We start from the raw sequence: 72,089 nt of genomic DNA, 5'->3' as shown, positions 1-72,089 counted from the left end.
CAATAAAATTTTCTAGAACTTTTTTATGTTTTTCAGTTTTGGACAGTGTTCCTTTCTTCCTTTGAGTGAAGATTTTTCAACAATTTTGTTCAAAGTAGTAACTAGTAATCAAAATTCTCAGATTGTCAGTATATTCAAGTCCTTCCACCATGATTTGGAAAAATTATGAGTTGATTTCGAAAGCCTCCATAAATGCTTTATTATGCAAGTGTGGTTGACAAACCAAGCATTTGCCTCTTGTTGTGGTTCTGATACTACCGTTAGAATTTAAGAACAATAACGTGTTGGTATTTTAGTAAAATGGTGACAATCCCGTTAGGGTGTTTGTCACACAAACGGTGTTCAATAGAGGAATTGTAAGTGAGTAGATTGTGTACATTCGATCTCTATTTATAGATCACAAGGCACTAGTTGGCAAGGAGCAAAGCCATTGGCAAGAGGCACAACAGTTTGACTAAATCAAATAGTCGTGTCACTTGACATTGCCTCAACCAACACCCCTCATAGGAATCATCACCATTAAAGGGTGCAAATCCAAGAGATACACTATTTGGTGTGTGATCACCACCCCTCAAATCTACAAAATGAATAAGCACAATGAGATGGTGGTGCCAGTTGAGGAGGGATGGTGATGCAGGTAGATGATGCAGCATTGGGGTTAGTTGTGGTGATAATAGCAGGGTGGTTATACAATTCTGGTGATAGAGTTGGCAAAGAAGCAAGTTAGAAGTTGATGGCACTCATCTTGATTTAGTTTCCCCATCACTCTTTCTCACTGTTTTCCACCCAATGTGGCAACAATTGGAAAGCTCAGGGAAGTATAATATTATATTATATTTATTGGATAAGAGTGGTGCAACCAAAAAGCATGGTCTATTTTATTATATTATGAGTGTCATTATATAAAGCTACGACTCCTTTGATTTTCAAGCTAGAAAAAAGATTTCTAATCAAATTTATACATCATGCAGTCAATATCCTATATTAATGACGACCTACAAACCAAGAAAAAGGATTGAACATGCACATGTATACAACATCAAAGACACCAATGTATTTTTAACTGGTTGAATCAAATTTTAGAAATTTAACAGATAACTTTAAGATATCATGTAAAAGTCCATAAAGTTCAAGTTAATGCCAGATGAAGCACAAACGATAAGGCAAGGAAATCTATGCAGAACATCTCTCTTTGATTTGTGTTATCATATAAACTAATTTCTTAAAGTAGATATCCTGATTTGACAAATAAGAGCAATACGGTTGGGAATTTGTGTTTTCAAGTTGTGTTCTTGTCATGTCAAGTCATGGATATTTGACTATATAGATCAATTTAAACACGACTCATTAAGCTAAACGGGTAAGACTTTCAAATCCAAACATTAGTCATTTAAATAACAGGTCGTGTCATTTCACTAATTTTGACCTGTATAATAATTAATTAAAAAAGGTCAACACGACATGATTCATTTCAATCTGTTTCATGTAAATGAATTGAACTGACCCGTATAATCCATTTGATCTGATTCAACATAATTTTACATAAAAAGTTAAAATCTGTATTTATTTCTAGCCACAATATCTCACAAAAAAAAAAAAATAGACTACTTATTAATAAAAAATATCAATATTTTTTTAATTTTAACCTATAATAAAACTAATATTACAAAACCAACAACAACAAATATAAACATAGATCCAAACTTAAAATTTCAATAATAAAAACATAAGTATATTGAGAAATATATACTAATATTACAACCCAACAATAATAAAATTGTAATTTTAAAATAAAATTTAAACTGATTGTTGCAGATTGACCCATTTATTAATCGTGTATTAACATGTCAACCTATTTTGACATGAACCCATTTATATCAAACTCAAATCTGCTAATTCCGTGTCCTATTCGTGTTAGCTTCACTGGTCATGTCACATATTACTCCCAAATTCTGATCAATGTCAGTAGCAACCATGGGGGTCTAGGTAATTTGCTCACCCTGGTGCTGCAAGGTGACCAAAGTTTTGGTAGCATCCTGATCTCTTTTTTCCTTAGCTATATTCAGGCTCAAATTGACACTCTCTGTATTCCTCTCAATCATGTAAGAAACATAGTTATGCCCCACTTCCGCAGGTCGTGATCCAACTTCGTAGCATGAATCATTCTTGAGAGTCGCAAATGAAGTGTGTCTAGAAAAAAGTCCCAAAGAAGTCCTCCCGGAGGAATTATGTTTTTGCTTGTCATCCAACGTACCATCGACATGGGCAACAGGGTTTGTGCTAGAATGAACAACATCTTTAGGATCAACTGAGTTATGTTCCACAATCTTCACGGCAGATTTATTTAAACCAGACATTTTGCAGTGATAAATATGCAGACTTCAATTAGAAAAAAAGTTTTTGGCTTACACGATCTTGGAAATGATTCTGCATAAAGAAACAAGGACAAATATGATATGTTGCAAAGAGCAACAACTGAAAGCCAACAAGCTAAATAAAAAGAGTATTTAGTATCAAAATAGGCAATATCTCATGAAATCACATCAGTTTATATAATTACTTTAATGAGATCTCTTTGTGGCTGTAGCACTCATCCCTCGAGAATGAAAAACCCCTAAAGATATGACCAAAGGAATCAAGAAAAGTTAGTCATAGTTTTCTACTACTTGTTTGTTTTAAAAAAAAAAAAAACTGTGGGATACTACAAGAAAATAAATAGAAGGTCTTGTTTAAATTCAGAAAACAATTCAACTCATTTCATCGAATTATTACAATTTTTTTGAGCTTTCAAACAAAATATAATAAAAAATTCAAATTTTTTAAATCTCAAAATAAAAATAATATTAAAAACTAATATTCTAACAATATTTTATTCAACTTTCAACTTTTATCTCGTTTCATCTTATATAACTCACTATGCAAATCTCAAGGAAAAAAAATCCATCCAAAAACTGAACTATCGTTTGTGCTAACAAATAATAAAAATGATCATAATAATTAAACTCTCCAACTTTTATTCTCTACCAGCCATAAAACATAAAGAAAAAAACATTGTTTTCCTTTTTATTTTCATCCATTCCTCACCAACTAAACAAAGGATCACCAAAAGATGAAAAACAAAAAATGTGCGACCTATGTAAAACATAACAAAAAGTCGATGAATCTTAGAAATGAAAAAAATAAATAAATAAAATCAAGGACAAACCCAGAAAAGCATAACCAGGAAATTAAGGGAACATGCATGGTTTTTTTATTTTATATAACCCGAGAGACTTGCAATAGGCGAGCAAATGGAAGTTAGTATTGAGCGTATGATAAAGAAAACAAGAAACGCCAAGATAAATATGGAAATTAGAGAAAAACCCATCAAATACCAGAAATGAAATCCATCATTTTAACAACAATCTCAATCTGGGTACCTCAGAGGTTCCACCAAATGAAGGAGACAATCCTGCAAGAATGGAGAGTTGCACAAATGATCAAAGCAACATCTATTAATCTATATATATAGAAGAGGCACTTGATTGACTTCCAACTATTTCCATTTGTATAATTACGTTTTTTTCTTTTAATTCATCATTAAAAATATAATTAAACTTCTGTTATTCTAATATTAATTAGAATAAATTATTAATAAGAATAAATTATTAATATCATACAAATAATCTCAACTGAAGATTTTGATTTATTAGATTTTTATGAAATAAATTAACAACTGAGTATTTTTATATGAGAGAGAGGACGCCTTCAAAGGAAGACTTGGCAAAGGATGGGGCAGAAAGTTAGAAACACGTAAATCGCATTTAAAAAAAGTCTTGGGGGTAGGAAACTGGCACTTTCAACTTTATCAAATTCATCTCATCTTATTATTACAACTTTATCAGATTCTCGCACAAAATATAATAAACAATTTAACTTTTTTAAATCCCAAAACAATTTTTCTAAATTCTCATATAAAATATAATAAACAATTTAACTTTTATTCTACTATTTACAAATCATCTCAACTCATCTCTGAATCTAAATTACTTCTAAATTTATTGTAGATGTCTTTGTTTATTTTTTATTTTTTTTTTCTTAAAGACCAGTTCATTATGGTTGATATGTTTTATTTTATTTTATTTTTAAAATTTTTAAAGACCAGTTCATAATCTCGACCGCACCCACCTACTCTTCTCAATAATTTTATTTTTAAAATTTATTCACAACTTATTGTTTTATTCGAAGTTTTTGGGAAGAATAGAATGAAGGAATATCCATAATGTCTATTCCAAGCAAGGATAACCAACACTTGTGCGCTTGGAAATTAAACTAACAACAGACTACTTTAGACTTAATACAAAACAGACTCAATACGCAAAACAAGCAAATGGCCCAAACCCAACAACGGCCCTAGGCCCATCGTGAGTCACTTCTCTCTTAGCTGCACCCTTATCCTCTTCCTTCTCTCTTTCTTAACTTTAGTAACCCTAACCCTCCCACTGTCATGACCCCTTGGTAGTCTCGACCGACGAGTAGCTCAAGTATACAACAATACCCCCATCTATTACAGCATCTTGTCCGCGATGTTTAAGAAACAAGCTTTTAGCTTATGGTAGTTTTAGATTGTGACCTTGCCATGAACTGCTATGTAGGGATTGTAACAATTTAGCTTAGAACTTTGGACAGTTAGCTTTGATGGTATTTCGATATGAGATTTAGCTTAGAAAATAGTCTTGAACCACTTAACTCATTCAGTTGTTCCTCTAACACTGGAATGGGGAATTTATCATTCACAATAATCTTATTAAGAGTCTTGTAATCAACACACATCCTCTATGTTCCATATGTCTTCCTGACTAACAACACTGGAGAGAAACAGGGGTTTTGTTTGGGCTAAATTACCCCCAAGCTCAAGAGAGTTCTTGGACAATCCTATAGGGCCTAATAGAAACTAGTTTAGCCCCTAGCTGTAGATTAATCGAGTGATCAAAAGTCCTAAAAGGAGAGAGACCTTCTAGCTCCTTGAAAACTTCAGTGCACAGTTGCAACCCACACTGCCACGCGTTCCCTCCATGGCTTGCACTTCAGTTTCCTCTTCCGCATGTTGTCCCCGTGAGCCTCAAACCGCCATACTTGGCCTATAAATAGGCCACGAGTTCCCTCATTAAAACCACTCATTGATTCTTCCTCCCTCTCTTGTTTAAGCTTTTCCATCTTGCTTGTGTTTAATTTTTGTTCTGTAAATTTTTGATTGTGAATCCAAGAATTTTAGAGAAGTTTTGTCGTGCACCGCCGTGAGTTCCACCCTGAGCCGCCTTGTGCACCACCACGACCCACCACAACAGAACCCTCTCTTTCATTTAGCTAACCCTAAACCAAATTTCCCTTGTGAAAGTTTCCCCAAAAACTATCACTGTTTTACACTCGAACCACCGTGCGCCGCCACTGTGTCGCCATCTTTGGCAACACCCCCTCTCGTGCGATTTTCCAGAAATTTTCCATCTTTGTGTATGTCAGTTTCCAATGCAACCCATAAGTTTTAAATTGTGTTATTATATTTGTCATTTATTTGTAAATTGTTGGTTTGTTGGAATTGAACCTTGGGCCGGATTGGAGAATGGGATTACGCATGTAGTTGTTTGTGAAACTTTATATTGGTAATTATTTAGATTTTATGTAAATGAGTTATTTACCATGTCATCCAATATATGTTGTCATACATATTTATCGTCTTTAGTAAATTGTGCTATGAAGTCACGTTGTCTAGTTGAAAATTGAGATTGATGGTAATTATTGGTTTGTGTGTATCACGACTCCAAGCAGAGATGAGACATTATCTCAGTGGAGCTCTTCTGGTCACTCGGGAGCGTAACAGACTGATGTAACGTCCCCTGAGTTGTCAAAGGGCGACGACGACAATGAACGAGACGGTAACGCTCTCGTACCAATTCCGTTACCTTTTGCTGGCGAGGTTAGAGGATGATTGGATATGTACGCGCTAGGCGTGGAACTGTGCATCACTCGTTTCGAAGTCTTATGCACGGACGTTACCCGTGGTGTGACAATGAGAGTCAGGGTGTGCGGATGGTCCATAGGGGAGACCATGGTGCATGCATAATAAAATAGTGGTTATGATCGGGCTAAAATGGATTTTTGGCGTGAGTGATTAAAAGTGTATTTTTGAGGAAAAATAAATGTGATTTTTTTTCCTTCATATTTGACCGTATGTGGACGTGTGATTGTATTAATGTGTTTTAAATCTCTTGGATGCTTTGCTATGGTTAATTACTTGTTAAGATGTCATAATCTCATTGTGGTGTTTTATCCTACAGTTCCGTCTTATTGTAATAGAGTCTGACGTTGAGCCTGAGCATGAACCCGAGGGACCGGCTCCTCCAAAGGCATGACTTGCTGATATGTCGATCAATGCTATGGAATTTGTTTCTCTTAGGTTATTTCTTTTCTTTAAATTATCTGTCGGATGACTGTATAATTCTTGTAAAAATATTTTACTATTTTTGAACATTCTGGTACTTAATAAAGAATGACCTTTTTATTTCTCCGATGTGAATATTATATTGTACACTTATTGCATGATGTACACACTCTGAGCACTGGTCGTTGGGGTGCGTGATCCATGAGGTCATCATCCCGGTGTCACGAACTCCACAAAAATAATACGTGGGGGTCGAGAGCATCACACAAGACCAAATCACAATTAACCAGTTCTAACACTGATAAGTCCAAGGTGAATGGGACCCCCTGAATCACCACCTTAGCTCCTAACCCCTTCCTTACACTAAGCAATTATTCTCCATTAGCTACTCTTAGTCTCACTTTCTCTTACAAACAAGTTAGTAATTTGGACCTCTTAGCCATAGTGGGTCTATGAAGTTGTGGGTGCAACCTGAGTTCATAAAAACTATTACCCAGTGCCCTGTAACCTCCCCCTTAACCCTCATAGTCCAAGGGTTAGATGATCCTACCAAAGCATGAAAGGAGATCTTGGGTTTATTGGTTACCTCTGGTAGATCCACAGTCTCCTTACCCAAATTAACTTATGAAAGCTAAGTAGGTAATTTTCATTCTCCATCCCCATCATCCTCAACTTCCTCAATCAAGAAAAACTTTAGATTTTTACATTTGTGCCCTGGATTTCATTTGAAATCACAATAATAACATAGACTCATCTCCCTTCTTTCCTTCATTTGGTTGGAATTAATTTTCTACACATGCACTATGGCCTTGTTGGTTGTTCTACTAGGGTTAGGTGCTTGGGAGTTAAATCCCTTCACATTCCCAGCCTCCAAATTATTAGGTTTATTACTCTTAAGTCCCCTTTTACTGATCCTCATATGTTCTTATAGGATCTTAACTAAACTAAAGGTTATTGGAAAGTATAGAGGGTTGAGCATTCGGAAAGGCAATCTAATTTCATTTTTCAACCCACTCAAAAACAACTCAATTTGTGTAAGTCAGACAACCTTCTCAACCTATTAGATATAGCCTCAAACTCCACCTTATACTCCTCCACAGACCATAGTTTGCCTCAATCTATTAAAGGTCTCTATAAGTTCATTGTAAGAATTTGGGTCAAACCTAATTATAAAAGCCCCCATGCTGATTGCCTGAGTTCTTTTTATGTAGCTCAAGAGTTAATGTCGCCAGCTGCTTAACCACTGAGTCAAATTGCCTCTTTAGTTCCATCACCTCTGCCTCCAATGTCTACATATGAGATTATGTTCCTCTGTTAATCCATTGAACTCATTTTATAGTTGGTTAATGCATGTACCTACTTCCATTGCAGTAGGAGCAGCTGTTGAGGATAACTTGGCTCTCATACCAACTTGTTATACTCTCAATCTGTAACCACCGATAAGCTCACTTTGAGGGTGAGCTTTTTTTTAAGTAAAAAAATGTTAAAAAAAAGTTAAATAGTTGTATTATTCAAAATTATAAACATTGTGGGTTTTTTTTTATACTAATGGGCTGAAAATACACATTGCAGACTTTTTTGTATACTTCAAGAATGATGGCCTTTTTTGTATGATTGGGCCCCATTTTGAAACTGGACTAGATTGATATGGGCTGACCAAACCGATAGCTAATGGTCTGGTTCGGTCTATAAGGAGTGATTGATCTGGTCCGATCTGGAAAAATTATTGATCGAAAGTTTCGGTCCATCATCCCACCTAGGCCGAAAGTTTGCCAATTTTAATATATTTTAAACTTGCATATTTCATTATGTATAACATTGGAGCATTTTTTTTATAAATTGTTGAGGACGAGTTTTGCACATTTCTTCTACTCCGTTTAACCTGAAACCAGAGAGAGAGTTGGCTTAGATTTAGGCATGTGATGTCTCTGATACCTAAGTCAATAGAGTTTAATGTGCTCCAATGGTATATTAGCTCTCGTATTTTTTGTGCGTACCCTGATTAGTATTTATAAAGGATTTGTTGTCTTAACTTGGTAATTCTTTCTTTTAGGTTCGATTCTTCCCTCATTTCCTTATGTGTGGGCTATCAACATTTAAGCTTCCCTTGAATAGTTCCCTATGAGGTGAATACCTCTTGACATACATTACCATCCCGCAATATCTGTTTTATTGTTAAGGTGGTATCGGTTTGGAAAGGCCTTAGTAATGTCTATATGTGTCATGCCCAAGGTCTCCTCAACTGGCAAATCCCTTTTATCTTCAGCTCCCGTTATTCAAATGGGCCCATGGGCTTAGTCGAAGCCACTTCTGACTTAGCACGACAAAACATTCTCCAAGGGCTTGAAATGTCCAATTTTTCATCTTATTAAAACCCCTTTTGAGCTCCACATTCCCCTCACCCAATATTTAGCACGTACTCCCGCGTATGCATATGAGTAATGCTAGGTACAAATTTTAGTTATGTAAACTTTATAGAGACTCTTTGTAAAAAAGTGAGACCCATTAAAAAAGTAATTTTTATATTTTTTTCATGGTGGAATCCACTATTTTACAAAAGGATTGCACGAAATTTATATATTTGAGACTTGCACAAATCATTACTCTATGCATATTGCTCATGTGTCACCACAAATAACTAAGTTTGGGCCTCAAATCTACCTATGTACTTGAGCTTTCCCCCATTGTTTTACCTCGTACACTCTGAAGTTTTAACTTTCAATCTAGTTAGTAGTAGATGAGAGCGTACACTATGAAGTTTTAACTTTCAATCTAGTTAGTGCACCACTTGTTGCAATCTCCAAGCTCCATTATGGCTATAAAATTCAATAATCCAATTTTTGAATTGTGGTAGAAATTGCCTTTACAACAATAAACATGTGTTTAAGAAATCATGAGATTAAATAAGCTTGCACTTTTTCCTTAAATCTTTTTTTGCAGTATAGAGATGCATGAGATTTAAAAAAACAAATAGCAGTGCTACTCTGCCACTTAGAGTAGCCCGTTGCAAGTTACCACTAGGCCAAATTCACCTTTTCATTTTTTTTTCAATTTTTTTATTCATTTTTTTATCATTTTAAAATATTTTTAAAAAATATAAAAAAAAATATCAATACACTAATAATCACTTCCTTAACTATTAAATAAAAAAAATTAAAATACATGAGGTGTCAAAATGATTGGGCAAAGCAGCATTTTTCAAAAATAAAACAAAAGCAAAAAGAAACAAAGGTGGGGGACTAAAGTTATCATATAGAGGTATTTCTTCACCATCCTCTTTTTGAGGTCTTTGCTCCCTACTATTATCATTAGGGGTGTAAATTCAAACCGGAGAACTGATCCGGGATCAGTTTTTAGAATAAGAAAACCGGCTGGTTTCGGTCTGGTTCCGGTTTTAGGAATTTCCGGACCGGTTGATAAAAAAATATATAAAAAATAATATTTGTATATATAAGTTTTATACAAAATATTTTATATATATATTAATATATATAAGTTTTATGTATTATGTATAATTATAAATCTTTATGTGAAATTTTTATATATAATATATATAATTATATATATTCATATATGAAATAATTTCTTATTATAATTTATAAATTATTACATAAAATATTAATACTAATATATAAGTTTATAACTAATACTAATATATTGTTTATAACTAATACTAATATATAACTATACTAATAGGGTAATATTAATACTATTATATAGTCTAATATATTATATAGCTATACTAATATACAACTCTATAACTATTTAACTAATAGTCTAATACTAATAGTTTAATATTGACTATAATTATACTTATACTAATATAGTTATACTAAATCACTATAACTAATATTAATATAATAATATATAACTATACTAATAGGCTAATATTAATACCATTATATAGTCTAATATATTATATAGCTATACTAATATATAAGTCTATAACTATTTAACTAATATTAATAGTTTAATATAGACTATAGTTATAGTTATACTAATATAGTTATACCAAATCACTATAACTAATACTAATATATGACTATACTAGTAGGCTAATTTTAATACTATTAGACTAGTCTAATATATTATATAGCTATACTAATATATAAGTCTATAACTATTTAACTAATACTAATATATAACTATACTAATAGACTAATATTAATACTATTAAACTAGTCTAATATATTATATAACTATACTAATAAGTAATATATAAGTCTATAACTATTTAACTAATACTAATAGTTTAATATAGACTATAGACTATAGTTATACTAAATTACTACAACTAATACTAATATAGTAATATATAACTATACTAATAGGCTAAGATTAATACTATTAGACTATAGTATATTAAAAGTATTACAAATATATATATATAGTCTAAAATATAATATATTTGACTATAGTATATTAAATGTATTACAAATATATATAGTTATATTAAATCACTATAGTCTATTTAATGTATTACAAATATATATATATATATAAATTTTAATTATCATTTAAAAAAAATTGAAAATAATCAAATATTAATTAAATAGTAAACGCCAAACGGCGCCGTTTTCACTACAAGCTACAACTAAACCCTAAAATCGTCTTCTCTTTCTGCCTCTCGTCTCTCACTTCTCAGACTACTGTTATTGCTCTCGCCTCTCACTCTCTCGTGCGCTTAGTGGCTCACTCTCTCGTCTATGACTCTCTGCCTCCGCCTCAACTTAGTGACTCAGTCCCTCGTCTCTCACGCTCTCAGTCTTAACTCTCCCGTCTCTCACTCTCTCGTTTGTCGTCTCTCAACTCTCTCGGCCCCTATCTCTCTGCCAATCTGCCCCTTCAACGGTAACTTTTTTTTTTAAAAAAAATTACATACTAGGATTTTTGTGATTGGGTTTTGTGATATTAGGATTTTTGTGATTGTGTTTTGTGATATTGAGATTTTTGTGAATCTGTGATTTCCGATTGGGTTTTCAATCTTGTGATATTAGGGCTTTTGAATTCAAAATTTAGGATTTTTTGTGATTGTGTTTATTATTGTGTTTGTGATATTAGGGTTTTGTGATTGGATTTGTGAAATTGATTAGAATGTAGTATTATTATCCCCATGATAAACATGTCGATTGCTTTGCACATAAAACTCGAGAGAATGGAGTAGCCCATCATCTTTTCATCCTTGCAATGCTTTGTTTAATGTATGATATGTAAATTCTGTAAGTTGTATCCATTGGACCATTAGTCGTAGACTCATAGCAGATAAAGCAGTTTATTGCATATTTTTTTTCCAGTTTTTGTAGTAGTTATATTTATAAGTTTGTAGCAGATTTGTTTTTTGGAAAGCAGTTTTTACTAAAACAGATTTTAGTTAATCAGATTTTTTGTAGTAAAGCAGATTTTTTATTGAAATAGTTTTTAGTATAGCAGTTTTTTCAGTAAAAGTTTAAACAGATTTTTTTAAATCAATTTTTTTTATAAACAAATTTTTAATGACAAACTGTGAAACTTACATTTTAAAAAAATGAAAAACCAGACCGAAAACCGGTAAAATCGAAAGTACCGGTTTAGGAGGGCAACCGGTACATACCAATTACACCCCTAATTGTCATGGATGAACCACCAGCTAGAAGAGATGTGATTGCTAGTTCAAGTGATACCAGTTTGACGTATATGCTTATATTTATAATAATCTAAGTTTGAATATGCATATAAGATAAACCATTTGAAAATACAAAGTTAAAGATTCCAACAACTAGATAAAATGTAAACTATTGTTCCTGGATTTTCTGCATTACTTTCAAAATTTCTCTGGAGTCTTCAGATTCTGTTGAATGCAGTTTATCTTGTCTAACATTCCCCTCAAGTTGATGGGGAGTGACTGAATCATCAACTTGTCTGGCAATAGTAAGAAACGTATGGGGGAATATAACGAGCTTGTAAGTCCTTGTTTAGAATCTTCTCACGGATGAAATGATAGTCGACTTCAATGTGTTTCGTCCGAGCATGAAACACAGGGTTGGAGGATAAAGCTAGAGCTCCAATGTTGTCAACCCACAAACAAGGAGCAGAAGTTAGGGGAATTTGAAGTTCACGAAATAGCATGCGCAACCAATATAGTTCAGCCACTGTGAGAGCCATGCATCGGTACTCAGCTTCAGTACTTGATCTGGCTACTACAGGTTATTTCTTAGCAGCCCAAAAAATAAAGCAGGGACCAAGATATATAGCATATCCTATTGTTCATTTGCGATCATCGGGGCTACCAGCCCAATCACAATCGCAGAAGCCATGCAGTTGAAGAGAGCACTTTGTGAATTGAAGACCAAACTAAAGTGTTCCCTTAAGATATGTTAATACCCACTTAGCAGCAGTGAGATGAACTGTTGTGGGGCAATGCAAAAATTGGCATAGTTAGTTGACACTATAAGAGATATCGGGTCTAGTCAAGGTAAGTTATTGCAAAGCAGCTACCACTGTTCGATACTCTGTTGGATCATGTAAAGGTTCACCAGAAAGCTTATAAAGTTTACTACCTGAACTACAAGGATTTGATGCAAGTTTGGCACCAACCATCTTACTGCGATGAAGAAGATCTGTCACATATTTTCCCTAATGAAGATGAAGGCCGTCAGGAGTGCGAGTGACTCGAATGCCCAAGAAAAATGAAAGTGCACCAAGATCTTTGACTACAAACTCACGGCTCAATATAGAAATAAGTTGAGAAATGGCAATAGAAGAATTACTGGTGACTATTATGTCATCCACGTAAATAAGAATATGAATGCATATATTATGATGATGAAAAGTAAATAAAGAGGTGTCAACACTGGATCCAACAAAACCAAGCTCCAATAAGGTGAGTGAGAGATGCATGAACCAAGCCCGAGGGGCTTGTTTTAATCCATATAGTGATTTCTAACGTTTACAGACATAATCTGGATACTGAGGGTCTTCAAAGCCCTTAGGTTGCTCCATAAAAACCTCATCTTCAAGAAACCCATTGAAGAAAGCATTAGAAATTTTCAGTTGTCTAATGGACCAATTGTGGTGAGCAACAAGAGCTAGGATAAGTCAAATTGTTACTGGTTTGATGACTGGACTAAATGTCTCATTGAAGTCAATGTCAAGTTCTTGATCAAAACCTTTCCCTACTAGCCGTGCCTTGTACCTGTCAATGGAACCATCAGATTTATGTTTGAGTTTCAATACCCATTTGCTACTCACTACTTTCTTGGATGTAGGTCGTGGACATAGAGTCTAAGTTTTATTGGTTAAGAGGGCATTGAATTCAACCTGCATAGCCACACACCAATCCAAATCCTTCACTGCTTGAGAGTAAGTTGTAGGTTTTCAAGGGAGGGTGATTGTCGACAAAGCTTGAAAAGGATGTTTTGTGGAATAAAAAGTTTTGTAGTCAGGAAACTGTTTTGGTTTTAAGGAGTTTGTTTGGGACCTTGTAATCATACGGGAAGGTAGGGAGGGTACAGATTCTAGAGGAGAAATTGTAGGAGAACTTGATGGAGTCAAAGAAACAGGTGATGAATTAGAGGAATACTCTAGAGGATGGTGACTGATAGGTGTTTCAGATTCAGTTGTGACCACTGCAAGAGATTGATGGTAAGGAGCCAGATGTTGAGTACGATTGGAAATATTTGAGGAAATAGAAAGATCAATAGGGGAACCAAAGAGTGGGAGAGACAAACCTGATATAGGTGAAGATGCAGAACTAGGAGTAGCAACCTTTGTAGGTCGAGTAAGCACAGATGAATCTTGTGCAGCAAAATTCAATTCATCAAACACCACATGTCGTGAGATGTAGACTCGATTAGTATAAGGATCCAAGCAATGGTAGCTCTTTTGATTAGCACTATATCCGAGGAAAATACACTTCTTACTACGAAAATGGAGTTTATGAGTGGTGTATGGGCATAGAAGGGGATAACAAGTGTAGCCAAAAGTTTTAAGAAGGGAATGATCTGGTTGCTTATTGAATAATTTAAAATATGGAGAAGCATTAGCAAGAACAGGGGTAGGAAGATGACTTAGGTAAGTGGCAGTTAAGAAAGCATCAACCTAATATTTGATGAAAGTTTGGATTGTGCAAAAAGAGATAGACCAGTCTTAGTGATATGTCTATGCTTTCTTTTAGAGATCTCATTTTGTTTAGATGTATATGGGCAAGTTAAGCAATGGAGGATAACATGTGTTTCAAGAAATTCTTTGAATGTGGTTGAAGTATATTCCCTCCATTATCAGTTTGTAATTGTTTTATTTTACAGGAAAATAGATTTTCAACCAAACACTTGAACTTAATAAAACACATACTAACATCATATTTGTGATGCAAAGGAAAGAGTCATGCAAAGCGAGAGAAATCATCAATGAAAATCACATAAATCTGAATGGATTAAATCCAAAGGAGATGTAAACCTAGTATTTGACTCACTAAATGGAAGTTTGTGACTCTTGGCCATTTGACAAGATTCACAAAGTTTATTAAACTTAGAAGAACCTGAAATAGACAACATAGAGCTATTGATTAATTGATGAAGAATGGACTCAGAGGGATGACCCAATTTTGAGTGCCAAACTTGGATTGGTGATTTAACTCCTAGCAATGCAGTGAAAGAGGGAGGAGAAACATGCGTTGGTGATGATTTATTGAACTGAAAATGTTGTAAGTGAATGAGGTACAAGCTTGCTTCACTCGGCCCTTGGAAGAGTGTCGCCTTGGTTTGCAAGTCCTTGATCATAAAAGAGGAGGCAGTGAGAATAGAGTAACACTTGTTATCTTTGCAAAAATTTTGAATTGATAATAAGTTAGAGGAAGCATTAGGACATCTTAAAATATTTTTTAAGTAGAAATTTTTATTTTGGAGGGGAAAGCAATGAAGAACCAGTATGGGTGATATGCAAACCTCCTTCATTACCAACTTTCACCATGTCTGCACCTTTATATGGTTGTTTTTGTAAAGTTAAGTTGTCAAGATTAGCTGTGACGTGGTTGGTGACAACGTTGCCCAAATACCACGAATGTTCCACCTCCTAAGAGGCATGTGTCTATGATGTTAGTGCTGCCAGCTGAGATGGAAGATGACGACCTTGGTAGGATAAATTCATCATTTGGTAATAATCAAGTGCCTGGTGACTTGCTTTTTCACAAATTTGACAAGGTTGTCGATTTGTAGAAAATATCTTAGGATTGGTAGAGAACTTTGAACCTTGCTGAGCAGATGGTGTGGAGTTGTTGAGAATAGTGTTGCTACTGGAAAAATTTCTTCTTATGGTACTGTTGTTGCTTTGGCTTCTATGTGAAGAAAGCAACACTACTGTCTGTTGCAACAGATTTGGGTTGTGCCTCAAGGAGCTGCTCATAATTAAGCAATTCAACTTGGAAATCATCGAAACTGATTGTTGTGTTACAGATTGCAAAGTTCAATGAGGTGATAAATGGATGATAAACAGGATTTAGACCTCCCACTATATATGAGATCAGATCTTCTTTATCAACAGATTTACCAACTACTACAAGCTGATTAGAACAGCTTTTAGCTGTTAATAAATAGTCAGAGCAGGTTCGAGATCCTTGGTTCAAAGTCTGAAGTTGTCTCTTGAGATGTGAGATTCGAGAACGAGAATGTGGAGCAAATCGATTTGCCAAGGTAGTCCAGACTTGGCGAGAGGTGCTCAGTCCATAAACTGTAAATAGGACCTTCTCAGATAATGTGGCATTCAACCATGCCAAAATAAATTGATCATTTTTCTGCCATAATAAATAGGTTGGATTGAGATCAGATGTTGTTTTCCCAATATCATCAACAATAAATTGAGGAGGACAAATATTTGAGCCATCAACAATGCTCAGGAGATCATGGCTAAGCAGTACTGGAATAAACTGAGTAATCCAGTTGAGATAGTTGGTTCAATCGAGTTTGACAAAGACCAATGGGGTGATGTTGGGAATAACAAAGGTAGTGGAGGAAGCACTTGAAGAGGCCATAAAGGATCGGGTAGGGTGAGCCAGGGTAGCTCTGATACCAAGCTAGAATAGATGTGGTTGCTGGTTCAAGTGTACCAGTTTGACATATATGCTTATATTTATGATGATCTAAGTTTGAATAGACAGATAAGATAAACCATTTGAAAATACAAAGTTGAAGATTACAACAACTAGATAAAATGCGAACTATTGTTCCTAGATTTCTGCATTACTTTGGAAATTTTTCTAGAGTCTTCAGATTCTATTGGATGGAGTTTATCTTGTCTAACACCACCACCCTATCATTTTCCCCCTCATTTCCCTTTGTCCCCCTTTTCTCTCATTCTTCTACTCCTCGAGTTTTGGCTTTTAATTCATGTATCTTTAGCTTAGGTACATTCATGCACACTCTCGGCTTTATTTTGCGGATATGATTGCCCAAGCTTACCTTGTTCACAACCTCTTTCTCCCATAGTATCATCGTCACCTCATGTGACCATTTTCAGCATCAATCACCATGGCTATTATAACTTATATCACTACCACATAACAATTAAATTAATGTGACAATCCATGTTTACTCAAATGCCACGGTAGCATTAAACATATATTAGTAAGAATATATCTAAAACTTATTAAAAAAATGCTAGAAACTATATCACTATCTCCTTGTTACTCCCATTCTTTTGAGGTGGCGGTGCTTACCCTTAGAGCAATCATTGTCATAAAATATTAGAATTTATGAGTTATTAAATGCTATCATGCTTGCAAGTGGGACTAATGGATTTTCATGTCAATTTTATGAGTCACAATTTGCTTGCTTGCAAGGCCTTTTGTAGTAACAGTGTCTGTACCCTAAATATTTTTTTATTACAAATTTGATTTTCTTAAAAGAAAGAAAAGAAAAAGAAAGTAATTGCAATGAGTTATAGAGCATAATATTCTATCCTATTTTCATTCCACTGTATTGATATTAATGCAATACAATCTATTTTTATTTTTATTTTTACTTTTACTTTTTTAAGGAAAAAAAAAGCCATAATAGCTTATAGACTTTGGAGATTTTGTTCAACTCACTTCTATTATTTAAAAAACAAACGTAGAAAAGGGGTAAAAAAAAAAAAGACATTTTGAACTGTGAGAATTCATGAACTTTGCCATTGATACCGTTTTAGTTAAGAAATAGGTATTAAAAACCAAACAACTACTATTCTGGAGCCCACGAACTTTACTACAAAACCAATAACAACAAATATAAACATAGCTCCAGACTTCAAATTCCAACAATAAAAACGTAAGTATATTAAGAAATATATACTAATATTACAACCCAACAATAATAAAATTGTAATTTTGAAATAAAATTTAAACTGGTTATTGCGGATTGACCCGTTTATTAATCGTGTATTAACATGTCAACCTATTTTGACCTGAACCCATTTATATCAAACTCAAATATGTGAATTTCGTATCGTATTCGTGTTAGATTCACTAGTTATGTCACATATTACTCCCAAATTCTGATCAATGTCAGTAGCAACCATGGGGGTCTGGGTAATTTGCTCACCCTGGTGGTGCAAGGTGACCAAAGTTTTGGTAGCATCCTCAGTTTTTTCCTCAGCTATCTCCAGGCTCCTCTTGATACTCTCTATATTCCCCTCAGTCATGTAAGCAGCATAGTTCATGTACTTCATGTACTTGTCTTCCGCTAGACTTGATAATGCAGTAAGTCTAGCTGCATTGATTACATCAATTGAAGAAGATGAACAAAGTCTAGAAAAAGCTCCCAAAGAGGAGGTTGTTTTCCATGAATCATCATCAGAAGGGTTGGCACCAAAATTTGGTGTCATTAGGGAAGGGTCAGAAGAAGACCTCCGTGAAGAATTTTGTTTTTGCTTATCATCCAACTCATCAACATGGTCAATAGGGTTTGAGCTCGAATGAACAACATATTTAGGATCCACTGAGTTATGTTCCACAATCTTCACGGGAGATTTATTTGAACCAGACATTTTGCAGTGATAAATATGCAGACTTCAATCAGAAAGTTTTTTTGGCGTGCACGATCTTGCAAATGAAACCAGTATGATACTACTGAACTGGACAAAGATCAACAATGATTCTGCACAAAAAAAAAAAAGGACAAATATTAGTGGTTGCAACGAGCAACAACTGAAAGCCAACAAGCTGAATAGAAAGAGCATTTAGTATCAAAATAGGCAGCCCTTGAGAATGAAAAATAGCTGATGATACGAGTCTAGGGGTGACAATTCATGTTTTCGGGTCATGTCCGTGTCGTGTCAAGTCATAAACATTTGATTATATGGGTCAACCCAAACCAGACTTGTTAAACTAAACGTATCAAACTTTCAAATCATAACCCGACCCATTTAGATAACGGGTCGTGTCATGTCGTGTCACCCGTTTCAACCCATTTAATAATTAATTAGAAAAATGTCAATACGACACAACTCATTTAAACTCGTTTTATTTAAATCGGTTGAACTAACACGCATAACCTATTTAATCTAATTAACATAATTTCACATAAAAAAATTAAAATCTATATTTCTTAATAACCACAATATCCTAAAAAACATAAGACTACCTACTAATAAAAAAATATCAATATTTTCTAAATTTTAATATATAATAAAACTAATATTACAAACCTTACAATAACAAATGAGCATAGGTCTAGAATTACAATCACAACAATAAAAATATAAACATATTAAGAAATACCAATATTACAATTCAACAATAATAAAATTTTGATTTTAAAATAAAATCTAAATAAGTCAAAACGAATTGATTTGGATTAAGCAGGTTGACTCGTTATTGATCTGTATATAAATCATGTCTTAACAGGTCAACCCGTTTTGACCCGAACGCATTAACATCAAATCCGCTAATTTCGTGTTATATTCGTATTGGATTCACGGATCATGTCATAGATTGCAACCCCTAAAAATTATAATGATTAGATGAGATGAAGTAAGATGAATTGAGAAGTTTTGTGAAAACAAAAACATTCTTTTATTTTTATTTTCATCCATTCCTCACCAACTAAACAAAGGATCACCAAAAGACAAAAAACAAAATAAAGTGCGACCTGTGTAAAACATAACAAAAAGTCTATAAATCTTAGAAATGAAATGAAAAAAAAAAAAAAAAATTCAAGGACAAACACAGAAAAGCATTACGAGAAAAGGGAACATGGTTTTTTATTTTATAACCTGAGAGACTTGCAATAGACGAGCAAATAGAAGTTAGTATTGAGCGTATGATAAAGAAAACAAGAAACGCTAAGACAAAAATGGAAATTAGAGAAAAACCCATCAAATACCAGAAATGAAATCCATCATTTTAACAACAATCTCAATCTGGGTACCTCAGAGGTTCCACCAAATGAAGGAGATCGACAATCCTGCAAGAATGGAGAGTTGCACAAATGATCAAAGCAACATCTATTAATCTATATATATAGAAGAGGCACTTGATTGACTTCCAACTATTTCCATTTGTATAATTACGTTTTTTTCTTTAATTCATCATTAAAAATATAATTAAATTTCTGTTATTCTAATATTAATTAGAATAAAATATTAATGTCATACAAATAATCTCAACTGAAGATTTTGATTTATTAGTTTTTTATGAAATAAAATAACAACTGAGTATATTTATACGAGGGAGAGGACGGCTTCAAAGAAAGACTTGGCAAAGGATGGGGCAGAAACACGTAAATCGCATTAAAAAAAAGTCTTCGTTGATATGTTTTATTTTTTTTATTTTTTATTTTTCTTAAAGACCAGTTCATTATGGTTGATATGTTTTATTTTCTATTTTTTTTTTCTTAAAGACCAGTTCATAATCTCGACCGCACCCACCAACTCTTCTCAATACTTTTATTTTTAAAATTTATTCACAACTTATTGTTTTATTCGAAGTTTTTGGGGAAGAATAGAATGAAGGAATATCCATAATGTCTCTTCCAAGCAAGGAAAACCAACACTTGCGCGCTTGGAAATGTAACTAACAACAGACTACTTACTGAACTCAGAATTAATACAAAACAGACTCAATACGTAAACAACCCAAAACAAGCAAATGGCCCAAGTCCAACAACGGCCCTAGGCCATCGTGAGTCACTTCTCTCTTAGCTGCACCCTTATCCTCTTCCTTCTCTCATTCTTAACTTCAGTAACCATAACCCTCCCACTGTCATGACCCCTTGGTAGTCTCGACCAACGAGTCCCTTCTATTAAAGCATCTTGTCCACAATGTTTAAGAAACAAGCTTTTAGCTTGTGGTAGTTTTAGATTGTGACCTCGCCATGAACTGCTATGTAGGGATTGTAACAACTTAGCTTAGAAATTTGGATAGTTAGCTTTGATGGTATCTCGGTCTGAGATTCAGCTTAGAAAATAGTATTGAACCACTTAAGTCATTTAGTTGTTCCTCCAACACTGCAATGGGGAACTTATCCTTCACAATAACTTTGTTAAGAGCCCTGTAATTAACACACATCCTCCATGTTCTGTTTGTCTTCCTGACTAACAAGAGAGAAATAGGGGTTTTGTCTGGGCTCCCAAGCTCAAGAGTTCTTGGACAATCCTCTCTATCTCTTCCTTTTGAAACAAAAAATGTACACCTATAGGGCCTAATAGAAACTAGTTTAGCCCCTAGCTGTAGATTAATCAAGTGATTATGAGCCCTAAAATGAGGGAGACCATCTAGCTCCTTGAAAACTTCAATGCACAGTTGCAACATTCTCTTTATAGGGCTCAGAGTGGTTCTGTCCCAACGTTAGTTCACCTTGGTTTATCAACTGTACTATTACCCCCTTACTCTCTAACTTTTCTTCCAACAACTGTGTAAATGTCAATCCCGGGAAGGTTATGGACTACATGGTAAGTTGTTTAAGTTCTATGATATTGTGCCCAAGGTTTGTGGCCACTGCACACCCAAGATGTGAGATCACTATATTTCATGTGTTTTAATTCTTTATATTTTATTTAAATGTGTTATTTTATTTCATTTTGGTGTGTTTTTGGCTTGGGTTTTTTTTTTTAATTAGTAGTGTTTTATTTTTTGGGCTCTGTGTGTGTGTTGTTTGGGCCCTGTGTGGGTTTTTAAATTTGATCCAACCCGTGTGTAGTTGTATGGCTCAACCCGTGTGCAAAAGGTATACCTATAGGGCCTAATAGAAACTAGTTTAGCCCCTAGCTGTAGATTAATCGATTGATTATGAATCGTAAAAGGAGGGAGACCTCCTAGCTCCTTGAAAACTTCAGTGCACAGTTGCAACATTCTCTTTATAGGGCTCAGAGTGGTTCTACCCCAAGGTTAGTTCACCATCTTTTATCAACTGTAATATTAGCCCTTACTCTCCAACTTGTTGCAAGAAATTTCTTCCAACAACTGTGTAAATGTCATTCCCTGGAAGGTTACAGACTGGTCCTCTATAGAAAACTACATGGTAAGTTGTTTAAGTTCCATGATATTGTGCCCAAGGTTTGTGGCCACTGCACACCCAAGATGTGAGATCCCTATATTTCATGTGTTTTAATTCCTTATATTTTATTTAAATATGTTATTTTATTTCATTTTGGTGTGTTTTTGGCTTGGGTTTTTTTTTTAAATTAGTAGTGTTTTATTTTTTGGGCTGTGTGTGTTGTTTGGGTCGTGTGTGTATTTTTAAATTTGATCCAACCCATGTGTAGTTGTATAGCCCAACCCATGTGCAAAGGGCCCAGCCCGTGCATTTTAAATGAACCCAGCCCCTTGTTTGTCAAAATGGTGCCGTTTTGGAGTGACCTCTTAGGGTTCCATCACATTTCTCCTTTGCGTCGTGCAGCTTCTTCTTCTTCCTTTTTCTTTTCTTCTTCTTTCTTCTACCTTCTTCCAGCCTCTTCTTGTTCCAACAGCTGCTGTGAGTCACCACCTCCTTCCTCCACCTCATGGCGGCTCCGTGTCATTCGGTAGTGGCTCTGAAGACTTGCTATCAAGTTTCACAAACAGCTGCCTTGTGTCTGTTAGTTGTGCTTCCTTCATCCGCTATCAACCCACCACTTCACCACGCAACCAACACTGCCACGCATTCCCTCCATGGCTTGCACTTCGGTTTCCTCTTCCGCATGTTGTCCTTGTGAGCCTCAAACCGCCATACTTGGCCTATAAATAGACCACGGGTTCCCTCATTAAAACCTCCCCTTGATTCTTTCTCTCTCTCTTGTTTAAGCTTTTCCATCTCGCTTGTGTTTAATTTTTGTTCTGTAAATTTTCGGTTGTGAATTCGAGAATTTTAGAGCAGTTTTGCAGTGCACCGCCGTGAGTTCCACCATGCGCTGCCGTGTGCACCACCACAACCCACCACAACAGAACCCTCTTTTCCATTTAGCTAACCCTAGACCAAATTTCCCTTGTGAAAAATTCTCCAAAAACTATCACTATTTTACACTTGAACCACCGTGCGCCGCCACTGTGCCGCCACCTTTGGCAACACCCCCTCTCATGCGATCTTTCAAAAATTTTCCGCCTTCGTGTATGTAATTTTCCAACACAACCCACGTGTTTTAAATGGTGTTATTATAATTGTCAATTATTTGTAAACTGTTGGTTTGTTGGAATTGGATCTTGGGTCGTTGAAGTGTTGGGATTAAATTGTAATAGTTGTTGGACTTAGGCCTTGGGCCGGATTGGAGGATGCGATTACGCGTATAGTTGTTTGTGAAACTGTATATTGGTAATTATTGAGATTTTATTTAAACTATCATCCAATATATGTTGTCATACATATTCATCGTCTTTAATAAATTGTGATATGAAGTCACGTTGTTTGGTTGAAAATTGAGACTAATGGTAATTATTGGTGCGTATGTATCGCAACCCCAAGCCGAGATGGGGCATTCTCTCGATGGAGCTCCTCTGGTCACTCGAGAGCGTAACAGACTACGTGACGTCCCCTTAGTTGTCACAGGGCGACGACGGGAATGGACGAGACGGTAACGCTCTCGTACCGATTCCGTGACCTTTTGCTAGCAAGGTTAGAGAATGCTTGGCCATGTACATGCCAGGCGCGGAACTAGGCATCACTCGTTACGAAGTCTCATGCACGGATGTTACCTATAGTGTGATGATGAGAGCCAGGGTGTGCAGATGGTCCATAGGAGAGACCGTGGTGCATGTATAATAAAATAATGGTTAAGATTGGGCCAAATGGGATTTTTGGCGTGAGTGATTAAAGGTGTATTTTTGGAAAAAAATAAATGTGGTTTTGTTTCCTTCATATTTGATCGTATGTGGACGTGTGATTGTATTAATGTGTTTTAAATCTCTTGGATGTTTTGCTATGGTTAATTACTTGTTGAGATGTCATAATCTCATTATAATGTTTTAGCATACGATTTTGTCTTATGGTACCGTAGAGTCTAACGAAGAGCCCGAGTATGAACCCGAGGGACCGGCTCCGCCAGAGGCATGACTTGCTAATATGTCGATCAGCGTTATGGGATTTTTTTGTCTTTTCTTTAAATTATCTGTCAGATGATTGTATCATTCTTATAAAGATATTTTACTGTTTTGAACATTCTAGTACTTAATAAAGAATGACTTTTTTATTTCTCCGCTGCGAATATTATATTGTACACTTATCACATATGTACACACTCCGAGCACTGGTCGTTGGGGTGCTTAATCCGTGTGGTCACCATCCCGGTGTCACAAACTCCACAAAAATAACATGTGGGGGTTGAGGGCGCCACACAAGACCAAATCACAATTAACCAGTTCTAACACAAATAAGTCCAAGGTGAATGGGACCCACTAAATCACCACCTTAACTCCTAACCCCTTCCCTACACTAAGCAATTAATCTCCATTAGCTACTCTTACTCTCACTTTCTCTTACAAACAGGTTAGTAATTTGGACCTCTTAGCCATAGTGGGTCTTTGAAGTTGTAGTTGCAACCTGAGTTTATAAAAACTACTACCCAGTGCCCTGCAATCTTCCCCTTAACCCTCATAGTCCAAAGGTTAGATGATCCTACCAAAACATGAAGAGAGATCTCGGGTTTATTGGTTACCTCTAGTAGATCCACAATCTCCTTACCCAAATTAAATTGTGAAAGCTAAGTAGGCAATTTTCATTCTCCATCCCCATCATCCTCAACTTCCTCAATCAAGAAAAACTTTAGATTTTTACATTTGTGCCCTGGATTTCATTTGAAATCACAATAATAACATAGACCCCTCTCCCTTCTTTCCTTCATCTGATTGCAAGTAATTTTCTGCACAGGCACTATGGCCTTGCTGGTTGTTCTACTAGGGTTAGGCGCTTGGGAGTTAAATCCCTTCACATTCCTAGCCTCCAAATGATTAGGGTTATTACTCTTAAGTCCCCTTTTACTGATCCTCACATGCTCTTCTTGGATCTTAACTAAACTAAAGGTTGTTAGAAAGTCTAGAGGGTTGAGCATTTGGGCAGGCAATCTAATTTCATTTTTCAATCCACTAAAAAATAACTCAATTAGTGTAAGTCAAACAACCTTCTCAACCTCTTAGATTTAAAAAAACAAAGAGCGGTGCTACTCAGCCACTCAAAGTAGCCCGCTGCTAGTTACCACTAAACCAAATTCACCTTTTCATTTTTTTTATTCATTTTAAAATATTTTTAAAAAATAAAAAAAAAATATCAATACACTAATAATCACTTTCTTAACTTATTAAATAAAGAAAAAAATTAAAATACATAAGGTGTCAAAATGAGTGGGCAAAGTAGCATTTTTCAAAAACAAAACAAAAGCAAAAAGAAACAAAGGTGGGGGACTAAAGTTATCATATAGAGGTATTTCTTCACCGTCCTCTTTTTGAGGTCTTTGCTCCCTACCATTGTCATGGATGAACCACCACCCCATCCTTTCTCTTCCCCCCCCCTTTCCCTTTGTCCCCCTTTTCTCTCATTCTTCTACTCCTCTTGTAATGAGTTTTGGTTTTTAATTCATGTATCTTTAGCTTAGGTACATTCATGCACACTACTCTCGGCTTTATTTTGCGGAGGTGATTGCCCAAGCTTACCTTGTTCACACCCTCTTTCTCCCATAGTATCATCGTCGCCTCATGTGACCATTTTCAGCATCAATCACCATGGCTATTATAACTTATATCACTACCACATAACAATTAAATTAATGTGACAATCCATGTTGCTCAAATGCCACGGTAGCATTAAATATATATTAGTAAGAATATATCTAAAATTTATTAAAAAAAATGCTAGAAACTATATCACTGTCTCCTAAATTCATTTTTAATTATTTTATTATTTTTCATTCGGATTTGCTTACTTCAAGGCCCTTTGTACCCTAAATATATCTTTTATTGCAAATTTTATTTTCTTAAAAGAAAGAAAAGAAAAAGAAAGTAATTGCAATACAATCTATTTTTATTTTTACTTTTACTTTTTTAAGGAAAAAAAAAACCATAATAGCTTATAGACTTTGGAGATTTTGATCAACTCACTTCTATTATTTAAAAAACAAACGTAGAAAAGGGTTAAAAAAAATGACATTTTTAACTGTGAGAATTCATGAACTTTGCCATTGATACAGTTTTAGTTAAGAAATAGGTATTAAAAACCAAACACCTACTATTCTGGAGCCCATGAACTTTATGCGCACTTAAGATATATGTGGGGGTTTGCATGTCACGCCCAACATGCAAACAAGGGATCGAAATGGATCCTTTGCATGAATCATTATACTCAAAAATTGGTACATAACTAATAGTCTGATATAAAAATAGAGACTACAGGGCTTTTTGACACTTTTGGCCATCAAGTCAACGTGGTCAGGAACATAAATATCTATATCTCTTTCTGAATCATATGACAAAAAAGTGTGAAAAAAAAAGAGCATGTGCAGTGTCGGCAGCTTGCTCCATTGGCATGCTGTGGAGATAATGTAATGTTCAGTAAACTTTGTGTTGAGTTTAGCTTATTTCCTATTGAAAAAGTCATTTTTGAGACTTGGCTTGACCCTAGCTCGACTATAGCTCGACTCTGGCTCAAGCAACATTGGCTCGACACTTCGCTCGACAGTCTGCTCGAGCGAAGCTTCAAACTGAGAGTTCGCTCGACACCTACTCAACAGTCAGCTCAAGCGGGAGGCCAACTCATGAGTTCACTCGAGACTCCGCTCGAGCGAGATGGCAACCCTAACGTTCGCTCGAGCAAATGTTCTGAAATTAGGGTCCGCACCATTTGCTATAAATACATGTTGTTTTTTATGTATTTTTGAGTTTTTGGATTTGTTTGAGCGGCCAGCACTCAGAGCATTGGAATTGGTTTCATCAAAAATCTAGTCAAATGTAAAATATGATGAATTTTATCAAAATAAAGCTGCATTGGATTAGTCAAAGATATAAGTGTGAAACTTTGAGCTATAGTAAATGGATGGGTTTCTTCAAATTTGAAGGGCTACTATTTACTCATCAAATCTATTTTTTATTCACTTTTAATCTCCAAATGTATTTTTTATTCACTTTTAATCTCCAACCGTCTTGTAATAATAATGTAATAATCAAATTAAATTATTAATTAACATATGATTAGTGTAATTGTAAAATATGAAAAAAATAAAAATATTTTTATTAAAAAAATAATATTATATTATTATTTTGATGAATTCAATGTCTAATTCAATGTAGCTAAGGAGGTTTTAGATTTATAGAAATCATGTATTTTTCATCAAATTTTAAAGATAACTTTAATGAAGCCAATACCAATGCTCTGATAGAGGACTCCAACTAGAGAGAGACCTCCTTGTGAGTTCCATTTGTGAGCTTGAGAGCTCATTTGGGTGTATTGAGACTTTGGGATTAATGAGTGTTTTGTTATACTTCTCTTGTACTCCATCTTTGTTAGTGAATTCCTTTGAAGATCAACTTCGCCAGTGAACGTAGGCTATGTTCTAAGCCGAACCTCTAAATCTTGGTATTCTTTGTCTGATTTTCGTTCTTCCTTTTGTTTGCTTCCATTGTTATACTTCAAATTAGCATTTGATAACCGGCCAATTCCCAACACTTTGCACCTCGTGCATGTAGGAGACTATTGGACTTCAAACTGCCCAAACATTGATGCTCCGGTAACGACGCATGGATACAAATTGCACTTACAGCACAACAGGTCGCATAATCTCTTATTCGATTCCCTAGTAGATGGGGCAACTTTATAGCAAGCATCGTCATCCGCAGTAAAATTGACAAGTATTACTTTATTAAGGTTCTTGGCATCTTGCAATCTATAAAAAGACTCTTGAGTTTGGTACCCTTGATAGCTTCACAGTGACTGTCCGAAGTACCAGCCCGGCACAGAAAGATTAAGCATGCGTCTAAGTAAAGCAAGAACAATATTCATGTTCCCATTGAAGTCAGAGAGTGCTAGGATATGAATTAAAGCACCTAACATTTTCCAGACCGGACCGGTTGGAGAAATATATATATATATATATATATATATAAATTAATATTTTATATATAAATTTTATACAAAATTAATATTATACAAAATATTTTTTATATATAAGTTTTATATAGAATAAATAATTATACGTGAAAGTTGTATATATAATATATATAATTATATATCATATATGAAATAATTTTATATTATAATTTATAAATTATAAGTTATAACATAAAATGTTAATCTTAAATATGAACATTTGTAATTTGTTTAATCATATGTTATTAATATAATTATATATAAGATAATGTTATATAATTTATAAACTAAAAATTTGATCTTAAAGATGAAAAATTAATTGATCATATGCTTTAAACGTAAAAATATATATTAAATTATATTATATATAGTCTAATATATTATATAGTTATACTAATATATAAGTTTATAACTAATGCTAATATATAACTATACTAATAGTATACTATTATTATTATTATATAGTCTAATATATTATATAGTTATATTAAATCACTATAAGTTTATAATTAATACTAATATATAATATAGACTATAGTTATACTTATACTAATATAGTTATACTAAATTACTATAAGTTTATAACTAATACTAATATATAACTATACTAATAGTATAATATTAATACTATTATAGAGTCTAATATATTATATAACTATATTAAATCACTATAAGTTTATAACTAATACTAATATATAATATAGACTATAGTTATACTTATAGTAATATAGTTATACTAAATCACTATAAGTTTATCATTAATACTAATATATAATTATACTAATAGTATAATATTAATACTATTATATAGTCTAATAAATTATATAGCTATACTAAATCACTATAAGTTTATAACTAATACTAGAGTCTAATACTATGTTACTATAGTAATATACTTTAAGTCTATGTATAAATTAGTATATAAATCACTATACTAAATAATCACATATAAAATAGTGATATGGTAATACTAATACTATCACTATAATACTATCAATAATATAGTTATAATAAATTAAACTCACCATACAATTAATAAATACTAATATATAGTTATTCTAATCACTATAGCTAATAGTCTAATACTAATATTTATAAATAATATTAGAGTCTAATACTATATTACTATTAGTAATATACTTTAAGTCTATGTATAAATTAGTATATAAATCACTATACTAAATAATAAATTACAATACTAATACTATCACTATAATACTATCAATAATATAGTTATAATAAATTAAATTCACTATAACAATTAACAAATACTAATATATATTCTAAATCATTATAACCAATACTAATATATAGCTAATTAGCTATGCTAAATTGCTAATACCTAATATTAATACTATTATATAGTCTAATATATTATATAGTTATAACTAATACTAATATATATACTAATACTAATATTTTAATATTTACGCATTTGGTATCAGAGTCATTGGTGATTATATTGTTATATTATTATATTTTATTGTTATCTTGCATGTTTTCATCATATTTATATGCAGTTAATATTTGTGTCATTTGTTCATGTGAAAGATAGTAATCCCACCAGCCTTTCAATTGTCTAGTAAACCCTATAACAATAATATGTGCTATTTGGTGAATAGTTTTTCTATTATTTTTATAGAAGTTAGCAACCATAATCATTTTTTAGAAATGGTTTAATATTTCATACTCAAATAATCCATCTATATTCCATTCATATAATACATCTGGTGCAAAAGCAAATCTTACTATATATTCTCTTTCTTCAAATTGCATATCCGGTGGAGTAGGCCTCGGATACCAATTACGAGTAATAGAAACATGATGTTTAGAATCTCTAGCTGAAAAACAGAAGAGGAAGAAATATATCAATTAAAGGAATCAAATTTTTTAGAACAATCTTCTATTAGTGAATCTTAAGAAGATGACGTACAGATTTACAATTGTCTAAATAAGGATAATTGTATTTGTAACAAAACCATTAATGTACTTTCCAAACAAGAATATATTATATTAGAATTAATAGAAAAAATTAGTGACTCTTAAGAAAGAAAAGATTACTTAGAAAAATTAAAAGATACTTTTAATAGTCAAAACACTTCAGTAACATCTTCAGCACCTTATAATTTTTCAAAAATAGTAGGAAGATTTAAAACAAAAAAAAACAAAAAACAAAAAATTACAGTACAAGATCTACAACAAGAAATTAATGAAATAAAACAAGATATTTGAAATTTGAAAACATCTAATCTTAAACTAGAAGTTTCAAATGAACAATTATTACAAGAAATTATATTATTAAAAATAGATAAAAATGTAAATAATTTTCATAATAAAGAACATAATAAAGATCAAGGAGATTGTTCAAAAATAATTATAAAAGACAAAACAGATAATTTCATTAATATTCTTGATAAAATAAATTTCCAAAAATGGAATAATGAAGTTACGGTCTCAATTAATCAAGAATTTTCTTTCACCACAATTGCCATATTAGATATATGAGCAGATTTAAATTGTATACAAAAACGATTAATACCTTCTAAAGATTTTGAAAAAACAAAATAAACATTATCTTAAGCTAATGGAATAAAATTAAATATAAATTATAAATTATCTAATGCACATGTTTGTAATAATGGAATTTGTTTTAAAACAACATTTATTTTAGTAAAAAAATATTAATACTAAAGTAATATTAGGAAATCTTTTCATTTCCTTACTCTACCATTTCTCTGTAACAGAAGAATGAATCTATACTAAAATACTTAAACAAGAAATTCAATTTAAATTCTTATTTCCCCCAGTATCAAAAAAAATTAACTCTTTAAATGAAGTCTCATTAACTAAAGAAATTAATTTTTTAACAAAAAATAGAATTAGAAGAAAAGAAAACCAGATAAGTTTCTTAAAACAAGAATTAAAATATAAAAGAATTCAATAACAATTAAAAGACCCGTTATTAGCCGAAAAAATTGTTAATTTTAAAACTATAATTAAAAATGAAGTATGCTCTAACCTACCTGATGCTTTTTGGAACAGAGAATAACATATAGTTGAATTACCCTATGAAAAAGAATTTTTTGAAAAAAATATTCCAACTAAGGCTAGACCTATTTAAATGAATAATGAATTATTAGAATTTTGTAAAAAATAAATTAATGATTTACTAACAAAAGGATTAATAAGGAAAAGTAAATCACCATATAGTTGTGCTGCCTTTTATGTTCAAAAAATGCAGAATTAGAAATAGGAGTTCCTCGTCTAGTCATCAATTATAAACCTTTAAATAAGATATTACAATGGATTAGATACCAAATTCCTAATAAAAAAAAAACTATTATCTCGACTATATAATTCTATAGTATTTTCAAAATTTGACATGAAAAGTAGATTTTGACAAATCCAAATTGCTGAAAAAGACCGTTATAAAACAGCATTCACAGTTCCCTTTGGACATTATGAATGGAACTTTATGCTCTTTGGACTAAAAAATACTCCTAGTGAATTTTAAAATATTATGAATAAGATATTTATCCATTTCACTCATTTTTCGATAGTTTATATAGATTATGTATTAATATTTTCTTCATATATTGGACAACATTGGAAACATTTAAATATTTTTGTTCAAATTATCAAACAAAATGGATTAGTCATTTCATCACCAAAAATAAAATTATTTCAAGACAAAATTAGATTTGTTAGACATGAAATTTATCAAGGAATTAGCAGAGCAATAGAATTTACTGATAAATTTTCAAATGAAATAAAAGATAAGCAACAACTACAAAGATTTTTAGGAAGCCTCAATTATGTTGTAGATTTTTATCAATCTCTCAGGCCATTATGTAAACCATTATTTAAAAAATTAGAAAACAATTTCACCCCCATGGATAGAAAAACATACAAATATTATAAAACAAATTAAGGCTCATGTTAAGAAATTACCATACTTAGAATTCACATCTCCTCATACTTTAAAAATTGTTGAAACAGATGTCTCTGATCTTGGTTATGGAGGAATTATGAAACAAAAATTATCAACTATTTCAGAATAGATTATTCGATTTTATTCCGGATGTTGGAGTCCTGCCCAAAAAAATTATAGTACTATTAAAAAAAATTAGTTATTGTATTATGTATTTCTAAATTTCAAGATTTGTTAAACCAAAATTTTTTATTTAGAATAGATTGTAAATCAGCCAAGGAAGTTTTGATTAAAGATGTGAAAAACCTGGTTGCTAAATAAATATTTACTAGATGGCAAGCTATATTAAGTATTTTTTATTTTGATATTGAACATATTAAAGGAGAATCTAATTATCTTCCTAATTTTCTATCCCGAGAATTCTTACAGGGAAAATCATGTCAACCTCAAAGTCAAAAATAAAGTCCAAATCTTCATACGTACGGCCACCATCTCATCCTTATCCTTCACCCTGTCCTTCTGCAACTCCAAGACCATATACGGTATTGGGGTCATTATCACAAAACATTAAACCGTCTTACAATTCATTTTAACCATTAGCCTCTCTAAAATTACCAGCCTACTCCAAAGCTATTTCCCCTTATTCCTCTTCTCCTTCCCAAATTATTAATCCTCCATTACTATCTCTGCCTTCTTCATCTCCTATTATCATCAAATCTCATTAGCACACTGTCTTCCTCATCGAATATGAAATTCAACACCTGTCTGACCCCCAAAAATTACTTGATGTATTTCTTTTACCAGACTGGCATTATGTTTTGCAAAATATTAAGAAAGCTCAACATTTTTATGAATTTATATTAGTAGACACTAACTCAATTATTCTCTCTGAAATTCCTTGTTCTCTTCAAACTCAACATTTTCCACCTGCATCCTCAATTATTGTTTTTCATAAAGTTACCATTAAACAGATTCTCACTTTGGAACAATGGAAAAAAAATTCATATTTAACAAGAAAATTTTCTCATCCTTATGATCCGTCGTATTATAATTATTACGATTACCAGTAGGCATGGACAAAAATATTCCTAAAACAAAATAAAAATTTGCGTCATTTTTGGTTCCTTCATTTTGACAAAATATAATAAATCAACATACTCCCAAAATGGTTTTCACTATGGTGGGAATATTATGAACTCGAACCTCTTCTCATTCCTCTCCCCCTCCAGAAAAGCATTCGGATTTTTACTTCGCAAGACGACAACCCATCAGTATTAAGCCATTGTTCACCACTTCTTCTCTTCTTTCTCAAAAAAAAAATTAAATTGGATTATGAAATGGGTATACATTATCAAACTTCATCCTTCTCTCAAAGATTTCCTATGTACAAAAAGAAATAAGTAAATTAAGAACTTGAGGAACACCACCGGAACCACCCTTAAAGCCTTCCAGCATGAATCGACTGACCATCGATTTTTCATGGCTAACCAACACAAACTTCTCAATATACTTCATTCTTTTTTCTTATGGATTATCTTTGTAAAAATCTGTATCAGTTCTTTCTTACTTTTTTTTTTTTTATAAAGCAAGGATCCTCAAATGATTTCTTATGCTTTTAATTTCGTTTCTTAAGAAGTCGCTGTCAGCTTCATATAATTTTATTGATGCTTGTCTACTCTGATATACATGATATTTAGACATCATTAATGTATAATTTTGTCTCATTAATTGTTGTTTTCTCTTAAGATCTTTTATGTTATTCATCAAGTTTTCTAATTCAAGTCTTAGATTATAATCTAGACATTTTAACTCATATATATCACGAAAACCAACACTATGAGCATAATAATAATCCATCATAAAATATGTCATTCAAAGTTGAGCAATAAATTAAAATAGCAAGATAACAATAAAAATAAAATAAAATAGCAAGATAACAACAAAATATAATAATATAAAAATATATAGTAATACTAATACTATCACTATAATACTATCAATAATATAGTTATTCTAATCACTATTAGTTAATACTAATATTTATAATAATATTATAGTCTAATACTATATTACTATTAGTAATATACATTAAGTCTATGCATAAATTAGTATATAAATCACTATACTAAATAATAAATTACTATATTAATACTATCACTATAATACTATCAATAATATAGTTATAATAAATTAAATTCACTATAACAATTAATAAATACTAATATATAGTCTAAATCACTATAACTAATACTAATATATAGCTAATTAGCTATGCTAAATTGCTAATACCTAATATTAATACTATTATATAGTCTAATATATTATCTAGTTCTAACTAATACTAATATATATATACTAATACTAATAGTCTAATATAGCCTATGGTTATACTTATACTAATATAATTATACTATATTACTATAACTAATACTAATATATATCTATACTAAAAGTCTAATATTAATACTATTATATAGTCTAATATATTATATAGCTATAACTAATACTAATATATGTACTAATACTATTAGTCTAATATTAATACTATTATATAGTCTAATATATTGTATAGCTACACTAATATATAACTAATATTAATATATAGCTATACTAATAGTCTGATATTAATATTATTATATAGTCTAATATACTATAGACCTATAACTAATACTAATAGTTTAATATATATACTAAATTACTAATACTAATAGTCTAATATAGACTAACTATTATACAGTATACTAATACTAATCTATATTAAATCACTATAACTATTAACTAATACTATACTAATATAGTTATATTAAATCACTATAAGTCTATAACAATTTTTTTAATAGGGTAAATCACTATAACAAAATATATATAACTATATATATATAGTTATATATAATCTCGTAACTTCCTATATACTATATAACTTCACTATAGTTATATATTATAACAAAAATATAATCTCGTAACTTCCTATACGTTAATAAGATTAGCCTATCGCTCTCGCTCTCTCTCCTAGAATTCTCTCTGCCTCTCTCAGTAGTGTTTCTCGTCAACCCTCTACACATTCTTACAGTCTCAGTTGTATTTTCCTTATGGATATGGAGTAGTTGATTCATCAAACAGAAACCCTTTCTTGGGAAGGTTTAAATCTATCTCCAAAAAATGAGCCTGCCAATGGTGATCCTGAATTAGCTCTCATCGGTAGAATAGTTACGACTAGACCATTGAATAGAATCTCCCTACATGCTTCCTTCAGAGCTGCTTGGAGCTTCCTTAGCAAGTTCCACATTAAAGATCTTGATGTAAATACTTTCCTCTTTACTTTCCAAAATGCTGGTGACAAAAGGCAAATTCTAAGCCAAATCCCTTGGAACTTCAAAGAGCATCTCCTCATTCTCAAAAATTGTCCTGCAAAAACCACATGGAAAGAGATTCGTCTCAACACATCAACATTCCACATACAAATCCATGGACTCACCAGAAACCACATGACAGAAAAAAATGCTTACAAGATAGAAAATGCGCTTGGAACTTTCCTAGGAGTGGATGTTGATCCTCTCTTTGGATTAGCCTGTAAGAAATTCATCAAAATAAAGGTGGATTTAGACATCACTAAACCTCCGAAGCAAGGATTATGGGAACCAAGAGAAAACAATTTTAACACATGGGTTTCGTTCAAATACTAACGTCTTTCTGATTTTTGTTATGTCTATGGAAAGATCAGGCACTCTCAAATTTTTTGCAATTCTCTAAAGTCTAACATAGAACAAATGCCATTTGGGCCTTGGCTACGTGCAGAATCCCCTATTTTCATGTCAATCAATCCTATTGAACGAGGTCAAGAAAATATTCCTAGAATCTCCATAGATTTCTCTCCAGATGAAGAAATGACTCAAGAAAGAAGGAACTTCCCAGACAATGAAATGATGGAAAACAGGGGCTTTGATTTGTCGGTCTCTATCCTACCAATTTTCCCTTCAAAAAAACAACCAACAGCCGATTCAAAGGGAAAAGGAAAAGCCGTTATCAATGAAGAAAACCTCTCTGTAAGAGGAAATTCGTTCGTTAGAGGGAAACTGGGAAATAATTGGGATCTCCATCAAACTAATAATCGGACATTCCTCAAAGACTACTCATCCAAATATCCGATTAGAGTTAGTTCTCCCTATGAGCTTATTTCCAACACAAATCCAATCGAGTATCAAGCAGATGCAAGCGGCAAACACAGTGGAATCTCCAAAGGCATTTTAGAGGAAAACCCAATGAAAATACAACTCACCTCCCAGATGTTGCCAAGGAAGAGGGAATCCGGGCCAAAACTGTCGCCCCCAGCCCCTTGCAGCGGCGTATTCAGCAGAGTTCAAAGTGGCATCTTTCACGATGCTCACAGTGGCATCCTTAGCGACGCCCTCGGCGAAGCCCACAGCGGAGCCCTCAGTGAAGCCCACAACAGAGCACTCAGTGACGCTCATTGCGGCGGCCTCAGTGAAGCTCTCAGCGGTGACGCAGCAAGTGAAGTCCCCCTGGATTGGATGGTGAGGATGGCCCCATCGACTGTAGCCTACAGTGACCCTCAATCTGCAATAAATAGCTCTCCAACAACTGTAAATCTCTCATTCACTACGGGTGTTAATTCCCCTCCACCAAACCACACCCCATCAATCACTCAAGAGATACAGGGTACTAAATCAATCTCTCAACAGGTCCTCTGCAGTAATCTCACGGGACGGACTCGACGAATTTTATTTTCTCTCCTTCTATAAACATTGAGGAATGGCTCTCTAGCTGGTTGAAGACAAATGCTGAAGTTTTTATGCAAACTAAACTGACTGGCATCTCGTTGGTGGGAAGCAATAATTCACAGCAGATTTCAGCTATTATCTCCCTACAGGGCCCACAAGAGAAAACAAAGAGTTTGAAAAGCCCACTTGAAGGTATGGCCCATAATAAAAAATGGAAGTCTGGTCCCCCTTTTAATGCTTCAAGCTTGTTGGATCCAAAACCAAAGCAACTAGATTTTGTTCCTTCTATAACTTATCACCCAGTTGTCCTTAGTCCTCACTTGGCAGACTCGAGGCCCAATATACGTCTGGTAGAGTCTTCGCTATAAGTCGGTTCTCAAGCAGGTGCTCAGGATAATTCAACTTCACTAATCCCCAACAAAAGGGCGGCACCTTTAGCAAACAAAGGCTCTAATCCTCCAAGAACAAAAGTGCAAAAAATACTTGAGGTAGATAACTCACAGACAAACGCTGGAGATGAGGAACAAGAAGCAACTGGGTTGTTACTTTCTATCAAGTCAAAAGGATCATCATCTGGTAAGGTTAAAAAAACAAAGAAAGCTACAAGATCAAAGCCATACACCAGAGCTTCATCCAAGGCATCACTACCAGGAAAATCCAAGAAAGCTGATGAGGCGGGCTCTACCATGCCTCCAACTCTTCCATGAAGTCCCTGATTTGGAATTGCAGGGGTCTAGCCCGCCTTAAGGCAATTAGAAGTTTAAGGGCTTTTATAAATAATTTTAATCCAGATATTATCTTTTTGTCGGAAACCATGGTGTCTAATAATAGCACCTCTACTATTGTAAATAGTCTGGTTTCCACCTTTTTGTACACGTCCCCGCCTCGGGAAAAACTTTTGTTATTATGGCGACTAGGTGTGGATATTGAACCAGTTCATATTAATGCTAATGTTATCTCTATTTTGGTTTATTATGATCCTCTCAATAATCCTTGGTTAGCAACTTTTGTTTATGCCCCAACACAATGGCAACAAAAAGCAAAATTTTGGACTCATTTGGATTCAACTCATGGCTCCTTCAATGGACCATGGCTCTGTATATGTGATTTCAACGATTTATTAAGTCAACAAGATAAATATGGTGGCAGACCAGTTACGTCCACATCCATAGGCAGCCTACAAAGTTTAATGGATTCTCATGGCCTCACTGATATTGGTTTCTCGGGACCTATCTTCACATGGACTAATAATCGCATGGGAAAGACAATGATTAGAGAACGTTTGGACCGTGGTATAGCCAATGTGAATTGGCGCCAACTTTTTCCAGATGCCGTTGTTCAACATATTGTCTCTTCAACTTCTGATCAAAACCCCTCCTGCTTAACACTATGAAGATAAGGAAGAATCTATCTCCATTTAAATTTGAGGAATTCTGGACTCGAGAGCCATTCAGCAATGTTATAATTCAAGAGGTATGGAACCATCATTTCTATGGGAACCCTGCTTTTATCCTGTGCAATAAAATCAAGGAAACAAAAAAGGCACTCAAGCATTGGAATAAAATCCATTTCGGGAAGATTCAGACCAACATCCAACAACTCGAGTCAGAGATAAGCAATCTCCAGAGTAATCTGCCGAATCAGTGGAGCTTACAGAGGGAGAAGTTTCTCCCCTACAAGCTTCAAGAACAACTCAAAAATGAAGAAACTCTTTGGCGACAAAATTCAAGAATCAATTGGCTCACAACAGCTGACCTAAATACAAAGTTTTATCATCTGTCAACAACTATTTGCCGAAGAAGAAATGAGATCGACTCAATCAAACTAAGCACAGGTAATTGGACAATGGATCAAGATATCATTGAATCTACTTTCATAGATTATTTTAAATCCATTTATACCTCTACAAATCCTATATTCCCGAAGCATCTGGAAAACCTTTCTGAAAGACAGATTTCAAATGATGAAAATAAACTCTTAATAGGGATGCCTTCAGAAGGGGAAATCCTTGGTGCACTCAAACAAATTCCAAATCATAAGGCACCAGGACCTGATGGGATGACAGCTCTTTTTTATAAACATTACTGGCATATTATCAAAAAAGATGTGACACGGCAGTTCAAAATTTCTTCAGGAGCGGGAAACTTCTTAAACAAATAAACCACACCCACATAGCCCTCATCCCAAAATAGTAAACCCACTTTCCCCTCAACATTTTCAGCCAATAAGTCTGACATATGTCATTTATAAAATCATCACAAAAATTTTAGCAAACAAGTTGAAAGAATCCCTTCCATCCATAATTTCACCTTTCCGAACAGCCTTTGTCCCCAGCCGCAATATTAAGGAAAATTCTATAATAGCCCATGAGATGTTCCATCATCACAAAGGGAAGAAAGGTCAAACAACTTTAAAGCTAGATATGGAAAAGGCTTTCGACTTTATTGAATGAGTTTTTGTTTATGCTGTTATGAGAGTTCTGGGTTTCAACTCTACTTGGATAAATCTTATTATAGAATGCATTTCTACGGTTTCGTTCTCTATCCTCATCAATGGATCTCCAAAAGGTTTCTTCAAGGCACAAAGGGGTCTTCGACAAGGAGACCCTATCTTGCCCTTTCTGTTCATTCTTTGCACGGAGGTACTTTCAAGGCTATTGGCAAGATCAGAAGAACTGAAAAATTTAGAAGGTATTAAAATTAGCAGAGATAGTCCCACAATATCTCATCTTCTTGTCGCATATGATTTAATTATCTTTGTAAAATCAAAAAGAAGATCGATTCAAGCGATCAACAATATTCTAGATAAATATCAAGCTTGGTATGGCCAACGCATCAATCAAAGAAAATCCTCTATCTACATTACTCAAAACACTAGTCAAGCAACAATAAGAGTAATATTAGAGAATATGTCATACAAAGAGTCGTCCTCAAAAATAAAATATTTGGGTATGCTGACAACTTTTGGTCGATCTAAGAAAGAGGACTACAAAGACTTGATGGGAAAAATTAATATAAGGCTGGATGGTTGGAAATAAAAAATACTCTCTCAAGCTGGTAGACCATTGCTTATCAAATCAGTAGCAAGCGTCATCCCAACATATCAAATGTCAACACATATGCTACCAAAATCAATTTATAAGAAGCTTAACTCTAGCTTCAAAAATTTTTGGTGGGGAAAATCAAATGACCAAAAGCAAAAACTTTGCCTAAAATCATGGAAATTTATTTGCCAACCAAAAAAAGATGGTGGGCTGGGATTAAGACTGATGGAAAATATGAATGTGGTCTTGATAGCGAAGACAGGATGGGAAATGAGTCAACCAAGCAATAATATCTGGCACAAGCTTCTATCCAAGAAATATTTGAAATCAAGTGTCTTCGAATTAGCAACCAAAAAGGTAACTGATTTGAGTATCTGAAAAGGAATTCTAAAGACAAGACCGTTACTGGAAAAATGTACATGTTTCAAAATTGCAAATGGTTTGTCAGTGAGAGCTTGACTAGATCCCTAGATCCCAACTATGGAAAACTTTAAATCATTTCCTCTCACCCACCCAGCTGATCTCTCAACTACCCTCAAGGTCTCAGATTTGATTATTCATAATGATAATCTTGGAATCTTCCGTTGCTAAACTCTCTGTTCCAATAAGATAAGTATAAAGGAAATCCTTAAAATTCCTTTACCCATCTCCAATTTAGCTGAGGATTGTGCTATTTGGACTAAAACTCAAAATGAGATTTTTTCAGTTAAAAGTGCCTACCATCTTGCATTAAATATCGCAAGCTACTCCAGAGAAGCAATTCCGGATCTCTCATGGGGGAAAATTTGGAAACTCAGGATCCATGACAGACACAAACTCCTTTTATGGAAAATACTTTGGGATATTTTGCCAACAAGAGAGCGCCTCAAAAGGTTCATTCCGAATATTCCTTCCATAAACTATCCGCTTTGTGATGAATTAGAAGAGACTCTCCTGCACCTATTCATTGAATGCCCCATAACCAAAATTCTCTGGAGTTGTAGCAAATGACCCTTAAATCTATCTTCTCTGGCGGTAAATTCAATGAAGGATTGGTTCCAGATTATACTATACCCCTAGAAAAAACTCGGAGGATATCGCAAACTCTTTGAAATCCTACTCAGACTGGAGCTTTCACAAGATTGATCGATCCCAAAGTCGATTTGCGCACTCGGTTGCGCCATAGGCAACTACAAACTCTTTGTTTGGTAGCATTCCATTAGATATTATTCATTTTACTATTTTGTATATTGATAACAGGAAAAACCCTCGTTAGTAGTTGCGCAATAATTTTTACCTATTTATAACATGCAAGCTTGCTTAGGGAAAAAAAAAACGCTATATATTATTATATTATTATATAGTATTAAATCACTCTTGTATTAAAAAAAAAATTCTATTCATAAGCTTCATACACCACACACCATCTTTTTTGTGATTTTTTTAATTTTTTTCTCTTACCAAATGTGTAGTATACGAATGATGAGTAGAAGAATTAAATTATTTTAAAAAGAATAAAACCAAAAAAAATTTAAAAAAAAAACTTAAAAAAAAAAAAATATGGTGTGTGGTGTGGAGGCTTATGAATAGCAATGCTAAGAAAAAAAACTCTGAAAAACGGCGCCGTTCCGCGCCCTCCCCACCCCCACCCCCACCCCCACTCCAACCTCAAATTACGTTCCCCCAAAACCAAGGTCCCCCGGGGAAAGCTTTGCTTTACTTTCAGTTTCAGTTTCCCACCCCCTCCCTCTCCAGGAACTGCGCCGCACGTAACAGGCTAACAGCCTCCGTCGCATCCTCCAGTCCCTCCGTCGGCGCCCCTCTCTTCCTCACCCTCCGCCTCTCTGCGACTCACGGCCTTCATCTCTGCCCTCTCACAGCCTCTCTGCATCCAACGTTCCCGGCCTCTCCTCTCTTCCTCACTCTCTCAGCGTCTCACGCAGCCCTCCCATCTCTCACGCAGCCGGCAGCCCCTCTCTCACGTCTCTCTGCTTCGACGGTAATTTTTCTTGAGGATCTTTATTTGTATAACGTCAATACTTAATAGTGAAGCACTGAAGCTCTGTTTGTTTAATCTGCAATGATATGTTTGGGTTGCGGACTTCCTAGTTTTTTTTTTTTTTTTCTAAGGACCACGTTAGCCTAAAGCTCTGTTTGTTTTGTTTGATTAAGCATCTGAGATTCTGAGTTGAATGAAAGCTTTCAAGTGGCTTTGCTCCATTGCATATCATCTGTTTTAAAGTGATTTTATCATCTGCATCTGCATATCATTATCATCGATTCATCTGCTAAGTCAAAAATCCCATTATTCTCTTGTATGTTCCAAAATAATTTTATCATCTGCATCTGCATATTACAACATCTCATATTGTTTTAAACTGTGAAGGCTCAACAAAAATAAATAAAAATAAAATAAGGAATAAGAACATATAAGAAATTACTTTGAAATTAACACATGCATGCATATAGGAGACTTTCATATATGGATCGGGTGAAGAAATTAATTGGAGCTTATAATATTAATATATATATATATATATTCTAGCATATATAAACCCACTATAGCAGATGGATGTTTATAGTTAAAAGAATGGTTGTACTTGGTCTTTGACATTGAATGAAGCAAAAATATAGTAGTTGGACAGGTTGCCTCCTTTAAGCTCCCCACCTTTGGTTTAGTTATTAATAATTATATAGTTATAGCTACTTTTATTACTATGTTTATTTTTGTTACTACATATATAAACCGGAAAACCGGACCGACCGGACCAGAAAACCAGTAAAACCGGAAGTACTGGTTTAGGAGGATAACCAGTGCGTAATTGGTTTTGGAAAATGCAAAACCGGTACATACCGGCTTGGTCCTAAATTTTGTCCAAAACCGGACCGGTTACACCCCTAGTTACGCTACTTTGACATTGAGAAGAATGGAAAATTTAGATGGGAACTTTAGAGTGAAAAAACACACCTGAATAACTTCTTCCACACACAAATCCTCAATCCTTTTGATAACACAATCTCTATGCTTCATGGAGATGCCCGACAGCAGCAAATGATTTCCTCTTTTCTTTTTGGACCTTGATCACAGAACTAGATTGTATCTTTTAAGCCATAAGACTATTCCCTATGAGGCTGACAAGGAAGATTGCAAATATAAACATCAATACCTGTGCCTCTAACTCAGAAACTCTCTGTAAAGATGCCTGTTCAATGTAAGCACAACGCTTGCACTCTTCTTCAAGCAAACCTGTAATTCGGTACCTTAGCTCGGCCATTTCTTGTGCCAGGTCCTCTGCTTCTTCTTTTGCTTTCAACTTTTCCTCTCTCAATTCTTCCTAGAAACCATTACCGGATACAATCAAGTCATGTAACTAATTATTATTCTAATGCTACAAAATATGATGTCTTGATAAGTGAAGAGAAGGAATCAGATAGATAACAGTGAACAAGAATTTATGGCTAGAGACTATTGATAGATGGGTAGCAAAAGTCCATGTGGCGGTCTAAAAAGTGGACTGGAAAAAAGAGCTTCTTCCCTTTAACACATTACAATGTTTCTGGACATAAATCACACACAAATTAATGCATAATTATACAGTGTAATGTACCCGAATTCTTTTAATATACTAAGCTTATCCTCTGGCTTGCTCAAGCAGGTCTGACACTTCTGATGGGATCTGTCCTTGTTTTGCAGCCATTCTTCAATCCCTTGACAAAATAGTCTAGCATTCTTTTCAGACATATCAAGCTTCTCTTTCAGTTCCTTATTTTCGTCATCCAGAGATTCAATAATTTTCTGTGCATCCTGAAACTGAGCCTCAAGCTCTTGAATCATCCCATTCATCCTAGCTCTTTCTTCAGTAGTTTCCTCCTGGATTTTATTAGCCTCAAAGCAGCTCTGTTCCAAGGCCATGATATCAAGTTTCATGCTTTCTATTTCACATTGAGACTCTAATGCCATGGCTGCGATGGATTCCTCTAATTCCTCTATGCACAAAGCTGAATTTTGTAACTCTGCTTCTTTTCTATTTAGTTCCTGCAGCAAGAGCAAGCGCTCTGAATCAGACCTCTTTAGCTCCTCCCTTGACCTGTCAACTTTGTCATGTAAATCTTCAATGTACATGCTCTATCAGGCAGTTCACCTCCGTGTTGCTCACATTTAGTTGATCCTGCACGTAATCTGTGATGAAGCTGAGTTAAAGAGCACCTTCCATCAATGTGCATATGCTGTTACATTTTCATTGACAAATACCAGAAAGGATATGTCTTAAGTAACCCATTGGATGGATGAAAAATATTTAAAGAAATTTTTTTTAACTCTATGATTTATATATTATATAAATATCCAATGGTTAAATACGACTGATCTTGTTGGTGGAACCAAAATATACATGAACTGCTTTCCCCTAAACCATGCACAAATTCTGCATGAACTATAGAGAGAAGAGAGGGTATTAAGCCCCACCTCTAGATATTATTTTTCAGGATAACTGATCAGGGAATAAAACTCAAGAGTTGAACATAACACCCAAATATTTATCCTTGCATAGGGTTATCCTAAATCACCGTGGCCATGTCAAAGTTTCCTCAGGGTTAGAGCTCCGTTTGGATGTTAAGAGTATCTCAAATCATCTGTGACTAGTAATAAAATATTTTGTTAATAGTATTGAATAGTTTATGAATAGTAGTGAAGTAGTTTGAAAATATCTGATAACAGTTGTGTTCCCAAATAAGTCCTTAATGTAAGGACAAAGAACTACAAAACACAGAGACACAATGGATACGTTGCCCAAACAACGATAAAAAATTTGAGTTTCCACAACCATAGAACCATAGAGCAAGTGAACGTATTCCAAAATGAAAAAATTCTTTCACACATGAAAAAGTTAGCGCATCTTAATATTATTTTGATCAGAATGGCATGAAACACATTCCTTAAATAATAAAATGAAAATTGTACAATCAGTTGAAATAATGGACAACCTAAGAAAACAGTTATGTATAGATACAAGAATAACTACCTATTTCTCTCCAAAATACCTAAGAACGCATTTGTTAAAGGTAGACAAATTCTAGATTCGGTTCTAATTGCAAATGAAGTTTTGGATGGACGCCTCAAATCTCGGGAACCCGGGTTACTTTGCAAATTAGATATGGAAAAAGCCTATGATCATGTTAACTGGAAATTTCTACTCTATTTACTTGCAAGATGCGGTTTTGGAGAGAGATGGATGAAATGGATAGAGTTTTGTATCTCAACAGTACGATTCTCTATTTTGGTGAACGGTTCTCCAGTGGGCTTCTTTGACTCCTCCCGTGGGTTGAGACAGGAAGATCCGCTATCTCCATTACTATTCCTATTTGTCATGGAAGTCCTTAGTAAGATGATTGTAGGGCTTGAGGAAGGTGGTTTTCTCCACTATTTCTCGGTGGGGAATGGTAATTTTGACTCTCTTGATATTTCTCATTTGTTGTTTGCTGATGATACTCTTATATTTTGTGGAGCAAATCTTGGAAATATCCAATCTCTGAGGGCCCTATTTCTTTGCTTCGAAGTGGTTTCGGGTTTGAAAGTTAATCTGTCAAAGTTTGAGATGGTGCCGATGGGGAATGTTCCTGATGTGGCTGCTCTAACCTCTCTTTTGGGATGTAAGGTATCCTCTTTACCCCTTCAGTATCTTGGATTACCACTGGGTGCCCCCTTCAAATCAAAGCAGATTTGGAATCCTGTGGTTGAAAAGGTGGAGCGTAGGCTGGCATCTTGGAAGAGATTGTATTTATCCAAAGGTGGCAGGCTTACATTGATCAAAAGTACTCTTTCTAACCTTCCCACCTACTTTTTGTCTCTTTTCCCACTCCCAGTAAAGATTGCCAACCGTATTGAGAAGCTACAACGTGATTTCTTGTGGAGTGGTTTGGGAGACGAGTTCAAGTTTCATCTGGTCAATTGGAACACAGTATGCACTCCAGTCTCTGGGGGTGGATTGGGTATTCATAACTTGATTAAATTCAATCAAGCTTTATTGGGAAAATGGTTGTGGCAGTACCAACAAGAAAGGGGGGCTTTATGGAAATCGGTCATTGATGCACAGGTTGGGGAAGCATGGGGCGGTTGGTGCTCGAAGAGGTACGTGGTCCATATGGGGTAGGGTTGTGGAAAAACATTAGGAAGGGGTGGGAGACTTTCAGGAGATATACACATACTGGGGTGGGTGATGGCTCTCGCGTAAGATTTTGGTATGATAGATGGTGTGGTGAACGCTGTCTTAAAGACACTTTTCCCGCCATTTTTGAGTTAGCACGAGTAAAGGATGCAGCGATAGCGGACATTTTGGCTTTTTCTAATGGCTCCCCTCAATGGAATGTGGACTTCATTAGGGCAGCCCATGATTGGGAGATGGAGGTTATTTCGGATTTCTATGCAGCTTTGTATTCAGTACGTATTGTCAAGATAGGTCGAAATATTGTGTGAAAATAGCCAAAAGTATCCGGCCTTGTGGTTTCCCTCCAATATATAAACTGTACATCGGATTCTATACATGGGAAGGATTCTATATATGGAAATAACGTTGTATATGCTAATTCTATCCCTATACAATCTGTCAATTAATAAGCTAATGATTCTGAAGAGTAAATCAAGGAAACAAATATGGAAACAAATATGGACAGCAAAGCTGTCCATTGACATCCCCCCTCAAATTGATGCGGGTTGATCAACCAACATCAATTTGCTACTTAGGAAGCAATGCCGATGACGAGTAAGAGCCTTGGTAAAGATATCTGCAATTTGTAGCTCAGTGGAAATGTGCGGAAGAGTGATAACACGAGCTTCAAAGGCTTCACGGATAGAGTGACAATCTACTTCAATATGCTTGGTGCGCTCATGGTAGACAGGATTAGCCGTGATCTGAATAGCACTTGTATTATCAGCGTGTAGAGGTGTAGGATCAATCTCAGATAAGTCTAACTCAGCAAGCAAACCTCGAAGCCAAATAATCTCGGAACAAGCAAGAGACATCGCTCGATATTCAGACTCGGTAGATGACTTAGAAACTCTGTCTTGCTTCTTACTCTTCCAAGAGATCAACGCATCACCTAAGAACACACACCAACCAGTGATGGAGCGACGTGTATCAGCATAACCAGCCTAATCAGCATCGCTATAAGCAGCAAGACGAGGGGAATTGCCTGCAGGAAAGAATAACCCACGGGCAGAAGTGCCCTGAACATAGCGTATAATCCTACGAACAGCAGCCAAATGAAGATGACGGGGAGTTTGAAGAAACTGGCTGACTTGCTGTACAGCAAAGGAAATATCTGGTCTAGTGATAGTGAGATAGACAAGGCTACCCACCAACTTCCGATATAAACTAGGATCGGTAAGTAAGTCACCCTCCTCTTTGCGAAACTTGACATTTAATTCCATGGGAGTATCGACAGAGGGAGCTTCCTGTAGTCCAGCTGTAGCCACCAAATCACTAGCATACTTATGCTGATTGAGGGAAATACCAGAGGAACTACGATGTACCTCAAGACCAAGAAAATATGTGAGAGACCCAAGATCTTTCATATGAAAAGATTCTGAGAGATGAGTCTTGAGCTGGACAAGTAAAGCAGAATCGGAACCAGTGATCACAATATCATCAACATAAACCAAAAGGACAACAATACCCATGTCTGATTTTCGAAGAAACAATGAAGTGTCATACTTGCTCTGCTTGAAGGAAAATTGTAATAAAGTGGTTCGAAACTTATCAAACCAGGCCCTTGGAGCTTGTTTGAGACCATAAAGAGAACGACGAAGTTTACATACATTGGAGGTCGGAGAGGGAAACAATCCCGGGGGCGGCTTCATATAAATACACTCTTTAAGGTCCCCATGAAGAAAAGCATTCTTGACATCCATCTGATGTAGTGGCCAATCATGGGAAGCAGCAAGAGCTAGGATCGTACGAACAGTAGTCATCTTAGCCACAGGAGCAAAGGTCTCTTCATAATTGACACCATATTCTTGATTATTCCCAAGGGCAACAAGCCGAGCTTTATAACGATCCAAACTTCCATCAGAGCGAACCTTGACTGAGTAAACCCATTTGCAACCCAGAGGAACTATAGTGGAAGGACAAGGTTCAATGTCCCAAGTATGATTGGCCTCTAGAGCGGCAATATCTTCCTGCATAGCTTGTCGCCAACAGTCATGCTTGACAGCATGTGAGTAGCATGTGGGAATATCAAAATTGGACAAAGCAGCAGTAAGAGCGGAAATAGAATTGCCAGAAGAGAACCCATACCTATCTGGGGGTATAGACACTCGAGGAGAGCGACGTACCAAAGGTTCTGGAGGCGCTGCAACTAACTGATTCTGATGCATGTGAGGATCAGATAGCGGGTGAGCCACCGGAAGAGACTGTGGGCGGGAGCGTCTCGTATACACCATACCTGGTTTAAAGCGAGAACTAACTTGATGAAGATTTGAGAGTTGCTGCTCAAAAGAGGGGAGGACCACAATGGAAGAAGAGGGCATAGAAGACACAGGAAAGAAATGTTGATTTTCAAAGAAAATAACATTCCTAGAAATGCGTGTGCGATGTAAATTAGGATCATAGCAAACAAATCCCTTTTGACACACATTATATCCCAAGAATGCACATCTAACAGATTGAGCAGATAATTTATGTCGCTCATGAGGAGGTAAATGAACAAAACAGACACAACCATAGATACGGAGATTATCGTAACTAGGTTGTTTAGCAAACAAACGAAAATAGGGAGATTCCATGTGCAAGACTTGGGAAGGTAAACGATTAATCAAGTGAGTAGCAGTTTTCAGAGCCTCGATCCAAAACATGGAGGGAACAGATGATTCTAACAAGAGAGTACGTACCACATCAAGAAGATGGCGATTTTTGCGTTCAGCTACTCCATTTTGTTGAGGAGTAGCGGGACATGAACGTTGATGGATAATACCTTTAGAAGCCAAGAATGCCTGAAACTCAGTAGACAAATATTCACCACCAGAATCTGTGCGTAACGTCTTAATAGTCGCAGAAAATTGATTATCGACATACGCTAAAAACTCAGTGAAAGTACGAAAAACCTCAGATTTAGAGCGAAGAAAATAAATCCAAGTGAATCTGCTATGATCATCAATAAAAGTCACATAGTATTTAAATTTTTCATGTGAACTAACTGGGGAAGGTTCCCAAACATCACTATGGATAAGATCAAAGTAATGAGACGCTCTACTAGCATGCAAAGGAAAGGGAAGTGTTTTGCTTTTACCAAGTTTACAAGAATCACACTCAAAAGATGAAGAAGAAGAACGTTCTTTATTACCAAGAAAACCAGAGTGCAATACATGAGATAAGATCTGAGTATTGGGATGGCCTAAACGACGATGCCATACCATACTCAAATGAGGAACATTATTACAAGCAAAAGATTTAATAGAAGACACTGAAGAAAATGTGGGAATAGGTAAAAATAGTGGAAACAAGCGCCCCACTTTAGGTCCCTTCGCGATCGGCTCCCCCGTGACCTGGTCCTGCACAACACAACCATCACCAGAAAAATTAACAGCACAATTGTTATCAACTAATTGACCAACAGAAATAAGATTCGTGGAAAGCTGAGGAGCAAGAAACACATCAGTAAATGTGGCAGAGGCATCTCCAACAGCATCTATAGGCAAAGAACTGCCATTGGCAGTCTGAATGGCAGATTGACCAGCATAGGGCCGAACATGACACAGGGTTGTGGAAGTATTCGTCATGTGATTAGAAGCGCCCGAGTCTACGTACCAGAGTTTAGTATTATTTTTACCTTGAAATCCCATTGCAGATAATGCCGAAATGAGCATTTGTTGCACCATTTCTGGTGTACAGTAATTTGCTGCAGGAGGTGCAAAATCAGAGGAAGCACCTGAGGAGGAGCCATGTGCTACAGGAGTTGCTGCAGGAGGAACAATAACAGAAGTCTGGAATGCTTGAGCTTGACGATTCTGTGGACGGATGCGACATTCTTTGATAATATGACCCTTTTTCTTGCAATAAGAACAATATTTCTTGGGACAATTGGCAGCAATATGCCCATACTCCTTGCAACAGAAACATTGCAAATTTTTAGAAGTCATAGGTGATCCTCGTCCTTGGGCAGCATAAGCCACAGTTGCCATCCCAGAATTACCATGAGATTGCTCCAGAATAGCTTGAGTACTGAGACGTTATTCTTCACGAAGTAACTCACCAAAACAAATATCAAGAGAAGGAACAGGTGATCTATTCAGCAGAGAGGAGCGAATAGATTCATATTCCGGGCGTAGTTTCATAAGAAACTGATCACGGCGGCTAGTCTCATGAAAAGTCTGAATAGTCGAAAGAGCGGCAACAGGAACATCCGCTGTAACCAAATCAGTATATTCATGCCAAAGAGTTAGAAATGCTGAGTAGTAGTCTTGGATGGAAAGACTACCATGTTGAAACATGGCAATTGCATGTTCTAACTGAAAGCGACGAGCATCATTAGCTTGATGATAAACCTTCTTCAAGTAATTCCACATGGATTGAGCGGAACGATGAGCCCGTAAGTTGGTAATAATATGTGGTTCCACCGAACCAAGAAGCCAAGACATAATCCGAGCATCAAGCACAGCCCATGAAGGAGAAGCCTTGAGATCATGGGATGTGTCAGGATTAGATGTTTGGGCAATATCCGTGCCATCAATATGACCCCAAAGATCTTTTCCCTTGAGGAAAAGCTCAAACTGAAATGCCCAAGTAGAGTAATTTGTGCCCGTAAACTTGACACATACAGGTGCAGAGTCCATCGCAAATAAATGAAGCCAAGACAAAGCAAAAGAAACAGAAACAGCAAGGGAATTTAACCGAGACCAAAAAAATTCTCCAGGAAACAAAATCAAGACAGAAGCCGAAAGCCACAGAACATAAAAAAAAAACTGACCAAGCCGAGAGAAAGAAAATCCCACGTGAGAAGCTGCACCCAGACGAAGTTGAGAACCCAAACGGAATAACCAGAACAAGCTACAGCCACCCAGACAAAGCCGAAAGTCACAACAACGAGAAGCCCAGAGCCGAGAAATTGCCAGAGAGTTGTGAAGGCAACTACGAAGACACAGAGACGCCGGAAACACTACCAGAGTGCTGCGCCGACAAGCAACTAACCACAGAAAGGACCGAAAGGCTAGAGAAGACTGCGTCGATAGCCACCCAACAACAGAAAGTGCCGAAACCACCAGACCCGAAACGGGATTGCCGAGAAAGCGAAAAAAAAATTGTCGAGGAGAAGAAACTAGGAGACGGCTCTTGATACCATGTCAAGATAGGTCGAAATATTGTGTGAAAATAGCCAAAAGTATCCGGCCTTGTGGTTTCCCTCCAATATATAAACTGTACATCGGATTCTATACATGGGAAGGATTCTATACATGGAAATAACGTTGTATATGCTAATTCTATCCCTATACAATCTGTCAATTAATAAGCTAATGATTCTGAAGAGTAAATCAAGGAAACAAATATGGACAGCAAAGCTGTCCATTGACACGTATGACAGAGGGTACGATGGATATGATGTTTTGGAGCCCTTCCAAAAAAGGTAGATTCACGGTCCATTCATTTCACATAGTTTTATCGAATTAGGGCAGGCTCTCATTCCCATGGAAGAGCATATGGCAAACCAAAGCTCCTTCAAAAGCAGCTTTTTTTGTTTGGACAGCAGCTTTGGACAAAATTCTTACAACGAATAATCTAAGGAAAAGACGATTAATGGTATTAGATTGGTGTTATATGTGCAAGAAAGATGGAGAATCTGTTGATCATTTGTTTCTACATTGTGAGGTGGCTAGGACCCTGTGGGCTGATTTTTTTACAGGACTTGGTTTATCATGGGTTATGCCCGGTAGATTGGTGGATTTTCTATCATGCTGGAGAGGCCTTCGTGGAAACACACAAGTTGCAGCAATATGGAAAATGGTCCCTATATGTATGTGTTGGTGTATTTGGCGGGAGCGAAATGATAGAAGTTTCGAAAACCAAGAGAGAACAATGGAGGAGCTTAAACGTTTTTTCTTTAAAACTTTATTTTCTTGGGTGGGAGCTATTGTTTGTAATGGACTCAATGTTCATGACTTTCTTCTTACAGTTGTACAGTTATAGATAGGTATTTCACATGTATACTTCCTGTGTACTTGGGCTTTGCCTATTATTATGAATAAAACTTCTTGATTACTTATCAAAAAAAAAAAAACTACCTATTTCTTGAGAGCAGTTCAATAGCTGTATTTCCAACTTTTGAATGCGTTTCTTGTCTTCTGAACGAGCCTCTGACAATGATTTCTAGTCTCTGCATGAAATGAAACAAAAGTCATTTGCTATGATGAGATTAAACGCTTGGTGTGTTTTGGGTAAGGGTGGCAATATATGACATGATCAGTGTTAATTCAACACGAAAACGAAACGATAATAGTGGATTGGGTTTAGCCTTAACGGGTTCAAGTAAAAATGGATTGACCCCTTAAAATACGATTGCTTAACAGGTCACAAACGGATCAACCCGTTAAAAAATTTAAAATTACATTTTTACCCTTAGCTTAAAAACTAAGACACACACACAGATTCACCCTCACAAATTCACAAATCACATCTCAGACCTGAGACCTCACGAGTCGCAGCCACCTCCCTCAGGCATCACGAGTCCCAGCCTCGCCGTTCAGCCGCCTGCCGCTCAGCCTTCTCATGGCATCCCACTCCTAGGCCATCTCTGAGTCTTCTCCTCAACCCTATCCCACGAGTCATAGCCCACGGGTTCGTTCTTCTCTTCTCTTCTCTTCGCACGAGTCATTGGTTCATTGAATCATTCTTCTCTTCTTCACTTCTTCTCTTCTCCTCAACCTGTCACTGCTCAGCCGTCTCACTGCAGGTTCGTTATTCTCTTCTTCTTAATTTTTCGAGGTTGCGAAGAGACAGTCCATCATCTACTTCCTCTACGCCCCCAAGGTCAAGAGCATCATGGACCTCGAATCATGAAAACCCTCATAAGTTATGATTCTATTTTGTTGCAGCTCTCGAGGATAGTTGCCTTTTTAATTTATTCTCATATTTATATATTACTTTATGGGTTCTTACTTGGGATTTATGGTGGTTTAGGAAATAACTGGATTTTGAATTTCGGTTATTGCCACACTTTTTTTAGTAAGTAATAATTTCTATGGTTTTTATGGCCTTGATAGCTTAATTCTGTGACCCATTTTGAACGAGTTAATTATTGATACTGGAAATTTGTCTACGATGATAGAATTTGTGGGGGTTTTTTTGTGAGTGATAGTTAGATTGTTTATAGTGTTTTTTGAGGTTTAGGATGATGATACATATGTGTGCATGGTAATTGGAAACTCAAATTGTTGAATAAGATGGTTTGTGAGAATTTTAAGCAAAACAATCAAGTTCACTTGCCCAAGCCGAACTAAACTATTACCTAACTATATTTGGTTGTTGCCTTTGGTCGGTTTAGATTTTAGATTTATAATGTAACAAACATGTTTCGAAAAGAGGGACAACATAGCTTACAGTTACATTTTGTCAAAGAAAATCCGTTTCGCCACCTAGGATCTTGAAGAAAAAAAAAATTAAATGAAAATCCAGCTTGGAGCGTTAAATTGTCCCAAAACAATTGGCTTTGACAGGACATGGGCTATGCCTATTTTCATTCATATCAATGAAACTTACTTCTTACTTATCAAAAAAATTGGGTGTACCTGGGCCTTGCCTAGTTCTATGAATACAATATCTTTGATTACTTATCAAAAAAAACTTATCAAAAAAATTGGCTTTGACAGGATTGACTTTCCATCTTTAACCAGCGCATATAAGGCTTGGTCAAGTGAAATTTTAGTTACATTGGAAATTTTAGTTCCATACTTTGTTTCCATTACTGAGCATATCAATGAGATGTTATTATTTTGACTTTGTTTCCATTACTGAGCATGTTGTTTGGTTGGGAAAAGGGGCAGGGAGGTTTATGGTAGTACAAGAATATATTAGCAAGGGAGGTTTATGGTTTCATTGGTTTGAGTGGATTACAAAACCAGGGGTGAAATATTTTAATGGAGGAGTGATATATGAGAAATGGGTGGAATTCCTGGGCTTTTTGTTATTCATCTGATGCTGTTATATGTTGGAATGTATATGTTGCTGTTATAATTTTGTGAACTCCAGTAACTCAAACCAATCTATATGCCGCTGTTATATTTTGTGATAATGTGGTGATAGTGGTACTGCTCCTTTGCATGGTGTTTTTCTCCCTTTGTAAAGCTTGTGATTTGATTTGTAGTTGTCTTAGATTGGTTGTTTTGGGTTTCAGGTGGAAAGAAAATTGTGTCCATACTGTTAAATCACTGCTCATGAAGTTTAGGAGCAGTTCTTAGCAATTTTAATGTGTTATTTTGGACGTTTTTATTCCGTACCTGATCTTTGGGTGGTTGTTTTTTTTTTTTGTTCCATACCACAAAAGCACTACCCTAAAGCTTGAAGTTGTTGTGGACTGGAAGTTGTCTATGTTTTGTTGGATTGAAATGATTGTAGGAAATGAAAAATGGCTTTAAAAAGCTCTCTTACTATTTTTACTCTACCTTGAGCAATGTATTGTGTTGGGTGAAATTTGTGACTGCATATATGCTGCTGTTATATTTTGTGATGATGTGGTGATAGTGGGACTGCATACATGGGACTCTATATGCTGGAATCTTGTGAATGTGCTGTTATAGTCATGTTGTATGACTGCTGGATATTGCTGAAAATTGCTGAATTGTATGAGTCTGAACAGAACATTAACAGTCTATTGTTACTTTGAGAAGTCAGCTGACTTCTTCCAAAATGAAGAAGTTACAACTTCTGTGCAAGTAGAAAGTAGCACAATTTGTTGCTCAACTAGAGATGCTAATTGTATAGATTGTTGGATTGTGAAAATGAAAATGAAAATGAAAATAAAAAGTCTTTTAAAAAAATTGCATTAAAAAATAGATAAAAATAAAAATTAATAATATTTTTTTATTATAGAGAGTGGAATAGCTAATCCAATGTGGAGTTCAAGTTTTGAGTGATTAGTCAAAAGCCAAAAAGTGACATATTAGCCAAACTTTGACTTCTGGTATAACTAATCTAATGAGGATGCTCTTAAAGGCAAAGAGAGTTTCTTAGAACCACGAAGTAAAAATACGGTTGGAAGATAACAAAACTCACTGAAGAGTTGAAATTTTAAAAATTAGGTCAATTGTTTCTTTTACAATCTAATCTTCTAGGCCCTCCAAGTTTGGGTTGCTTCGGGGTTAGGCCCAACCCAAACAGAAGGAAAGCGAGCCTACATTAATCTCTATATGTATCTCTCTCTCTCTCTGTAGAATCAGTGGAGAATTAATGGCGGCGGCAGCAGCAGCAGCAGCAAGAGGGGTCCCGACAAGGTCGGAGGTGCTATCGCTGTTCCGGTCTCTTCTACGCACAGCCCGGCAGTTCAGTGATTACAACATCAGGGAGTACACTAAGCGCCGAACCATTGATGGGTTCCGCCTCAACCGGACCCTGTCTGACCCGGATTCGATCACCTCCGCCTTCTCTGACGGCAAGGCCCAGCTCGAGGTTGCGAAGAGACAGTCCATCATCTACTCCCTCTACGCCCCCAAGGTCAAGAGCATCATGGACCTCAAATCATGAAAACCCCCATAAGTTATGATTCTATCTTGTTGCAGCTCTCGAGGACAGTTACCTTTTTAATTTATTGTTGTATTTATATATTAATTTATGGGTTCTGACTTGGGATTTATGGAGGTTTAGGAAATAACTGGATTTTGAGTTTCGGTTATTGCCATGCTTTTTTTAGTAAGTAATAATTTCTATGGTTTTTATGGCCTTGATAGCTTAATTCTGTGATCCATTTGAACGAGTTAATTATTGATACTTGGAAATTTGTCTACGATGATAGAATTTGTGGGGTTTTTTTTTGTGAGTGATAGTTAGATTGTTTATAGTGTTTTTTGAGGTTTAGGATGATGATACATATGTGTGCATGGTAATTGGAAACTCAAATTGTTGAATAAGATGGTTTGTGAGAATTTTAAGCAAAACAATCAAGTTTACATCTCGTTTGCTGATGAAATTATAGGAATGAGATATGTTCAAGTAAATATTACAAATGCAAAATCATTATTGTTAAGCTATACAAGAAGTTTTAGGCTAACTGTTTACTGAAAAAGGAATACATGGTTTTTCATTTTAAAGCTTTTTTTCTTTTTCCTTATAATATGGTACTTTTTTGTTTATAATTGTGGATGTTGAACTCCTAGGGTTAAGGATTAGACTCTAAAGCTGGTAGTTTCAATCCTAAGTAGAATGTCCCAAAACATTGGAGTTTCATAGAAGTTAGATGAAATAACCGTGGACTCAGCTTGGGCAAGTGAACTTGATTGTTTTGCTTAAAATTCTCACAAACCATCTTATTCAACAATTTGAGTTTCCAATTACCATGCAAACATATGTTGCTTGATAACAACTCGACATTACAAATCCTTAAACTATTACAGATAATGAAAATATTACAATAACTTTTGAGCATGTTCTTGAACCGAACATGTTTTTTGAAATGAAAATTCTAAAAACTTTTATATACCGTTGCTATTAATGATAAAATAGATAATCCAACACAACCTTATCTTCTATTGTTGGGAATAGAATTGCTATTGATGTTCAATTAAATCTATTTGTAATTGATAATGTATCGAGCTGTCTCTAATTTCATGATGGCGCTGAATGAAGTTGATAAACTCATTTGTTGATTGCGCGACAATTCTGGAATATTATCATCAAGTTGATCATACTCCATGTTCAAACCCTGACTATCATCACGCTCTTCCTCAATGATCATGTTATGTAGAATAACACATGCTTTCATTATATTTGTTATGTCAATGACTTTTTTAGGTCATTATATAGATGCTCCTTGTTGCTACTTGTTCTGATGATCTGATCAGTTCAGCTCCTAAACTATATTCAAATTGTTGTTAACCCCCTGAATGTCTAATTTTAGTACTGACTTGAATAGATCTCCATATATCATATTGAAAGAAATTATCAGAGACTCAGTAGGAAATAGACAAAGGTTTTTTCCGTGACTATTGAGACATGGGGAGGCATATGCCTGGCCTTATGATTAGGAAAGTATTTTAGACATTACAGGAGTGTGTTCTGAGTAGAGTTTTCACAATGTGTTGCTTGTATTTTTTTATCTTTTCTACATGAGATCTAACTCGGCTTAGATTGGTTTCCCACCTTCCAAAACCAAGACCATCTGCTGTTTTTCGGGTCAACTTGAACCAAGCTGACAGCTGATTAAACCGCTCTTTAATTGGTTCTAGTTGGCTTGAGTTGGGCGGGCTGGTCGGATTTTTGGATTTTATGCACAAGCCTATTTGATGCTTCATCTTGTCCTATGCTCCAGTTAGGACTCATTTGTTTTCACAGTTTCATCTCATCTAATTATTATAATTTTTTTAAATTTCTATACAAAATATAATAAACAATTTAACTTGTTCAAATTTCAATTTAACTTGTTCAAATCTTAAAAAAATATATTAAAAAAATATATTCTAACAATATTTTATCTCAACTCATCTCATCTTAAAAAAAAAGTAAGGGCGGGAAGCTGGAGGTTGCTTCCTTACCTAGCATGACCATAGTAGTATCTTACTCGGGAACTAGATAGTAAGGGCGTGTGGATGGTAAGAAGTTGCAAGCGTTCCCTCAAGTTTGATTTATGTCATAGTTTAGATGCCAATACCACTAGAGAATTTGTAATGAACTCTTAGGCGGCTGATATTAATAGTCTTAAGGTGAATTCATATTTAGATTTGAACCAACGACTTAGTACATGCCAAACCACTTGGGAGTAACCCGATGACCATTGAGCCACCATCCTTGGTAGTTATGCTCCAGTTAGATTGATTGCAAGGAGGACTGTAAATACATAAGACTACTTGACAAGTCACTCAAAATTGCTTTAGTTAAACTTGAGTTTGGCTCGATTTGCTTATTAAATGAATTGTTTGTGAACACAAAATTATGATCAATTATTGAACGATACAACTCGTATAAAGTTCAACTCAACTCATATAAATTTATGTAAACTCAAATAAAGTCGTATATATTATTTTTATAGTAATATCTCTATATTTATGATAATATTTTTAATATTTTAAAAAATTAGAGCATGTTTTTAATACTAAACATGTTATTCAAATCATTATAAATATAATCACTTATAAACGTATATATAAATTTTATAAGGATATTAGTAAAAAGTCAAAATTTGTTTGTTAAAATTTATAGATGAAGTTATAAGATACAAAATAAATAATCTACTTTATCAAAATGAAATAGCACGTGAATAATTTGGAACTCGCTCAAATATCAAATTAGGTATTTATGAACATAGAATTTAACTCCATGAAAGGCTCAAGCGCAACTCATTAACCACTTGTATTAGCAGGATAGAGGTTGCATGAAATTAAATGTTGATGGAGGATCCGGTGGAAACTCGGGAGAGTCAGGGGGAGCTGGGGAGGTGGAATTATTCAAAATCATAAGGTGAGGTTTTGGCGGGCTTTATTCATTCATATGGGCATGCTACTAATATTATTGCTAAACGTCGCGCTCTTTTGGATGGTCTCCGAATGTGCAAGCAAATGGGATTACGGGATTTAGTGGAGTTAGATTCTCAAGTGATAGTGGGGTGGTAGGCTTCGATAGTTTGTAAGTATTGGTTTTTATGAAATTTTTGGGAGGAAATTACAGACCTTGTTTTTGAGCTTAATGTTAGGTTCTACCATATATTTAGGGAAGCTAACATAGTCACCGATTTCCTAGCTAAACAAGGGACTCAAGGACTTAATAAGGATTTTTATGGCGAGAATTCGGTACCAGGAAAATTTAGAGGGCTTATTCGTCTCGACAAACTGGGTATGCCATATTTTAGACGTTAATGTTTGTGGGGTCTTTTGGTGTTCGTTTGGTTGGGGTGGGATTTTATTGGCATTTGAGTTTATTTTTTGGTTGATTTTGTAATTACTCAGGTGCTCTTTGAATTTTTTTACACAGTATTCATCCGCCATAAGTGAGGATTATTGAATAATATATGGGAGGAGATCACTCTTGAACATGTGATCTCGACTCTTTTAAAAAAAAGCTTCTTTAAAACATCTAGGAGGCTAAAATATAGCCAATAATTGTTAAAATGGGTGTGCATCGATTCATCTAAAAGTTGAAATATTACATCTAGTTATAGTACTATGATAAATTTATTTGTTATTGTATTCCAGCTATTTAATAAATTATTAGGACTGTTCATCTTAATCGGATTTTTTTCAGTCATATTCCAAGTTTCGGGCCGGAACCCATAACCCTTTTTTTTTTTTATCAATTTAAATGTTTTGATGTTTAAATGCTTTTTGGTTTGAAGCGCTGTCAATTTTTTGTTTTGACGAAACCAAGGCCTATCAATTACCTTCAAACTCTCCTTTGTTCTAGCGTCTACACTCGCGTATAACTGCACATGTCAAGAAGTTGAGCCAAATATGTTCGCAATTAGTTACAAAACTTGCGAAGGTCTTCGATGCTAGATTTTTTAAAATAACTAATTAAATTGGATGCATACCTGGGTAACAGGCTCAAGTGCTTCAATCTTTTCAGGAAACTTTGCATTTGTAACTAGAAAAGTAGATATTCGCCGCCGGTGCAGCTTGATGACAACACCACCTTGGTTTCAGATCAAAAAAGACAGGACTTCAAACCAAAAAGCATTCAAACATCAAAACATTCAAACTAATGAAAAAAGAAAAACAGAAATAAAAAAGAACCGAGTTTCGAGTTGTAAACCTGGGTTCCGTATTTAAAATTTGGTTTCATCTGGATTCCGGTTTGAATTTGACCTGGGCTGACCCAGTCTGGGTTTCGGTTCGGATTTGAAACTCGGGTTCAGTCCAGGTATATCCGGGTTCCCGAGCCAAAACCTGGATGAACAGTCCTAAAGATGATTGGTGAAGATCTCTTTAGGCAGACTTAAAGATAATGAATATTTTCAATATGTAGCTTTAAATAGAGTTAACGCCAATACAATATACGAATCATTGAACTGATTGAAGGCTCCGAAAGAGTTAATATCGTGTTACCAAAAGGAACAAAATTTTGAATTGTTGTTGCTTTATATTCTTCAAAATCTAAAAGAAATTTACTCAATTTGAAATATATTTATCGCATTGGTTATCATATTGAAATCTCTAATAAAGACAGTGATGAATATTTACATTACAATAATAAATTTGGGCAATAAGTTTATATTAGAAAAACTGTCAATTTTCTTTTTCATGTTATATTATACACCATTATAAATAATTAAATCACTTGTTATAATGCACTAGAAGTGTTCTGATCTAAAGATCTTTAATGATTGTTTTGGTCATCCGAAATCAATCATTATGTGTCAAATAATTAACAATTCATATGACATCCGTTAAGGAACCAGAAAATTCTTTCACTAATTAATTATCCATGTGTAGTATGTTCCAAAGGAATGCTAACTATCAAACCATCTCCTTCCAAAGTAATTATTGAATCTCCATCATTTTACAAAGAATCCATGAAGATATATGTGGACTTATGCATCTATCAAGTGGGTCAGTTAGATATTTTCTAGTTTTAATAGATCCATCAACTAGATAGTCACATGTTTGTCTACTCTCTATTTGAAATATTACATTTCTTAAATTTTTTGCACAAATTATTAGATTATGGACTCAATTTCCTAATTATCCAATTCAAAGTATTTGATTGGATAATGCAGTAGGATTTACATCTAAAACGTTTGATAATTATTTCCATAATGCTCTCGACCATGGGGGCATAGAGGGAGTAGATGATGGACTGTCTCATCGCAACCTCAAGCTGGGCCTTGCCGTCGGAGAAGGCAGAGGTGATCGAATCCAGGTTGGACATGGTCTGGTTGAGGCAGAACCCATCAATGGTTCGGCGCTTAGTGTATTCCCTGATGTTGTAATAGCTGAACTACCGAGCTGTGCGTAAAAGAAACCAAAACAGCCATAACACCTCCACCCTCATCGGGGCCTCTCTTGCTGCTAACACCAAAACAACTATGTTTGGTTGTTAAATCAAACTCAACGCATCTCAAGTCATTTTAAATCAATTATTGATATGACTCACTATTTTTTTAATTTTTTATAAAAAAATTAAACTCATCTAACTTAAAAAAGTTAAATCTATTTCAATAGAATCTATAAAATATTATTATTTATAAATTAATTTAACTTAACTCAATTTAACTTAACTTATTTTATTTGGAAAAAATGGGTCACATGTGAGTCCCAAGCCACCTGCCGACCAGTTGGGCAAATACGGGAAGCATGATATGGGGGAGTGGGAAGTAGGGGTGTAGGTGGCAAACCCACTAAAGAGCCAACTTTATAAAGAGCAGTATCTATACTAGTTTGGCTTTAAGGTCCGATTTGAATTATTTCATCTTATTTTATTTAATCTCATCATTAAAAATTTTTTAAATTCTTACATAAAATATAATAAATAATTCAATTTTTTTAAATTTTAAAATAATAATAATATTAAAAGATAATATTCTAACAATATTTTAATCAATTTTCAATTTTCATCTCAACTCAATATCCAAACCGTAGCTAAATCTTTCTATTAAGAAAGCTGTATATAGCTTATTAAATCAAAACAAGATTATTTGTCAAATATCGGTTGCCATAAGAAGTGTTAAACTAATTAAATTATTAGAATAATTTATTTTCATTGTTCATTTAGTATAGTATCAAAATAATGACCTCAAATTCAAATAATGGCTCCACTCTTTACTCCATCTTAATTGAATATTCCATAACGACTGGTTAAAAAAATCCAATTCCATACTGATAAACTTTCTGGGTTACAAGGTAATGATTGATAAAGTTAGTTTGGGTACTGAGGTAAGAATACCTCACTACTATTCATTATTTCATTATTATTCACTATTATTCAATATATATATATTTTTTTATTACTATTCACAGAATACCTGAAAATACATCACTATTTAAACGCAAAAAGGATCCAGGAAATGCAGAAATTTCATATGAGAAATATGTTCATTTAAATCATTGTGAAAATTGATGACTTTCATTGAAAAGAGTAGCAATATCAAATAGTAAAAATTAAAATGCATATTCTATCATAAATTTCTTGTTTTTATTCTCAGTACAAGATACTTCAACTTGCTGTAAATACATCACATCACAACATACAAATTACAATTGCCATAATCACTATGCCATGCAGTTATACACGACATAGTGAAATGAAGCTCCAGAGAGAGAGAGTGCAGAGAAGAATTATACACAAGCAGGAGCATCAAAGTTGGGAAATACTATGAAAGCAAGAGACAATGGTGCGATATATAATGGAGAATTCAAGCCATTATGAACAGGGTCCAACCTTGGGATTTCTCCTTCATCTGTAAGCTTTAATGGAATTCCATTTAGAAGGGAGATTTCACTGCGAATGTAGCCGTCTTTTGGCGTCAAGTGGTACTCCTCTCTGTATAATGGTCCATCTGAAGCTTTCCTTCCAACCCAAGAAACTGTTCTCTTAAGATTATGCATCAGTGATCCTTCACCTTGAGTTTTTTTCTCATTTGCATGAAAATTTACGTTCATACGATTCTCAACCTCGATTATGAAATCAGTCTGATTGCTTAAATTAATCAGCAGTAAAGTAATACCCGCCTGTAAAAATGTGATGACAATAGGCAAAAGTTAGCAGAAAGAAATAGGGGAATTTCAAAAATTAAAATAAATACATAAATCAGGAAATACAAGATATTATAGAGTGACAAGAAGCCATATTGCAGAAACAGCAATCTTCACATGTATATGAAAGTTTTAGGGACTTATGGAAGAGAGACCCTCATTCTAAATAAAATCTTCTTATAGTAAAAATTGAAGAGAAGGAGCCAGGTGGAGAGAGAAGTAGGGGGGGATAAGGTGAAATTAACTTTCAAAATCAAAACTTTGATCCAAAAAGTTGTGCTGAAGATATACCAAGCCACATGCCTCAATCGAGCGCCACAACTGAGTTGTGACCTTAGACCATAAAGCTAAAGTATTCGCAAATCAACTAAGTTGGCACAATAATGAAGCCTAAGAAGTGCACTTGCAATAATTGAGACTCAATGAAATCTGGATCTGCCAAGGAGAGAATATTGATTGCCAGAGATTCGGGTTCAGATGGTCAAAGGAGTAAGCAGAAATGACTAATGATAGAAAGTAATCATGAAAAGGATGGTTACGAAAACCTCACCACGAAAAGATATGACTTACACCTACTAATCCAAAAATTTCCTCGACACTCCTACAATGTTCCCACAATTATTTCCTTCTAAATAAGTCAAAATTGCGCCTTACCCTTCCTTTTGAACAATGGGCATAAGAGCGTAAATATGATGAAGCATCAGTATCAACAGCAAGAACGCCTTTCCCCATAAGTCGATGCCATAGAAGTGCACTACTCAAATCACGATATCAAACAAAAGGCAACGATATATAATTAGATAAGCCTGGGCAAAGAAAAATACTGACCAATGCACCCCCCCCCCAAAAAAAAAAAAGAAAAAAGAAACAAAAAACATAACAAAACAATAACTTATGCTCTTGCCTGTAATAGTCAGGTCTGGGAACAAATGTGGATGTGTTGAGGAGACCATAGTTCCCACCAACTAAAGACTGCCGGCAGTATACTGTTGTATTGTATTTTGATGCCATTCCAAGCTGATCTAAGTACCTAGAATTTAGGAAAAAGAGAAATCCTGAAAAATTGATGACGCAAATAATATAGAACAGTAGTAAATCATAAAATGCTTAAACTATATAAAAGTTATGGACAAAAAACAAGAAAATGGTGAAAGAGGCAACCAAAATTACCAGAAGCTGTTTACAAATGTGTCAGACACATGGCGACCGCCACTGTTATATGCACCACCAGATTCTCCAACCCATGCAGAAGCCCAAGGACCATGCTTTTGAAGAATTTGGTGAAGATTGCTGAATGTATCTGATATCTTGCTCAAGTGAGAGGGGTCCAATATCTTACTTTCAAGACTGGGGTCAACACCTGAAATGGAGAGAGGAATTGTAAAAGCAGAAGCATGAGGGCACAGATAAAAATAAGTGTGCCTTTGGGTGTGTCAAGGCATGCCAGATCTTAGGCATCATTACGAAACCAGAGGTCTTGAAGTGCAGTCTTTAGGAGTTGAAAGTAATCTACGTATGAAAGAAAAATTTACACTTGCCTATTTGTTTTGTCGGGTCTTAACCTTCGACAGACTCACACAGAAGATAAGAAGACAAAGAATTATGCCAATATTTTTGTTGTACAGCACACAAAAATGTAAGTTTCTTTTTAATTGGTTGGTATAACCTTTAGATATACTGTAAGCAGAAGCCATACTTTGTTTTTTTGTCAATGAGTAGTGCCTGCGGGAGGAGGGGGGGTGTAAGAGGAGTTTGAACAATTTCATAAGAAACAAAGAAGGTGTTTTATGCATTTTACTTATCAAGAAAATTACACATTTAACTATTTTTCATGGCCTTGTAACCATTCATTGTGGCTGATACACGACAGAGTTCCACTCCGGGGGGGAAAATGAATGTGCAAAGTAGGCACTGGAATAATTTGTCCTGAAATGCTCCCATCTATAAGAATTTCAAATTAAACCACTAGCAAATATAAGTCCTGGTTTCCAGGTAGAACAAGCATTTTGTATTGTCAAATAGCTCACCTGCACCTAAATTGTATATATGATGAGTCATGGCATTGATTACGCTTGGACCTGAAACCTTAAGAAGTTTAGTGTACCACTCCTGCTCAAAGAATCCTCCAGGTGCTACAAGTGAAGGTTTCAAGGAGGAATTCTTATACAACTCATTCATTACATCCTTAAGTTTGATCAAGTCCTTCCCGTACTGTTCAGCACCAACACTTGCACCAACGCCACTTCCACTCAACTCATTACCTACGATAGCAGAGGCAAAGATAATCATGAAGCAGAACAAGATAATGGCAAACAGTTAAGAGCTTTGTCTATCGGTCCATACCAAACTCCCATGAATCTATTTGGTATCCTTTAGAAATGGTATACGCCATCAAGTCCTTTGTGTTACTAGGGTCCCAATCTCCTCCCCAAACACCCCTCTTGATCTTGTGCCTTCCATAAAGTGCATTTAAGCCAAATGTCACAATTGCCCTACAAATGAAAGATTCAGGTAAGAATATGTGCAAAACCTCCGCCCCTCCGGGGGGGGGGGGGGGTGGTGGATGAGGTTTCCTTTCCTAAATACCGTAGACACAAATTGGAAGAATAAATTGCTCAAATGTCATAAAGCTTACCCCGTCTTGGTGAAAAAAAGGTTCAGCTCATCCCACCTCCTCATGTATAAACAACCCTTTGAAAATCCAAATAACCCATCTTTCATCTTTTGAAATGGATGGCAAGGAGACTTCAAATTTCCTATATTGTACAATACTTGATCTTGCAAAGATCCTCCAATTCTTATCCTCATATGCTTGAAAGCTATCAACCCACCAATATTGAAAGTGTAATACTATGTTGTTAGTCGGAAATTTCCACTAGATACTAATAAAAAAACAATTTTATCACTCCCAAAAGTATTCGCATGTTATGAACATTTATAAAAAGGAGCAAGCTTATTGAAGCAGACAGAGAAACCTTGGATTGCTTTGGCAAGTATCGGATGAGACAAGTCCTGAAAAAAACAAACTACACTGAGCCATGATTCAAATTGCTTCACTGCGTTCCAGCAATTTAATGAAAAGTGTGTGCTATTGTTCCTTCAATGCTAATATACACTTATTTGGTGGAAACTTCTAGATCCTCACCAATTTTGTAACAGATGCATTCCCCCATGGACATTGGTTGTAGTCGCACTTTGTTGGAGGCCACCAATCAAGAGTTGCACAGACGAAGTTATCGTCAGTTTCAGCTACTGTTGCAGTCCCATCTACTACAATTTTAGTAACTCTAATTTCTTGAGCCAAAATTGCAGGGATAGAAACCAGGATGAGAAAAAGATTGAGGTAGAATCCCATGATGTAAATACTCTCTAGACCACCTCAGCCTATACAAGTTAACTGCAACAAGAAGAGTATTTCCTTAACGACAGGCAGATCTTATACAATGTGTAGAGCTAGTACAGGTTTCTAGAAAAGAATTACATGACACTTGAGATTTTTCTACTTCATTGGGATGGGAGTTACAGAAGTTACAACTCTTATTTGCCCCAAACTACATTAATCATCTTTCATCTTTTCAGCCAACCAAGAATTTGAAAGAATTAAAGCTAAAATTCATTTCAATCTATAAAATACAGAAGAAATGTATAGAAAGAAAAAAAAATCCTAAAAAAAAGTGGGAGGAGAGAGAGAGAGTACAAGGCAAAATTAACATCAAGGAAACAAATATGCTTGTAATCAAGAACACGTATTGTGCTAGAAATTCTTGTTAGATCCACGAAGAGACGCAGAAAATGGCTGCTTTCATGCTTTTATTTTATTTTTGTTTTTAAATAAGACTTTTCACCCATACTATAATGGGTTGGTTCGGATATAAACACAAAGCTACCCAGAGAGGATGTAAGATGGTTACGGACAACCCAGATGAGAAATGCCTTCAATAAAATTAAACCAGATAAAGACCGCCATGGATGGTAATAATGGAGACGCTCAGTTCTAAAAGTAGCTTTCCTCGGCGGCATGCATCAGAATCAGTTTGTGGTGGATACATAAAGAACAAAACCGAAAGCAACCCAAATAGAATTCAATAAAATAAGGCCAACCCAGATGAAAACCAACCTCAAATGTCACAACTCACCACTAATGGCAACAGTGAAACTCAACTCGGAAGCAACTTATTTCGAAGTACTTCAAATAAAGTTGCTCTTTTCCGGTGCGGAACGTGCTCTCTGCCTTCCTATCTTGGCGTTTCTGACACCACAGTAAACAGATAATGTGAAATAGGTGGGAATCATACTTGTCGGTTTGGCTAAAAGTTAACAGCTAAAATTTAGCTAAGGTTTTCTAGTCATGGGTTAGGTTAGGTATGTGGAAACAGTTGAGAATCGGAAAGGTTGAGATTATTAGATAGATGATGCAGAATTATTTAAACAAAAGGAGGGGGAGGGGGGGCATATTTTGGGTGTGTAATTGATATTTGGCAGAGATTCCATGCTCAGCCATTACCTTAGCTTTGACTGCAAGTTATGCCTGCACCAAATCTTTCTCATGTATTTTGCATGTGTCGTGTTTTGTGGCTTTGAAGAATGTTTTCTGGCTTTGGGATTTTTTGATTATTTCTTAATTAAATGGGATTTAAACAGTACAATCTGACTATACAGGACCCATTGTATCTGTTTTTTATACCTCAAGGCATTTCCTTTTAATATATATTAATTACGTTTGGACAGTAAAATATTTTTAAATATTATGTGAATAGTAATAAAATAATAATAATAAAATATTAAATAATAATAAAAATTAATAATAAAATAATAAATAATAATGAGATATTATGAAAATACCATACACAAAGGAGGAACTCACATTAGCAATTTCTCATTAATTTTATTTTAATTATTTTTAAAAAATAGAAATACTTTAACCATAAAAATATTCTATAAAGATAAACTTATAAAGTAACGTAATTTGATTTGATATGTTAGATTGTAAAATTAATTTTATTAAAAAATAGATTGAACCTATAATAATTTATACCTTATAGATATAAGATATAATTTGGGCAATTTTTTTTTTACTATTTACTCGAAATAGATAATATTTATTTAATAAAATATCTCAGTCTTTTTACTTATGAATCAACTATTTTTAAAAAAAAATAAAAAAATAAAATAAAATTACCACAATACACTTATTTTATATTAAATATTGGTACATCAATTTATGACCCTTGAATATTAATTAATTTTGGTATCGGTACTGTCGGCAGCTTTTTTTTTTTTTTTTCTTTTAAAGTACTGTCGGCAGCTCTAAAATGCTTAATATCTATGAATAAATTCACAGGAGTTAGTAAGTTTCAACCCAACCTGGCCAAAGTTCTTGTATTTTATTTTATTTTTTACTGTAAGGCTGTGCTAGTTTTGTCATTTTACCCAAAAGAAAAGAGAAGTTGATGACGCATATAATTTACATAAAATTTTAATGAGTTATGATTTTGACCAATCACTTGTCACCAAATGGATAATTAGAGACGTTTGGATTCGAAGATGATTTGAGATGAGTTGAGATGAGTTGAGATGGATTGTGAATAGTAATGAGATGAGTTGTGAATAGTAGTGAGATTTATGAATTAAAGTTGCTGAATAGTAGTGAGATGAGTTGAGATGAGCTGAGATGAGCTGAGATCATTTACGAATCCAAACGAATCCGAGTTTTTCTCCTTATTGAATTGAAGAAATCTAAAATATTGACACGTGTTTCTTGATATGACAGATATTTGTTTTTCTTTTAATGAATAGACATATATATTTTAAGATATCTTTTTTAAAAATAATATTAAATAAAATCATGAATTATATAAGTGTCATATATTTAAAAAAAAATTAAATTTATTATTATAAAATAATTTTTTTTATATAAATTTTATATTTATTATTTTTTAAAAAATTTATACAATATTTACGGTATATCCTAAAAATTACTCTTTAAATTATTTTTCCTAAAAATTACTCTATAAATTATTTTTCTAAATATAATAATAAATGAAGGTTGAAAATATACATAAAGAAGTGAGCTGTTTCTTCGTCACCTCCTTGAGGGACTTTCTCAAATAGTAAAATAAATCAAATAAAATAAAAACAATCAGAGAAAAATATAATATATTATATAATCATTTTACTCACGTCTCTATATATTAATATGGTATTCATGACCATCAATCATTCAATTTATTATTATTTTTTTAAATAAAATATTGTCTAAGCATTGGTAGACAAGGTCACATTAGCATAAAAATGATATGGAGATGTAATATATGCCTATTTTAATACTAAAATGTCTTGGAAAGCTTGTTAAAAGATAAGTTTTCGTTCATCCACTATCATATCCTAATATGGTGTCATTATCGTCATTTATTTAGCTTATAATCATTTGATATCATATGAATGAATAATGAGAAAATAATGATTGAAATGACAATAAATAGCATTTTTCCTATTAAAAAAACTTATATTTCTTTGTACAATTCCTCTTCCCATAAGTTTTGATCTTCAAAAACTTGTCAATATGTTTGATAATGCCAAAGGCGCCGTTTCGATACAGAAACGGTTTCATCTCATATCATCTTATTATTGTAATTTTTTTAAATTTTCACACAAAATATGATAAATAATTCAACTTTTTCAAATCTCAAAATAATATTTTAACAATATTTTATTTAATTTTTATCTAAAATCATCTTATTTCATCTCACTATTTGAACGGGCCAAAATCTAAGAGTACACATATTTAAAATTGATTGATATAGATCAACCAATGTTTTTAAGGCTAGGTGGGGTTTGTGGTACCTATATATATATATATAAGTGATGTTAACCCAATTGATGACAAACCTAACCTCCTTTCATAACGTCAAAATACCAAACACATTGAAATTATTGTCACTTATCTTGGTCACTGACATCTTGTGAGCAAAATTCAAACTACTTATGTTGACGTGTGTGTGCATGTTTTTCTTTTTTACATCGAGGTTGTTCAACTATTCTTTTCACAAAATAAACTAAAAATTGCAAATCTAATCAAGCATGTAATTTACATACATTTTAATGGCCTGAGTAATTAGGATTAACATCCTCATGAACTCAATTAAGTTTTCTTAAGATCTCGTTTGTTTTTACATATAAGATGAGATGAGTTGAATTAATATAAAAGTTGAAAATTGAATTAAATATTGTTAAAATATATTTTTTTTAATATATTATTATTATTTTCAGATTTGAAAAATTTGAAAAATTTATTTTATTTTAAGTGAGAATTTGATAAAATTGTAATGATGAAATGAGATGAGATGAGATGAGATTTAGATCGAGTATTATCAAAGAAATATAATTTATGTTGATTTTTATCTTAGATTTGATCATTTATAATAATATTTTTTATGCCGACATATTTAAATGATTACCATTTAAGTGGTTGAAAAATCAAAATTGCATAAAATATATGAGATTAACCAGTATGATTGAAAATGATACATGTCGGACGTGGCTTGGCTTATATGTTCTCTCTAAAAGCTTTTTATTTTCTACCCTTTCTCACTATAAAAACCAAAAGAAACCTCTCATCTACTAGAGGGAGGAGTTGTTCCTTCTCTCTTATCTCTTGCCTTACCAACCACTTCTCTTTAAAACCCATGTGGAAGTGGGTGAAATTACTACTTTAGCAATTATAGTCTACATGAATCGTACAACTGAATTTACTTAAATATAATTGAAATATAATTTCTAGTTTGAGAAATATTTTAATTATAAAATAAATTTACAAACTGACGTGATTTAATATAATTTATTAGATTATAAAACTATTTTTATTGTAAAGTGTATCTAATATATCATATAAAATCATATCAGTTTGTAAGTTTACTGTTATAAAATCTCTTTGTGACTGTAACATTTATCCTCTAGTTTAGCAATCTTCTCCCTGGCTTAATTAATAAACAAGGATCCGAATCTAAATTATTACATGTTTTGCCCTTTTTATTTTATTTTATTGTGTGCACTGCATTCATTGTAATGAGATTTATATTGAGATTTCCTACAATTCTCCTTGTATTTTTAACCATAATTAAATACAATTATTGGATTAAAAAGAGAAAAATATTACAACCATATAGTGATTTTTTTAAAATAAATTTACAAATTGATAATTTCGTATGATACGTTAGATCTACTTTATAATAAAAATAAATTTATAATTTAATGTATTACATTAATCTATATCAATTTATGTGTTTATTTCTAAGAAATTGAGAGTTATTTTTATAAAATATTTTATAAAAATGATATAATTTTATAAAAATATTCTTATTTTATAATATTATTGTATAATATATTATGTATATATCATTATTGTAAAACTTAGGATAAAAAAGTAATTGAAAAAACCATAATAATTTTTCCACGATTGATACAGATCAACCAATTGCTTTAAAGCTAAGTGTGTGGTTGCAGTACCTACAACCTATGTGGTGATAGGTTAATGTGGTCAAATCTGTAGCACTTTTCAGACATATTGTAAACCCATTTAATATTTATTTTCTCCCCTTATTTTCTCTATTATCTTTTCTTTTCTTTTTTTATTTTTTATTTATAGACTATAATTACTATTATTAAAAAAAAGTTTCTCTGCCTAAATTTGAATATTTTTTAAATTTATTTTATATCAACTAATATAATTATGTCATTTCATTAAAAAATAATTAAAATTTTAAAAAATGCTTAATACACCGAGAAATATAACTGATTGTTTGTTTATTTTTTTATTTAATAATTAAAGAAGTGATTATTAGTGAATTGATATTTTTTATTATTTTAAAATATTTAAAATTGTATGAAAAATAATTGAAAAAAAAGTAGATTTACACATTAGGTTTGGATTGAGAAATACTCTCAATGTATCTCATCTTATCTCATCATTATAACTTTTACAAATTTTCACATAAAATAGAATAAATAATTTAATTTTTTCAAATTTTAAAATAATAATAATATTAAAAAATAATATACTAATAATATTTTATTCAACTTTTAACTTTCATCTCAACTCATGTCATCTCAACTCATTATAGATACAATAGCATTGTCCTTTCCATTTTACATGACTACCCTTCATCTTAAATAAAATTGTAAAATAGTTATAAATTAATTGTAAATTTATCATTTTCCGTCTCGTATTCATATATTTTTCATAGTTTTTTGTGGCAAGTAATCATTCATCTCTACTTTAATGTCATTTTAAATTACTATTTATTTTCAAAGTAATCGTTATAACCTAAGAAAAATTGAAAATATGATACCAATAGATTAGTTGAGTGACTCAGTTCAATGATTTCGTAGCAAAAAGATTAAAAGGATAATTATAATGTCGATTTTTGCGATAATCTAAAGCATTAGATTGTTGTGAATCTAATGTTCGGTGCTAGAAAGATCGAGAATGATTGCAAGATGGAAGATCTTAGATCACATTATTGCTTAGGACGTTGCTACATCCACATAGAATTACCGAAATTCTCCGTCGGAATACTTCAAATCTTTTATTTTTTTTACTTTTATTTTTACTATTTTTTA

The 72,089-nt window shown here is 34.2% G+C and overlaps 4 protein-coding genes and 1 pseudogene across 9 annotated transcripts; 1 reads left to right on the top strand and 4 right to left on the bottom strand.

The window, feature by feature from the left end:
- Positions 1–15,820: 15,820 nt before the first annotated feature.
- Positions 15,821–15,935, bottom strand: LOC118347833 (annotated as a pseudogene).
- Positions 15,936–41,300: 25,365 nt separating this feature from the next.
- Positions 41,301–55,528, top strand: LOC109002531 (LYR motif-containing protein 4-like). The gene is made up of 2 exons (XM_018980318.2): positions 41,301–41,597; positions 55,011–55,528. The coding sequence occupies exon 2, from the start codon at positions 55,027–55,029 to the stop codon at positions 55,318–55,320; it is 294 nt and encodes a 97-aa protein (XP_018835863.1). The 5' UTR covers positions 41,301–41,597; positions 55,011–55,026; the 3' UTR covers positions 55,321–55,528.
- Positions 42,548–44,225, bottom strand: LOC109002525. Its single transcript, XM_035687577.1, has 2 exons — positions 42,766–44,225; positions 42,548–42,675 (listed from the first exon to the last, which is right to left on the bottom strand). Exon 1 carries the CDS (start codon positions 43,719–43,721, stop codon positions 43,167–43,169), a length of 555 nt encoding a protein of 184 aa, XP_035543470.1. The 5' UTR covers positions 43,722–44,225; the 3' UTR covers positions 42,548–42,675; positions 42,766–43,166.
- Positions 49,066–49,790, bottom strand: LOC118347636. The gene is made up of 2 exons (XM_035687578.1): positions 49,421–49,790; positions 49,066–49,142 (listed from the first exon to the last, which is right to left on the bottom strand). Exons 1-2 carry the CDS (start codon positions 49,770–49,772, stop codon positions 49,105–49,107), a joined length of 390 nt encoding a protein of 129 aa, XP_035543471.1. The 5' UTR covers positions 49,773–49,790; the 3' UTR covers positions 49,066–49,104.
- Positions 55,529–61,871: 6,343 nt separating the features above from the next.
- LOC109002527 (heparanase-like protein 1) lies at positions 61,872–67,014 on the bottom strand. Of its 6 annotated transcripts, none has more exons than XM_035687572.1 (10): positions 66,608–67,014; positions 65,617–65,868; positions 65,447–65,483; positions 65,107–65,290; positions 64,815–64,963; positions 64,499–64,732; positions 63,642–63,831; positions 63,376–63,501; positions 63,126–63,225; positions 61,872–62,447 (listed from the first exon to the last, which is right to left on the bottom strand). In XM_035687572.1, the coding sequence occupies exons 2-10, from the start codon at positions 65,824–65,826 to the stop codon at positions 62,055–62,057; spliced, it is 1,623 nt and encodes a 540-aa protein (XP_035543465.1). In that variant the 5' UTR covers positions 65,827–65,868; positions 66,608–67,014; the 3' UTR covers positions 61,872–62,054. The 6 variants fall into 6 exon arrangements, with proteins under 6 accessions (XP_035543465.1, XP_035543464.1, XP_035543469.1 ...); XM_035687571.1 differs by having other exon boundaries at positions 66,589–66,935; XM_035687576.1 differs by lacking the exon at positions 66,608–67,014 and adding an exon at positions 66,422–66,521.
- Positions 67,015–72,089: the final 5,075 nt, after the last annotated feature.

Source organism: Juglans regia, chromosome 2 (genome assembly GCF_001411555.2).
Source record: "Juglans regia cultivar Chandler chromosome 2, Walnut 2.0, whole genome shotgun sequence".
In the NCBI taxonomy this organism is placed as follows: Eukaryota; Viridiplantae; Streptophyta; class Magnoliopsida; order Fagales; family Juglandaceae; genus Juglans; species Juglans regia.
The sequence above is the reverse complement of the archived record's forward strand: the minus strand, read 5'-3'. Positions and strand labels throughout refer to the sequence as shown.

Excerpts from the sequence above, each read along its gene's own strand:
- LOC109002525 (XM_035687577.1), bottom strand. The coding sequence starts at position 43,721 with ATGTACATTGAAGATTTACATGACAAAGTTGACAGGTCAAGGGAGGAG.
- LOC118347636 (XM_035687578.1), bottom strand. The coding sequence starts at position 49,772 with ATGGCAACTGTGGCTTATGCTGCCCAAGGACGAGGATCACCTATGACT. Across the intron at positions 49,143-49,420 it reads ATCTGCAATGGGATTTCAAG|GACCAGGTCACGGGGGAGCC; the intron begins GTAAAAATAATA and ends TGTGTTGTGCAG.
- LOC109002531 (XM_018980318.2), top strand. The coding sequence starts at position 55,027 with ATGGCGGCGGCAGCAGCAGCAGCAGCAAGAGGGGTCCCGACAAGGTCG.
- LOC109002527 (XM_035687572.1), bottom strand. The coding sequence starts at position 65,826 with ATGGGATTCTACCTCAATCTTTTTCTCATCCTGGTTTCTATCCCTGCA. Across the intron at positions 64,964-65,106 it reads CTTTTTTTCACCAAGACGGG|GGCAATTGTGACATTTGGCT; the intron begins GTAAGCTTTATG and ends TTTCATTTGTAG. Across the intron at positions 64,733-64,814 it reads AATAGATTCATGGGAGTTTG|GTAATGAGTTGAGTGGAAGT; the intron begins GTATGGACCGAT and ends CTGCTATCGTAG.